Genomic DNA, 71895 nt, shown 5'->3' with positions numbered 1-71895 from the left:
TGCAAACGCGCGATAAGCGATCGTGCGATCGAACTGTCTTGCGCTTTACACATTCCGGACATTTTAATTATCATAGCAATAATTTTAATTATGGCTTTGAAGTTTGGTTTTATTTTTTGTAGCATATTAGCTTAGCAGGACTTACCGAAAAGGCAATAGACAAATCATGATTGATCGTGGGGATTGTTGGAGCATTCCAATTATGTGATCTATTTGTACAATTAATGTCCTTCAAGCTGCTGCCTAGACTATCTAACATTCCGCATCGGTCGGGAAGTCCGGCAGTGGACTTCAATAGCTCATTCACTACACTCTCTGACACCGGTTTAATCGATCGTGATCGTAAAACACGAATACAGCAAGGTGTAGAGATCACGAGGGGAGAATGCGAACCCAAAGCCACGCAAAGGTGACAAAACAAAGCACACAAACAGACACAAATCGAAAAGCTCGCCAAGCTGCAGGGGCACCCTCCACGGGAGCACGGATCAACGGGGGCTAAAAGGCAAACCCTCAAATATACACACCAGGCTAGGGTCAGGCTCGGATTTGCTAATGTCTTAATTGGGATCGGTTTTCTTTTCCCGGTGACCCCCTCCGTCCGCCCGGAAGCCCGGCCCGTGTCCTGTTCAACCTTCCTGTCACCCTGACAGCCACCGTTTGTTGCCAGCGCGCCGTCAGTAAGGGGGAATTGGAAATAAAATATGACTCAGCCGTGGCAGTGCCAGTGGATTAACATTATAATTAACCTCCAATTAATTCACACGTTTCGCAAGTGGAAATAAACTCGCTCGCACCTCTTGAATCATGATTGCTCTCGCGGGGCTATGTGCGAGGGGGAGTTGTGGTTGGCGTGAAGATCGGGCTCCACAACCACCACCACCATCAAACCCCTTTTCAGATGCATCTGCAGCCGTGCACAAAGGCTGGCGACGGTGCACACACGCGTGGCATGCAGGCTGATTTTCATCCAAATTGGTTCCCACCCAGTCACCCGCCCGCCCGCCGCGTCTGCCCCATCCCCGATCGAGCGTGAAAACGATCGAGTTCCGAACCCGGGGGCCACAAAACGCCAAAGATCAACCCCCTTGCCCCGCGCAACTACCCAGACAACACTCTATTCCGGCTCCGGTTTCGTGATTCGATCTTACCCATCCACTGCAAAGGCTCGCAACAAAGAAACAAACGAAGCAAATAAACCAAAATCACACTACCCGATCGGATGAAAGCAAACCAAACCTTGGGCGACACTAACCAACCGATCGCACCCAACTGCCAACTGGGTGCATTTGTGCCAGATCGTTTGCACGCTGATGGGTGTTTTCTTTACGCAGCTCCAACGACCAAAGTGCCACTACCTCCAGCCCGCTCGCAACGCTCACGCGCGCAGTGGGCAAAGGCCCGGCGAGACGACAAATTAAAATAAAACACTAACAAACGAAATGGCAAACGAAAACGGACCGAACGTACGGACAGGGACTGCATGCTGGAGCATGCGAAAAAACAAAAACCGTCACCCCAAACGATCGTCGAAAATGCAAGGAAAAGAGGAAATAAGAAAAATAATTACTACTGTCTTCGATTTCATTCAATTTGTTTCGTCCCCTCCGGTTTGGCTTGGACGGTTGTGGTGGTTTGGCTGCTGGTGGCTCACGAGTGGGTGAGCTTCAGGCGTCGAAAGTGTGACCTTAGTGCAAGGAATTTGGTACACATCCCGGGGGTATGCTCGAAACCAAATCAATGCGTTCGGCTCTGCGCTTAAGCTTAAGAGGGGAAGGTAAGAACGGATGTGTGGCAATTTTCGCAAGGGTTGTAAACTTGCTGCGGAATGCGTTTAATACATACTCAACCAAAAGATTCACCGTGCTGCTTTCATTCAAGGTTCAAGCAGAAGATGGGTTCGAAGTTGTTAAAAAGGAGTGTACTTTTGCACACATAAAAGTAAAATAATTGGTCAAGAAAGCACAAGGTCATTATTACAAGGAAGTAAAAGAGAGAAGGAGAAATTACCAATTATTTTAAGAAATGAAGGTACCAATGGTCTATGTTAAATGTTGCGTTTTGTGGCTTTATTACTTCGAGCAATTAAACTTTGCATTGCATAATTTTTAACCGTAAACATTCTTTGTAATATCTTATAAGGAATGAATGCTGTAATAATGCAAGGGCTCACCAGGAAAGCAACTCCAACAGCAAGCAATCCAATCCAAAGCTTCCTCCACAAATCCCAACTGCAGTGACGACGGGTGCATTCTTGCTTGATGTTAATATATTTCGCACTGCATATAACACATCGTGTTTGCATGTAAATCGATACCTTGTGCGCTTGCGGATGGTTTTGGGCCCTCTTACCCTTGATTACATTCGAGCCCACTCTACTTATTCTTTACACAATCCAGCGTTCTTAAACTCGAAGCGCATGATAAAAAAACAAGCCTTGTTCCGGAAGAATTCCTTGCGCCGTCGTCCGCCCAAATGCGCAATGGTACGCATTGCAAAAACGGATTGTTCTGTGCTGCCCGAAAAAGCTGCCTTTTATGATACCGAAAGCGTCTCGGCGACCCTTGCAACGCGTACGTGTACGGTTGGCATATTTGGCTCGTTTTCGGACATTAATTTGTTCGACCGTCGACGCCATCGACGCATCTGGGGTCCCTGTCACCGGAGGAATGTGCCGCCGTACTGTAAAACGACACGGTAGCGTATGCTGATGCGAATAAGGATGGTGGACCCGTCACACTCACAGTGAGAAGCAGCTGAGTGTCGAACAAACTGTTACTACCATAGCTATCACAGGCAAATGAACTAGCGTTTTTGTTGAGCTGGTATCTTTATGAGCTTCTTCCCCCTAACACCAAAATCTCCTGCCAACCTTTCGTGGAGTACTCAATCTTCATCTCCGCCCTGCTTAAGACAGTGAAACACTATCTCCAATGGTTACAGCTTGCGCTCGGTATGCTGTATGCGCCGGCTGACAAATTGAACCTCCGAAAAAAAACCCTCCGCCACCGCACTGTTCGATGCGTAGCGTACTGGAGCTGGTACGTGTGGCTCCGTTCGTTGCTGTGGTTACTTCAACCTACTGCCATGGGAGGAGCACCCAAAAGGTGGATGAACTGTCGTTGGTGGTAACATAAAACCGGAGCCCATTTTCATCAAACACTGCTTGTGCCCTCGGTAGGCGTATTATTTTTCCAATCAAGTAGTGGGAGCTTCATCAACTTTGTAGAATTACTCAAATTAAACTCATTCTTTTACAGCGATGGGTGCCTTCTGTGCCTATAAATTAAACAATAAAAAATGTGCCAAAAGGTATGTAATTAACCTACTGCTTCATCAGTCTCACTACAGCTTTCTCAGAAATATTCGATCCATGTGTATCTAATGACACAAATCGTGCTTTACCATTCCCTACGTAGTTCCTTCCCCAGCTCGTACAAGTACAAGGATGACAGCCCACCATCGACAGTCGAAAGCATTCAACAATTGCGTAAATTGTCGTGCAATCAACACACAATCGAGTATCCTATTCACAACGTATGCTAATCCAACAATTGAGCTACATTTCATTGCTAGACGGCCACCACCAGTAACGCCCAAACCGCTTCCTCCACCAAACTGTCGCACCAATTCGATGGAAAAACATTTCAAAATACCTCGCGCAACCGCCCCTACCAAAATCATGTTGGACCGGCGTCTGGACAGAATCTCAAAAAAATGTTACGAGGGCGGACGAGGCGGGCCCAAGCTGTCGAGATTTTGATTTAACGATCTGGGACGGTGATTTAGTCATGTCAACACCAACCACCGACAGGGCTCTATGACTGTTTATTATTATTATTATCCTTCTACTGACACCCGCGACTGTGCACGACCCAGGCGCACCGAGGCAAGAAGCAGAAGAAAACGCACACTCCACGCGGGAAACCACCACCACGAAGGAATCGCTCGATATGAGCAATGGGGCGCGAGCAATGGGCGTTCGGTATTGTAACATTGTGCACTGGCCACCCCACACCCCCGCGGGAGGGGGGAAAAGATTTATTCTACGACGCAACGACCGTCAACCGTCGTTCCCCCTCCCGAGAGCCCTGTCATGACCCCCCTGTCTTCTGTCTGGCTGGACCCTCCAAAACCCGGAACCTCCATCCCGGGGCGGAGAAGTCGAATAAAAAGTGAAACTGCCGTGCTCCCATCGGCAGCATCGACAGCTGTGCAGCTGTGTGGTTGCAGCTGCTGGCCGCGCTTTTGGAGCGCGCTCTCCCCCCTCCGATTCGACACATTGTTCTGTGCGCGAGCTGCCACGTGGGTTTGCGCGAAATCTCCATAAAAAGGATTGGAGCCACGGCGGCGATGCAAAGAAGTAGGGAAGCAAAAAAACAAACATACCCGTTGGTAGCCCACACGCCCTTGGCAAACGCAAGGATCGTAATGCATTCGCATATTTTGCGCAGACTCCGTTATACACACAAAAAAAAAATACCCCGGGTACTGCGATTGAGACAGCGTGCGCGCTCATAATGACGCATGGCACAGCATAACCGGTAACCCTCGGTAGCTTTGAGACCCAGAGCAGGCATAGCATTGCTGAGGCATTAGTCAGCGGTGGGTTTCCGGTTTGCGGGATGCGATCTACTCGATTACGTTGTCTCGCCGGTATGCGAGATTGGGGGAAATGAAGCGAGAGCGACTAAACATCTTTCTACACCAAGGTTCGTCGCTTGAAGGTCGAGATCAGTCTTTTCTATTTCGATTGCTGATAAAAGCTCACGCGATTGGAATGTAGTCCAAGGAGAAAAAGGTGATTGATTAAAGCCAAGCAGCAGTGGTTCCACTCATCTGTGCTACAGTTTTTCCCCTTTTTCCAATCTAACGCTAAATTCCAAATTCCTCTTCCCGCTAGAATCGCTCCGACATCGATCTGGGCCACTGAACTAAACCGAAGAAAAAACCAAGGATGACAAATTCAATCATGTCACAAGGGAAACCGTCCCCGAGTTTCCCTGCTCCGCAAAACATATGTCTGTGCACTGGTTCACAACGGAAAGCAAGACAGCCACGGAGCGACGAAACAGACGACCAACAAAAAAACATCATAATTAATAGACACAAAACGATGGACATTAAGACAAGCAATTAGATCGAGCGATACGATAGCGAGCGGGTATTTGAAAAATGATCCCGGTGTTCAGTGTGCGGATCCCCTGAAACAAAAAATACACAATCCCAGGGGTGACGCTTTGGCTCTCGTTTCGGATCGACTATGGATCAAAATTTGAGATTCAAGAAAAAAGCAAGGAATAAACTTGAATCTCCTGCCCGCGTCGATCGGGAAGATACCGTACCGAGGGGTCTTTGGAGTGAGACGGAAAAGAATGGCCAAAGTTTGGTGCGAGAACGAGAAGCAACGAGTATAAACTGGAGATAATAAAATGAAGGATGAAGGATGGTCAACTCCAGATGATCGATGGCTACTGCTACGGCTTGGACTCTCCATGGCTCCTCAAAATCCTTAACATACACACACACACAGCACTTGCCACCAGACATGACCGTCTGACAAAGCACTCGATGCGAAGGAGGATCGGATCGGATCGGATCGGGGCAAGATATTTATTTACCTTTCCTTCTCGAGCCCATTCCCGAAGCCAGCGGAAGATCAAGCCTTGCCTCGTTTTTGTTTTTGGTATGTTTTGGGGCTTCACCGGGCGAGTATTCGATCCGATCCGAGAAGTGGTTAACCCTTGTAAATGAAACAAAAACATGACACTTGGCTTATGTTTGCTTCCAGCGGAGGAGCGTTACGCTTCTGGAAGGGAGGCAATATACACGAACTTTAGCAGCCCAAGAAGCAAACATACAGGATCTTTGCACACGAAAAAGGACACCAAGAGGGACAGAGAGCATACCTATCGATATAGTTTTTTTTTTGTTTATGCTTGTATGCACCTTCCTTTTCCGATCGATCCTTGATGATGAGTTTCTGGTACCACGCGTGGTTTTATTTTGTTTTCCAACTCAATTCAAAGAACTTCAACGCTGAGAAAACAAGTAACCTTCGCGGGGCGCGTTGCTACGGAAGGCACAATTCAATCGGATAGATGTCATGGGGATGAAAGATATCAATCATCATTTTCGTTGTTTGACATGCTGCGCCCGATGGTTGTCAGGTGAACTACGCTAGGAGACGTCGCGTAATACAAGAAATGCTGGTAGCGAGTGCACGCCGCACTAAATGTATCGATCGAAAATAGAAAAAGGTTGATCTTATCACTCGTGTCCATGTTTCAGTGGGTACAAATAGATCGTATCGCACAAGGGTTTCTTTCCTTTTTGCTATGAACGCTTCCAATCGCTCTGGGAACACAAAATGTAACGCTCGATTTCCGACGTTACTTTCATTACTTCCAATTGAAACAATTAACCTCAACCTTTCGGATTGCTTGCCAACGTAAGCAAAAAGCATCACTTTCAAGGAACCGCTCACGATAATTAGCTATTGCCAATTAGGTAAGCAAACAACCGCCCATCGTTCTCGTTGAACTGAAATTAGACAACATTGTTGCAGCAGCAGCAGTAACAACAACATAAATCCAACCCACCATTAGCCATTCCCGGAACGGGGAGCACTGCTATTCAAATTCTCACGATCAAGCAGCACAAGAGTCCACCCAGCAGGCGAAAGCGAAACATTTCAGTGACATTGTGATCCAGCCCATGAGCTGCGGGTGAAATGGAAAACGAACCCATTCGGCGCTTTGACGGCGCCCCCGAGTTGAAGAACGGTACGAGCCCTTGCTCGACTCGTAATGAACTTTAATCTTGCATAATCCATGTACAGTAACTGCGACGGGGAAAACATTTATTGTCGCTGCCCTTTACAATGCTCGAAAACATGCGCTCTAGCCTTTTGCTTGTTTGTGATTGAGCTTAGAGTGGGGCAAGAGCGTTCTTGCTGCAATGGTTTGGTGTGTTTTTCTTCGGTTGATTTCGCACATGCACTGTTGAGCCAATTTATATTAACAGAATCTACTTCGCAAATGATCGTTTCAACATCTTCATCGCCTGGGACAGTTCGATAACTCCCTGAGCAAGCTCATGCTTTATCCAAAATGATCTTAAAACAGATTACATTTAATCAGCGTAAGCATATATCACGGTCCATCTTGAGATACGATCTAGCGAAAATGTTCCCTCGTTATCATGATTTTCCTACTCTAGCACTGTTTCAAAAAGGCGCTTTCGATTACGACCACCAAACCATACACAACTGAGCAACTAGATTTGATTTTTTATTGATTTCTTCCCTCCTGTGCCCCTCGTTTGCGAGTGCTATGTACCAGTGGCCAACAAACCGATTCGATCGTGTTCGATATTTACATACAATAAACGTTTCTCGCTTACCGACCGACCAAATCTGACAGACCGCAGTCTTGTGTGTGTGTGCCCTGCCGTATGTCATTGGTGACCACCGCTCGCACGACTGATGGTGATCGATTAATCTGTCGGGCTAAGCATTCGGGCCACCTTCTGCTTGCCTCCAAAAATCAGTGCTGCACCATTCCTAAGCGTCCCTGCTTTGCGTGGAGAATGCGCTTCCTTCTACAGCGTGCTGCACCTTATTTACATAAAACCGCTGATAAGATCAACCGGACCGAACCACATTTCGCACAAATAAAAGCAAGCAAGTGTGTGTGTGTGTGTGTGTGTGTGTGTGTGTGTGTGTGTGTGTGTGTGCTGCAAGCAAACGGCGAGAAATAAGAAACATTCAACCGAAACAACATCAGGCGAACCATTTAGAACTGATTTGCATACGTGCATCGGGTCTTGCGGCAGTGGTGAAGCCCGGCCCGGACACACGTTTATTAAGCTGTATTCACAAATGTCTTTTTAGCGAGATTTAGCCATTTTCGTAGGCGGTTTTGGTGCGGCGTTTCGTCCAGTGCGGTGGAAAACGCTAAGAGCCAACGCAAATTATTTCGGTGCGCTACTTTTTCCCTGCTTCTTTTCTCCTTTTTTTGCATCGCTTTTACTGCCTTTGAATAATCGAAACAACGCGGCCTGCACCTGATTGTGCAGCATCTCTGCGGTGCTCCGAAACCATCGTTAGCCGCTGCGCGATCTGTCGATCAAGCGTTTGAAGTTTTATGCTTCCTCTGTCTCTTTTGCGGCTCTGCTTAAAGTCGAAAGATCGGCGCAGAAGCGAGTGAGACAACAACAACAAAACACCCTAAAACCAGCGCGTCACTAATGGCGACTTAATGGTGGCGACTTAATATTGGATCGATTTTGATTTACCCATGCGCAAGGGGAGGCCCCTTTTTTATCAAAGTCGCTGCAGCCGCCCCACTATCGACAATGTGTGAAATGTCGCATCAAAACGCGAAATTTACTCTTCTCGATCTTTATACAATCTACCGGCTGGTTTGAAAGGAGGAAAAAAACAAATATCCTCCCTCCGAACTCGAGTTTAAGGTTACAGGCTCGCTTTACAGGCCGCACCCAAATCGCTTCGTCACAGGCCCAGCAAGCGACGAACCTCCCGCCCGAGAGCGGGAAAGAAAACACACATAAACAGCAAAGTAGCTTTCTGATAGAGATATTAGACATAAAAACGCTACAAATCACCGCAAATATTTGGAGATATTTGGTCGGCCCGGGAGATTATAACCCCCCCCCCCCGCGCGCTTGACTGACTGGGGCCGCCCGTTGCGGTGCGGTGGTGCTTTGTGCTTTCGGGCGCACCGCGCACATTTCGGAGCGTTATGATTTCTGGGCGAGGTTTTCTCTCCCGATCTTTCCCCGTTTAATGGCGGCGGCCGTGAGTGCGGCCTGTTGCTTTCCCGAGCCGCTCGTTAAGCGGTTTCGTGCCACCTTCGAAGGTGCGCTTTGATCTTCGCTGTCGTTCCGCGGGTACGGTCCCGCGTCCGCCGATGAATCTCGTGTGGAGGTGTTCCGTTAATGCCAAACAAATGCCTCTTCCCACCACTCCCCCAGTGGAACACACACACACATGGGGTTGGGGGCTTCTTTTCCGGAACCGCCACACGGCTTTGTGGGACACCTTTGAGCGTCCAACCGGCTTCCTTTCAACCGGCTGGAATCATATTTGGTCGATCGCTTTGCATAATCCGATGAGATCCGATGTGATTCCGGCTGCGCTGCGGCGAGTCGGCCGGTTTGGTCCGGTTGATGTTTACCAAACTAAACCCACCAAGCACCGCACATCGGTCACCACAAAAGAAGCGCGCTTGTCTTTCACGTAACAAACACACACACACAGACGGTGCACTTCCTGTGTGCATCGCGCGCCGCCAAGGACTAATATTGGTCATCGGGTTTTGTGTGATTTGCAATTTGCTGCACCCAGCCGATGTGGGATTGGCATTCCTGAGCTCCGTGTGCGCAAGCGATGCCCATGCCAAATGCTCCACCGTATGCATCCGCTGGAGTCGCGGGATTGGGCGGGCTGCTATAAAAGCGTTCGATGTGGCCCGGGAGCAATAAAGAGGAAACGGATTATTGCACTGCAGTGCATTGACATGACCCGGCGCGATATAAAACTTTACACCGAAGGGGAGATCGAGGAACAAGTCGGCGGTTTAATGCAATGGGAACAGCAGAGCAAGGTGCGTACTTCTTGGTCCTTCTTTTATTGGACAGTGCCAAGTCACTGCCAAGAAAGTGACCGATCAAACCGATGCAAACACAGCTGAGGTTCTTCGAAGACCATAAAACCTCAATATGAGAAATTCTAAGAAATTATTTGGTAATTAGTCGAAAAACTGCATTCCTCACTTCGATACCAGATGCAGTGCAGTTCATAAAATGTGCCAAAAATCATAAACGAACCATGGCGAGAGCATTTCACAATCATTCCTTTGCCTACTGCTCGATTTATCGCACCTCAAGCAAGCACCTGGGGGGTGCGAAAGCCCACCAAAAGGTCAACGTACCCCTAAACAACCCGAAACCGCCCAATGCACACGCAATGAAGCAATAAAAGCCGAGACAAATAGCCGATCGGTTGTGGCGGACGGGAGATTGGGCGCGTTCGGGTGACAGCGGGATGCGAGACTCTCGTCCATCCGCCCTCATACGGGAGAGAGACAAACCGAAGGATTGTGTGTATGTGTGTGTGTTTGTGGAGTCGTTTAATGTCGATTGCCCAGGGCGTGCCTGGTAGCCGCAAACCGTATTTCATCGATGCCCGATGGTGGAGGATTTTTATTTAAGTGCGTAAATAAATTCTAAAATTACAATATGCGTCGCCAGGGCCACATGGCGACTACTGCCGCCATGCTGACTTTCTCCGTCGGGGTGTCTGGGGTTTCTTTACTGCAGCAAGGGATGGGGGGGAGGGGCGAGCAAGCATTCACAATGGCAAAAAGTGGCAAGTGGCTCGGCTTGCGAGAATTCAATTTCGAGGACCGCTCGCTAGGTTGACCGATTCCTTCCAGGCGGAGAAGAACGCAACCCCCACAAAAGGCCGCCAGTCACAGCCAGCAGCCAGGCGGGCTGCTGGGTACGCACGTATCCCCATTGGGATCATAATTCAAGTGTAAATTTTTTCCGAACTTTCCGAACACCTTCCGTTCTCCTGCCGATGATCTCCTGCCTTCTGATCGCTCCTGGACGCATTGGGGAGGGCAGCCCATCTCACCTCCTAGTGCGATTTAATCATTGCAATACATTAGGTCACTTGAGTGGAGCCCCCGGTGGTTGGGTAGCGTCCATTCAGGACAACGAACTCTCCGTGGAGACTCGTCCCGGTAGTATTTTACTACACAATAATAATAAACAGTGACTTCCTTGGGGTTTCTCTCTCCCTCTCGTTGCCTCTTTCAGGTTCAGGCCTGTTTTTTTTATTCAATTTCTTGTCTTTAATTTATCTGCCCGGCCGTCGCAATGGCAGATCTTCTTCTACGTGCTGCAGCTTTATTTGCTTGATGCGTCCTACCGTTCTACCCTGCCGCGACACTGCGCGAGCTGCGTGGGCTGAAATTGTTTAAATTCGCGTAACATTCCGAAATATTGCGAAGCAAAATATTACAAATATCCTCCGGGCATGGTCACCGTCACACCTTTCGCGGCTGTGCCGAGCATCCTCGTTGCATTTCGATGTTTTTCGATTTACCGTGCAGCGCGATCGCGGGTCCATTTTCCCATACGAAGGTTCGTGCGTTCGTGCTGTGGAAAGCATTCAAATTGAATTAATGCTCGGCAAGTGAGTGTAATTCATAAATTCGATCCGAAATGGCCGACGTGGCGACCAGGACGCGTGCACGCACGCACGCTTGCCCGGGGGCTGGTTAAGTGATGAGTGTTTTTTTTTTTTTTTGTAGGAGTATCTAAGGACGGCAAATAATGACCAAACAAAAAGGGGATCGCCTCAAAACAAGGACCAAGCGTCTCCACGCGCAAGACAACACCACCGTGTGACGTGTCAATTGATTATGGTTGCGCTGAATGGGACGCCTAATCGCCGTTAAATCAACGCTTAGCAACGGCTGCACGCCTGTGGTTTTGCGAAAAAGCAGGAAAGCTGTACAGCGTAAGGTGAAACAAACCATGCAATACAACGCGCCACCACCGACGACCAACGATCAGTGGCCTGCAATGACGCATTCGTCCCAAATTTTACGCCGATCAGGGACGCCCGATTTGACGCGCGATTCGAGCCATTTCAATCAAACTGCACCGTTGCCAACTGACCGCAAAAATGTGCAAGCAATCGTTCTAAATGATCATGATCAATCATACGTTGCTTTCTTTGGTTGCTTTTTTTCGGCAAGTCGCCCTTCCTTCCTGCTTCGCTGCTTCGTGCGCGCTTGTATGGGCTGCACTGGTACATGGTTACTCTCTGGGGACTTTTTTTGTTCGGTCTACTTGTGACTCCTGCTGCAGCGCTCGCAATGGGAGGCATCCCCACGCCGTTGCAGGGTGATGAAAAACGGACGGCAAAATACATTTTGCCACCTGCTGATTTGCAAAATAAAAATCCTCCCCCCACTCTCCCAGCAGCCCTCGTGCGGTGGGGGAATCACGGGGGAAGGAAATGGCAAAGATGCAAAACAAAACAAATGCATAACGCATTCTCGTGCGGGGCATCGAAATTGCATGAAATCGTTCAGTTCCCGAAAACGGTGAGATTAATGTTCCGCCAAATAAAACGCGCGTTTGGCCACAGAAAGGAGGGGTTGGAGGCTTTAAACGCTCAATGAAGGATAAAAAATACACAGCAAAATCTTGGTCCAAACAATCAACGCTAAACCACACTCCGATGCAACTCAGATGCAAAACTCTTGCTTATGACCGAAAGAGAGCGCAACAGTAACGCTTAAAAGGCAACCAAACATGACTTAATTTTTCTTGTTCTTTCGAGTTTTTAGAACGCTTTTTTGTGTGAGTGTGTGTGTGTGTGTGTGTGTGTGTGTGTGTGTGTGTGTGGTATTTTATTTGCATTTTGGGGGGTGCTTATACACTGCTGCTCATTTGCCAAAAGCAGCACCCAGCCACCATCATCGATCGTTTTGTAAGCAAAGCGTGTTTCAAATGTTGTTTGCCTCACCCCCCCCCCCCCCCCAATCGTGTGTCGCGTTTGCCGTAAAATATATGATCTCATCGAATGCTTCCCCAGAACGCAAAAGCTCTTCTTTTTTTTTTCGGTGTCAGCCTTTTCGGTTGCGTTCCCGTGCACCCGGTTGGTTGGCGAATAATTTGTACAACAGATGTCATTTTTTACATCGAGCGTACATCGTGGTTTTGTGCATTTGTTTGAATGAGTCTTGCTTTTTGCTGCGCGCCTGCCGGGAGGTTCTGTCAATCACCGGGATTGAGCGATGATTGATTTTTCGTACGATAGGTGTCTTTTTTTGGGGGAGGAAGGGAAGCTTCTTAAGCCTTAAACCTCCAACACGAGCGCTCGGGCATGATTTGGATTATTGTAAGTGGGATCTCGAGTTTTGTGTAAAAAATGCATTCGTTAAAACTTCTTTGTAAGCTCTGTGACCTTTAGCAAGGGTAGTTACCACACATTACTTGCAGCAATATGAATGTGTAAAAAATTGGCTATAAAACAACAGAAAAATAAGTATAATTCGCTCGAATGTCGCTTTTCAAGAACGCACTTGCCACTCCTTTCCCATTTCCGCACAGAATGATTATGACAAATATACTCTCGACTTTATGTGCCTTTTGTTGACCGTCCTGACCGCTGGCCGCGGCTGTAGCTTGCCTGATTTAGCTCAAATTGCCGGCCCCGCAATCGGCAATTGAAACGTCAGCGCTAAAAAACGATCACAAATTAGCTAACCGGGCGACACTTTACGATCCTACCGTGTGCCTAGCCCACCGAAATAGGACCACAGCCACACGCGGGCCATGTGTGGGGAAACACGCATAAAACCACCAATAAACTATGTGAAACATTTCCCCGGGTGCAAGAAGGGAGCAAAGCCGAAAAAGAAACCTCCAAGTTCCATCCCGTTCCAATGGCCAGCACCTTGAATCCTTTCGACACGATGCAACAGCAGCAAACGAACCAAACCTAAAAAAAAGCAATACACCAAAAAAACCGATCACCATCACGGGCGACCCCTTCCGGCACGTTACATGCAGCACGCGAATAAAACACAAAATTTATCGTTCCTTCGCCATGCACCGAGAACGCCTTCCCAGACCTTTGTTTGGTGCCCGGGGGGAGGTGGGGTGTAGTCCGAAAGCGCGCAAGGATTAAAGGATCCCCATGGATTAACGCTAGAAGCTGCTAGCCCGCGCAGAAGCAGGAGCCTCCACCATTCAACCACAGCCAAAACGGGCGGCGATGGTACATGGGAGACGCGAGCGAAAATATTTCTTAAACTCTTGCACGATACAAGAATAATGCAAAGAGATTCGCAAAAAAAACGACGACGATGGTGAACATCCAAAAAAACAAACCACAACAAGAAACAAACTGCACACACACACACAAGCCTACAATAAAAATTTCCAAAATTGAATGAATGCTTGTTGAACATTTGTTATTGTTATTTCTCCCCCTGGTTTGCTTCTTACTAGCTGCTTCCTTTCTCCGGATGGAACAGTGCGTTCGGTGTTTTTTTTCTTTTCTTCGGTTGTTGTTGATCTTCGGATGGGAACGAAACGGGGTGGTGTGGTGAAAATCCTGACAGTTACGATCGGTCGGTGCATACCTGATGCCTTTTTAAAGCACCCTAGCAACGCGTTTAACGAGGAATGCCTCTGAATGCAACCGCCATCGCCAACCAAAACCGTGACACGAGTGGGCTAAGCTCGTAAAGCTCGAAATGTGTTAAAGAGTTAAGGAAGAGAAAGAGAGGGAAAGAGGAGAGATGGAAGGGAGGAAATGGAATGTTTTAAGAAAATATGACATAATCATGTTCCAATTGCAGAAACATGCTAAAATGATCATTTGGGGCGAGGGTACAAAATAAATAAAGCGAAAGAGGATTGAGCTCGAGGATTACAGGATGGATTTGGAGCTTTTTAGGTTAAACGTTTTTGGATAAATGGTGTCTTCAATGTTTGAAATATGAACGTAAAACAATATTCTTGTTTTATGGATACATATAATGGCCAAGTTTCAAGCTCTAGCCCTAATTCTTCCCCCCTTGTACTAAGAATCGATCTACCTTACGGTTGGAATTGATTTCGCTTCATTTCCAGAATCAGCATGCAAACACGCCTAACTCTTGAATAGTCCCACAAACAATTTCATTCAATCTAACAACAAAAGGCATTTAATCTCAACAATGTGAAAAATTGCTGTTGATGTACGCGTGGCCAGAGCGTGTCGTTATTTAAATCCGCTTCTATGAAAACAACATCGCATCGATTTTGCATACGATTTTAGCGCAAATTATTGCGCAAGATTTATCATCGATGATCATCTTTGTTCGAAACAATGCAATGACACATGAGTTTTGTAACTTTAAGATGACTCCTTTCCCATTCAATAAAACTCTTCATACCTTTTTCGCTTCTTTCCACCTGCTCGAGTCTACTAGGTATCAATAGGATGGCCGTATTATTCACCCGGATGTGTGATTCTAGCCACCCCGTTCTCTATAATCTCCAGCTAAACAATTGTCTCGAGTGTGTGTTTTTTTATTTATTTTTTCTTATTCCTCTCTATCAATTTCTCTCCTGTTTTTGCTATTTTTCTTTTCTCTAGAATGCAATTTTGTTGAAACACAGCTTTTCCATCACAATGTCCCCATGGAAGGCTCTACGCCTGCGGGATAGGATTTATCAGAGCCCAACCCCCGACAGCAAAATGGTCTTCATTACTCATCTTAATGCCTAGCAATATGGCTTAAGTACCTTCATCCGTGCACGTCGATACGTTCGCACCCTCTCCCTCTCTCTCTCTCTCTCTCAGCCTTCCCGGAACGACAATAGTCTAGCCGGGCAAGAAGATACACGGTGGACAAACAAAACCGATTTCTCGACCACAGACAGGGCCGGACACAAAAATCGGAACCTCCGCATCCATGGTCTGCAAAAACCAACACCGTCCAGTGTCATTTACATAAATTTGTCGGTAAATGGAGACATTTGCTTTCCTTTCCTATTTTTTTTTCACTCACAACAAACCATTTTCTGCCAGTTCCGTGGAGCTTTCCGATTGAGAAGGCGCGCTAGCCATGGGTCGACCCGAGGATGTCCTATGGCGGAAATGTAAATGCAGATATTACGCTGAAAATAGTCGTACGAAGTCTATTTGTCACATGTCTTCCCTCCAGGGAGTGCGCTTTGTGCCATGTTTGGCGATCGATTTATCCACCCATCGAGAAAGAAAGACCGAGAGAGAGAGAGGGAGCGTAGTAGAGCCTCCCAAGAGGCTACAGGAATCGGATGGTTCGGCTTGGAACACATGGACAGGTGTTTCGGACAAGGGAATGTCAAGCAAACATGAAATATTCAGGGCTTAGGCACCACCACCGGCCTCCCACCCGAACACCCACACATACGCTCTCTTTAAACACACAGCCCACAATGATCGGCCATTCGAATCAATTCAGTTGAGCTTTTTCGATCGTTAATTTTTATAAATGACCCCCGATAGTGGCAGTTAATTATAGCAATTTGTTAGGACTGATAGATTTCCCAATAGCAATTTGAGCTAATCGGATAGCACTTTGGATGAGTTATGTGTGTCCGCGCGAGTGAGTGTGTGTGTGTATTTCATCCCGCATTCGGAGGATCCCCGATGGGTGGATTCCCCCCCTCGAACCCACCGTGAGCAAGTGAGCGAGGATTGGCGGTTTAGTCACCGTCAGCATCCCTATCCGCTTTGTCTGCGCCAGCGGGAAAAAGGTTTTACACGACTCGATCGTCCCAGGCTCCTATCTGGAACATACGTGAGAATAGTCAACCGCACGATCTCAAGGCTCAGGAAGGGAGGACAAACCGTTGGAAAGGGGGAAAAAACAAAAAAAAAACAATAACATGACCCCGGGGGCGCTTACACACGTTTCGCCGTCCGCCGCGCGGTAGTGACCACTTTATACGTATCAATTTGGTTTATTTGTTTAACCGCCCGCTTTGTTGTTGTTGTTGTTTTTCGATTCTGGTTTTGCTAGCGAGCTGCCATTCCGGCTGGCCACCTCCGACGATGTGTGGCTGGGATGGTATTTGGAGTTTGGTTTTAGCTTTTGTGGCTCCGATGCTGCTTCCCACCTGCCGGCTCTGGGGACGTGTTTGTGCGTGTTAGTTTTGTTCATTTCTTTTCCCTCTGCATAGACGTGTGCGATCAATCGCGCGATCTAGCGGAAAGGGGGGTGACATTCGAGAGCTGCTAGGATGTCTTATCTGTAACCGGCTTGACTTGGTTTGAGTCGTCAAACGTGTGTGAACTGCTGGTGAGAGGAGAAAAGGGATCGATGGTTTAGGGGAGATGCCTAATCGTAGATCATTTGTTGGAATCAGGTGGATTATGTGCACACAGGTTTGAGTTTGTTTTGGAACAGAAATGACAGGTTTGGGATGTTGCTTGGGCTAGCATTTAAGTCTTTTGAGGAATTGCACATACCTTAAAGTATGAGGATCAACCTTTTGTATTAATTGTTAACTTTATTTTCAAACATTTCACTTTTAGATGCTTTTTCAAGTATAATTCACTTCAAAAACTCTTTCGTGCACTCTTTCTCAGCTTTTTGCAGATGCAACTGAACCTTACCTGCCATTCGATCACTGATTTATGACACTAAATCAATATCTTTCGCCGCAGCGATGGGTATAAATAGCTTGCTGGCAATATCGAAATCGCCACGCTGATCCCAATTCCCGCCCCGTAACTGCACTTGGAGTATATCAATCATCTTCCAGTGCACATCATCGCTGCGTCATCGATGCGGCCAACCACACCATAGCGGGCCTGACATCTGTGTTTTACCTTTTGCCATATCGCAAATCCAAAAGAAGCACGAGAAAGAAACCTCGACACTGTGCACTGTTTTCTTCCCTCCTTTGCTGCTTTTTTTCGGTGCTGAGGCTGGGAGTTTTATTTCCACTGCAGCGAAAAACCTCGCAACCTCACACCAATCATAATTCTCACCGAATGCAGTCAACCCCTTGCTAACGTGCGTGGGTGCAAAGCCCTCCCTCCCAGGCGCTCTGACGGAAGGTAAGTAGGAGTTTGGTTGTACTTTTGGGCAGAGGAGTAAAGGGGGTTGGGACAAGTAAAAATAAATTATGATTGCACCTCGATAGGGAAGTGCTGTGGCCGCTTTCAGCAATCAATCTCGCCGGGGCCCACGAGCCTCACGAGCCTTACCAAATCGGCTCAGTTTGCGACCGATGACGTAAATGGGTTTGATCCGGCCCCGGGGAAATCGTTGCACGATTGTGGGTGCATTTTCTGTGTCTGTGTGTGTGTCTGTGTACGTGAAAATGAAATGCATTTTGCAGCTTGTGACCAACTCGAGAGAAAGACAGTAAAGAGAGAAGGTGAAGTCCATGCCTATTGCTTTCATGCTCATTGCCCTACTAACGGTGAAAAGTTGTTGATGCGATCGCTAATATTTAGACGTTACGAGACGGAGCGGTTTTTTGTTGTTGCTGTTGTTGTTTTGTTCTGCACCGTTACGTACAAAACGTCAAATTTGTAACGTCTCAAAAGCTTTGTCATAAATCATAACCCCAAGATCGAAACGGAGAGGTGACACAGGATGGGAGAGACGAACAGAGGAGCAAAGCAAAAGCAACTGCTCCAACAACCGGTCGTGTCTGGCGTACGAGACACGAGGACCCTTTTTTTGCTCTCTTTGTGGAGTGCACAATTTGCACAACCGATGCCGTAAGGGATTGTGTCTAGCCGAGTGGTCGTGGCGCCCTAGACGCGACCCTTTTTCCCCCGGCTAAACACACGCAGCTGCACTTCCTGTCCCGCACGGCCGGCGCAACATTCTTGCAACCCGTTGATGGACAACTTTTCGCGCCGAGTGTTGATTTCGTCGCTGACCCGTGGCTGTGTGCACACCATCTGGAGCAAAGATCGCTTACGAAACCGAAACGAAACCAGCCGCACAGTACTCCTCCACCTTCTGACCGAACAATGTTGCAACGCGTCGCACCTTTGAGCCCTGCGCGGCTTCAACAAACAGCAACGAAGATCTTCAGCATCACCAACAGGCAGATCATCTCCAGGTTCGAGCAAATACGCCAGCCAGCCAGCCGAACACAGAACTCAACGGAGAACGGACGAAAAAAAACCCAACTCCAGCTGGCCAAACTTTGGTGGCTCCATGGTGCTCCCGTGGCAACCTGGGTACATTATGACAGCCGGCTAAATAATGGCCGTTATTTATGTTTGCTCCTGCGCTGGAGGGTCTGGGTTGTTTTGCGGGCGCGACCAGACTGACTGACACTCGGACCACGGTTTGACGGTGACGCAACGGCCCAACAGCAAACGGGGTCGCTCGGTGCGCGTGAAGGAGCGAAATAAATTATGGCAAATGTCCAGACCGATTTCGTTTGCTGTTTTTTTTGTGTTTGTCTCTGTGCATTCAGTGAGTGTCATTTTCAATGCAGCTCTCTATGCGTCTCCGTTGGCAGGAGTTTGGTCAGCGTTTTTGGAGTTCATGAGTCATCGAAAGCGTTGGTGAGGTTAGAAGGTTGATGGGTGGCTGTCACCAATGTTTGCACCATATAGTCCCAATCTACCCAATCTGATGACTCATAATCTCTATGATGTGTTGCTATCAGTGCGGCTTATCTTGAGCGTCTAAATGAGCCAAGCGACGAACCTGCACAACATGCCTTTCCACTTTCAGCAACCGTTTTAACATCATTACTGTTTTTTTCTCATTTTCTCTCCAAAATACAACCATTCCCTTTCCACCCAACCGCCCCTATGCTTGTCCAGTTTGAAAGAAAAATAAAAACAGACATAATTTATACCCCCAACACCTTATCCGACCCAGGTCAACCGATAAGACACAACCATCAAAAGCGTGTACCGTGTGCGAGAGTGGTTTATCAAAAGCGAAGCAAAATATTTTACTTGTTTCGGCGAGCAAAGTGCACAACCACCACCACCACCACCACTGTCCTCGAGAGTCCTTTCCTCACTGCTATACGTACAGGTGGTTGGAGGTGTATGTGCATACCTGGTCAAAGATCCGATCCGAACACGCAGTTCAGAGTCGGTCTCTTATCTTCTGGGAGCCCCCAGAAGTATTACCCTCCGCCGATAGGCGGGCAGCACTCGTCTCTCTTTCTCTCCCTTCGACGCAATGGCTGGGACACACCGAGTGTTTTGCTTGCAGTGATCGTAGTCTCGCCTTTTTTTTGCGTGTCATTTTGAATCTTTCCTGCCTTCTGGTGCGACTCTTCTCCCTCATTTCCTGCCCGGTATCGGTAGTGAACATTCCGACCTGTCCACACTCGCATAACTTCCAGAGTGCTCCAGTGCGGCCAGACCTTCGCCTTCGCGCTGATTGTCCGATTTGGGGTTTAGTTAAGCGTTGAGCTTTTTGTGTGTCTCTGCGCGCGCGCACTCTCTCTCTCTCTCTCTCGTTCTCTCCCTCTACCTGCAACAGTTCCCGTTTATTATCTTCGAATCCCATGTCTGGGGCGTGAGGTCTATATCTAGAAGCGGACCCAGCGACCATACACGGGTTTCCCTGTACTGTAGGCGACTCGGACCTTAAAGCGAAACATGCCGGAATGCTGACAGCGCTGACATGGGTGTACACCGGTGTACACGGGACCCCCGATAAAACTGCATTGCACCGTTCCGCGGCCCGAGCCGTTCGAGGTTGGCTGGCGGTGGCAATGTCGAGGTCAAATAATTGATTCCTCAAAATTGTTATCACATTTTTGTACCGGAAATTGCGTGCGGTTGTCCCTGGAGCGGTGGTCTGTCCGCAAATGTCTGCCGGCTGTGGGGCCGCGGGGAAGGGATGCTTACCGACGCCAGCAACGCGGTTTCGGTAGTTGGAGGGCAATTTTGCCTGGAATTCGGTAAGTTTGTCAGCTACATTGTAATATTGTCTTCGGACAAGATCAGTTTACAAATTAGCTTTCAACAGTGGAACTCGCTGGTATTATGAGGAGGAGCCTTCATTCACAAACAAGCCAGTGGGAAATATATTACTTGTTTACCTTTCAAAGAAATGAATCATTTATAAGACAGCTTTTATTGAATATCTTAATTTCCTCTTAACATCAAACATCTTGAAATATGAGATCGTTCAAAAAGTTCCAGAAAAATTGCACAGCTTCTTGCTTGCACTTAACTCCACAATTAATCCTCGCTGCACCTCTCCAAAGGTTCGCTGTCAAAACAATCCAAAAAGCTTCAAAAGACACCGACCCAACCTTTTGCTTCCCAACCGAACGCAGTACTTCTGATGAAGCAATTTACTACCCAACAACTTCAGGCTCTACTCCAATTCGCCTCGGGCTCACCGGCGCAAACTCACTATCCGTCAACTCTCAGGTCTTATCGGTTCAACTTCATCGTATCTTTCACTGCTGCAAAACAAACAAACACAGCATCTGTTTGAAACGGAACAATCAAAGCTGCGTCCATAGTTCACAACCGTAGAGCATTCCCGCGATCTCTCTTTCTATCTCTGACGAACCCCGAAGCTTCCAAACAGCTCTGAGCAAAAGGCTTCAAAAGGCCAGTCCCGAAACTTGAGCAACTGGTTCAACAACGGATGCCGGAATAACTTCGAAGCCCCAAACGCATACTCCAGCAACTGTAGAAAAAGAGGGAGAGAAACAACAAATCAAACGATACAAGCCTTTGACTTGCATGATCAAAAACCTCTAGCGGCGGCAAATTCATAATCGATGCTATCCGTCGTCGTCGTCGTCGGTGCGGCATTTCGGGCGTTCGTTTTCCGTTTCCACTATCGCTCAGGGTCTGGGTATGGTATGTGATTTTTCAGTCAGCCTTTTGTCGCTCTCTCTCTAACGCTCTCCCAAACTCTCTTCCTTCCGTGCTGCCCCTCTGCAAACGCTTATTTGCAAGTCAACCTCGCCGTCCTCGCCTTGTCACGATTTTTCCACCGTTTTGGCATTTGCCTTGCCGTGCCTATCGGATTCATCTAGCGTTCCCGTTGGAGGGAAAGGAATGAAACGAGTGGGAATAGTTGCAATTTGTAATGACACGATCATAATTTATGAGCTGATTATGCAAACAAGCGATCGATTGGTCGATTCGGTTGATTCCCGGGCTCGATAGAGAGGTCGGGCAAGCTCCATCACACTGCCGACTTTAAGCCCAAAAAGCGACGAACCCCCGCTCGCAGTTTGGGGGTCCCGTGCCCCTTACTAGCCCAGGAATGTCACCGATCAAATCCAGGCGAGGAGAAGCTTGGAGGGGAAATTGAACGTGTATCACATCATAACTTTCCGCTTCAAACCTCCTAAATCTAAAGCGCGTCTCGTTCTTTCGGGTTGCACTGTTTAGAACAGGCGGTTCGAACGTTTGATGTGTGGTATGGCATAACAAAGGAAGAAGTTGGGTTCAGTAAATCGCATGCGATCGTACACAGGAGGACCGGAAAAGGGTGTGCCTAGCGTATAATCCATCCTAAAAAGTATGATTGAGATGTGAAAAGGCTTTTCGAACAACTTCAATGTATATCTGTAGTATAAAAATATCATAATATATGTCATTTTACAACCATAACTAGACGCAAGCCTAGGTCTGGTTTGGAAAATGGATTCATAGCATTCTCTTTGCTTATAAATAATGCAGCACTGCAACACACACACACACGATCACCATCATACCAATCGCTCCACCATGGAAAGTGTTGAAATTATAACGTTACTTTCTGCTCCATTTTTTTCTCGCTCTGCTTCTCCCAACCATCAATATCTTCCCCACACGCCTTCAAATAGCACCTGCACGGCACGTCCGGCAGCACTCTAGCTGGCATGCGCAGGCCCGGCCACAGCCAACAGCAGGAGCTTTGATTGGCATTGCGCATGGAATGGATCGCACTGCCCAAACAGGTGCGATGTCATTTTCACTACTTACTGGAGAATGTCGTCCACCGTCCTCACACCGGCGATGGCCTTCCATACCACAGCGACCACGAACACGACGACGACGCTTATGGTGTGCCATTCCCGGGGCCTCGGAATAAATGGTTCAACCTTTTTCCTAAAATCAACACCTCGTCAGGTGTCGGCGGCCGGCCGTGGCGAGCAGCGACTGATTTAATTAGAGCGACTGCGTACGAATGTGAAAATATGCCGCATTGTTCGTCGCACCTTGAGACGTTTTTTCGTTGCTGTTGTTATTGTTGTTGCCAATGCGTCACTATTCTATGGCGTAAAAGGAAATAGAGAATGTGCCTGCATTTCGATTTGTGTAGGACTTCCCCATCTATTTGCTCATTCCATTCGTGAAGCTGTTAAAATACAGTTTTATTTTATTGAGCAGCATTACTCATATTTAAGAAGGGGTTTTGCTGATAGAGATCTATTTAATTATAATTCCTACCATTGATCTCGGGAATTATTGCTCGCTACATTGTATGGCTCTTCCATTCTTCCATACGGTACGCACATAAATATTCATCTTGCATTCATCTTCTAGCAGTACTGCTCAGCCCGCAAGAACGTTCCAGCAACCTAGCAGCTCCCAACAAGAACATTAAAATATTCCTTTTTCAACCTTTCACACCATTTTCCGTCTTCCTCCCTTTCCACCCTCTCACTTGCAACTGGGGACAACGTGGAAATGACACACAAAAGCCTAACCTCTGCCGCTCGAAAACAGTTCTCGCGAATCGAATCGCAAAGAAATAATTAAAGCCACTTGCACCACTTCAACCAACGCAAGGCTATGCACTATGCAACGGGCTGGCGGAAGAAAAGCGTCCCATCAAGTGTTCCACGCTACACTCCATGATTTACAAACGTCTCAGTTTCGTGAGTGCGTTAATGCGCAACAATATCGCCAACCCCCTTGCGGTGCGGCGAAACCCCGACTAGTAACAGGTTTTAATCAAGCCCGAGACCGACTGGACTGTATAGGAAAATATTTTATAATTAAAGCACATATCTATATTTCATTTAATGTCCCCCTCATACCGCACTTCAATCTGCACGAAGCGGAAACGAAGTACGTCCGTAGTGGACGTCAACGAAGCCCGCCAGCCCTGCCACTGCGCAGACACGCGCGCTCAGCTTAAGTCTTTTCGCCTAGCGAAAGATTTCAACGATTGCAGGCAGGCGACGAACCGCTGGCGACAATCGGATGCGACCAGCGACCCAGTGAATTGTCGCACGTATATGTGTGTCTGTGTGTGCAAACGGAGGGAAAGACAGGCAGAACCAGCAGAATGCAGCCGGCCGGATAATGATGGCCTATGATGGGTGTGCCATCCGACTGCAAACGGAGGGAAAAACGTTGCGAAACGCTTTCATCGCTGTCAGCCCGTTCACTGTCCGACCAAACACACATACACACAATGGAGACAGCTGTGAAACGCGTCCCAGGTCCACCCAAGTAGACACTCAAGTAGAATAGAAAAGCGACAGAGCAGAAGCTGGACGGCAGCGGGAAATCCTTTCCATAGAAAGCGCTTTGCAATATCAAACATTGCTGAAGCGCAATCAACAAGTGTGAGAAGTGCCCGGTGGAGGCTGATTACAGTTACCCCCCCATCCCCTGTTGGCCCAGCCTAGAACGGAATCATGCTGCCCCTCCCCCTTTCTCCCGTCTTCGGTGTAATTACTTCTAATGAAATTTTCAACATTTTCGTCCCGGTTCAACCTGTTCAACCGTCTGTTACGGGATCAGAGGCGGCATTTTCTCAGGTGTGCTTCTGCGTATCGCGGTCCCAGTAAGGCGTTTTTCCATCGCTCGACGACGGAAAGAATCTTTCCCCTTGCTTTCCAAGCCGACCAGAGTGGAAATTGTGAAAATAGGAAAGGATTGTTTCCTCGCTCTTTTTTTCTTCCTCTCTCATTATTTTGTGTCATCTGCACATCCACTCGGGCTTCTTTTTCTCCAGCTTAGCCCTCCGTTTCCAGCCCTTCCCGCGCATCATTAAGCTCTCGGTGGCGGCATCGCGGCTTGCACGTCCGGTTCCAGTTCCAGCGATTCTGTGAAATATCTAAAATAGGTTGCGAAGTGACAATAAACGGTTTTCACAGGATTGCTTGCTTGCTGCCCCGACTGCCGGGGCTGCACCCGCGCGACAATCGTCATCGTTTAGTGCAGACAGTGGAAAAATACTGTGTGCCATAAAAAGGCCGGCACGCTGTTGCTGGCTGTCGATCATTCATCATCGCGGTTTCGACGGTGACGGTCGCGATGTGTCGGTGAGCCACGCTGGCCACGCAAAACCACATGCACATGCGCGAGGGACATGGAAGCATCGGATAGCGCAAAAGTAGCGCGCGAACAAATAGGAACAAATGAAAGCGCCCGGCCGAAAGGGAGGCAAGGAAGGGCGGGACGCGGTGGCAGCAAGCAAGTTGTAATATTGATTGACTGGATTGAGTGTCGAGCACAAACAGGTTGAGTGTATTACATCAGAATTATCTTGCTGAACAGTTGTGCTTTGGTTGTTGATTGTTTTTTTTTGCTGCTCCGCTTTTTGCTTTATTTATATACTCAACCCCATGCGCGTGTGTGTGTTTGTGTTCGTGTGTTATTGATAAGCTACAATAAAACCGGACAAACGCAATCGATGCAGTTGCACACCTTCCCGGTGGTGGGGTCGGTTCGGATAAATCAGTTAACTTTGCTGATCGATACCTTCTTCCCACACTTCGGGGCCAGCTCGGTGCTGCAGCGGCACAAAGCTTGTCGATCGTGCCCGATAGCGAGATGATTAATGTGAGCTTCTTACAAATTTTGTAGTCCCCCTTTTTCTGTGTTCTGCTCCATCCAAGATGGGACACGATTTGTTTACCGTCCTCAGCCCGATTACGATCAAAATAAAATCAAAAACCCCCGTACGGAAGATCCATTGCAACAATTATAAACGAATTAATTTCACCGCATATGAATGAGGAAATGCAAACGGCCCGACACAATGAACAGAAGGAATCCGGGTACCGGGCTGAGAGAGAAGCAGAGATGGAGAGAAATTATAATGTAAGCATTGAAACAACACCACCGCCACAACCATTGCCCGGTACAAAACAAAAAAATGAAACATTCCTGCCGCTAAGCGCACACCCTTTAGCCAGGAGACAAATATTTTCCCAGCTTAAGCCCACGGTGTTGCTCCCCCAGGGTTGCTGTTAAGAAAGAAATGAACGAAACAACGGCACAAGCGCGACACCCCAGCCGCATCCCGTTTGTGTATCTCTCTCTTTCTCATACAGACGGCACACGGACGTTCCGGACGCACAAATCTGATTACGATATGATCGAGAACCGTTCCTAAATGGGAATCACTTTATCACCGAAAGACCACACTTTCCACCGAGCGGCACCAAGGGAACAGGCAGGGACACATGCACACATACATGAGGTTGATGTGGTGTGGGGGTTGCCATACACCCGAACGTGTGGAACGCTTTCGTTCCGGAGCGTAAAATCTTGATAAAACGATTACGCGCCGGTTTGTCACTTTGCCACCCGGCGATCGAATTTATCTGTCACATCGATTCGATCGTGCGCGGAACCGTTCGGACCACACCGAGACATCGAAGAATTACACATACCTACACACACATACGTTCAGGGACACAGAAGGGAGGGGGGGGGTCGTGCTGTACCATACCATTTGCCACCGCGATTGCGCGAAACGACGATCATCAGTCGTTTGCGTTCGGTTCCGTTTGTTTTAATGACATCGCAAATAAAACGACAGCAACGCTGGCGAAAGCGACGAACCCTCCAGAGCGGGGTGAAAATTATAAGATAAAGCCCAACGATTTACCGAAAAGCCCCCCCACACACACACACAGAGACACAAATCCGTTCTTTGGAGAGTAATGGACAAGCGGATGATTAAAAGGGAAAAATCAAACACGGCCAGAGCATTGAAACGGTAACGGAAGATAAATAGCTTTTCTCCCACATTTCCCCGTGGCCGTATGTGTGTGTGCGTGTGGGTGAGTGTGTATTTTCTGAATATTATATAATCATTCAGACACTTAGTGCTCGACCGCCCTCGACGACTCAAGTGCACACGATCCACGCGGGACCACGCACAAACCAGAAATATCCTACCATACCGGTCCAACGCCCAAATCCAACGCCTTTCCTTCACGCCGCTTGCCTCTTCATCTTATCTTAGGCCCGGTACGCACCAAAAAGCATACCCCAAAAAGGCTAAACTATGGGTCCGTGTGTGTGTGTGTGTGTGTGTGTTTCGTACGGTTTCATACATGTGTCCATTTATAAATTGCATCGATAAATCACGCAGTACGACGACGACGACGACGATTGCTGGACACTTTCGAGACACCTTCGCAGCCGACCTCGTCCTCGTCAGCGTCCTGACGTCCGTATACAAAACCCTGGTTGACCGATTCCCGATCGGCCGGGTCGGGTTTTTTTTGTTTTATACGCGTTTGCTTTCACTTGCTGTGCGTTGAAGGGGTTTTGTTTGGTCGTGTTGGTTACTTTGCACGGTACTCAACAGTTGATTGAGAACGGGTACTGCGACTGCGCAAGTGATCGATTGAGATGTTGACGGTTGCGTCGGTCTGATTTGCAGTTGCTGTGTTTTTGTATAGATTTGATAATATTACAACGAATTTGCAACGCAAAATATCTGCTCTCCACATCATAGAGTTGAGGCAAATTATTCGAAAAACGGTTCATACGGTTCATATAATGTTTTATGATCCACTTGATTACTTTCAATACTCAAAAAATGCGTATCTTTGGGCTACTTTATCATTTAAGGCAATGATCGAACGCGTACATCAAATTTTATAACCCAAAACTGCTCAAAACCATACAACTTTTCCTAAATAATACGTTACCGACACACATTTTCTTTGTCACTTATCCTTTTGACACAGACACATCCTGTTGCGACTTAAAAGAAGAGTTCAAAACCGGATACACGATCGATATCGCTAGCATCAAACACGAATGATGACCATATTTGACGTACGAAAAATGGCTCCAGTGTTCCAGAAGGCACAAAAAGGGCATTGATCTCTCTGTTGCTTCTAGATCAATATGCACCGATATGGAGGGCGTATATTATGCGGCCTCTCGGGGATGAATGGATGGGCCCGGTAGGACCCGAAATATGTCAAAAATCATTTTAAACGTAGCCGAAAGCGAACATTCAAAATATGAAACGTTATTATTGTAAGGTTTTTCGCTTTTCGGGAATAAAATTTCCTTTAAAGCGACGAACCACACCAAGGACCCCTTCGCTGGCATGGAAAACCGATCGATATTCATCCATAGCCCGGGGAGTACATTGCAGTTCGGGCTTTCGCCCCGTGTTGACCACCCGAGCCCGAGAATCCATCCGTCAGGCTCATGGAACAGCCCGCAGCTTAATATTTATATTTCTACCCCGAAATTACTTTATACGTCACCGGGCCGGGTCTTATCACAAACTGCGCCCAAGCACATGCTGCTACTTGCCGGATGGTTTCAGTTTGCAAATTACAGCGCGCGGACCCCCGTTTAGTAGTCCGGTGATCGGTAGCAGCCGAACCCATCACGTACCGTGTGTGTGTGTGTGTGCGGTTCCCCGAGCGGATATCAGATATCGGAATGGTGCAGCCGAGTGGTGTGCCCGTGCCGGTCCTGTGTCGATCGCGGATTGCTTCCGGCACTGATCGGGCGGCCCCGATAACCGATCGGTTTTACTCGACATTCTACACCCGCAAGACGCTCGCTCGCTCAGCAAACTCAGCAGCCATCAATCTTCGGCCACGGGACCAGCAAATAAAACATCACATCCTGCAACGCTTGGCCTCAGCAGTTCCAGCGAAGCAACACCTCCCAGCCACCCCCGTTCGCAGGCAGCGAAACCACCCCGGCGTGATGGACACGGATGGACAGTTTCGGGATGTTATGGGGCTGTAAATTATGAAACCGGTCCCGGGCACTGCCGGGGCCACAGATAATCTACAGCCGCATTTTGCGCACGGAAAAGGGAACCTGTGCGCGCGAAACCTGTGCGATCGATTTCGGATCGATAGACCATAATTATGGGCTACACGGGTACGGCTCCGGGGTTGAAAGAATGGATCGGGTGGAGGGGGCAGTGGCTGGAGAAATGGTTCGTGGCAGGCTCGATAGAACGGCCGCATGGCCGACCAACCAGGGAGATGTCGTTCACATTACAAACGATCTGCAAGTAAAACAAAACACAAAAATAACATCACCATCGTAAAACGATCAACGGTGACATGTTACCGGGGGTTGTTCCGTTTGCTCGAATTTAGGTCTTGCGGAGTGGGAAACGCGTTTTATGGATGTGAGTGTTTGTGTGTGTGGTTTGGGATGATTTTGGCATGACATCTTTCGCATGGGTCAGGTGATCGCTCTACGTATCATGGGAATTTGCTCTTTAAGAGGCATTTGTTTTAATTTTGCAATTTTTTTGTGTGTTGGTTCTGGTAACATTAGAATGAAAATAATTTATAGCAAAAGACTATACAAGAATTATAGCAAATTAATAAGTATGGATGTACTTAGATGAGTTATTTAGTACGATAGGGTGTGGGAAACATTATGAGAACATTGAAAAGAACTAAAAGGAAATAAAAATAGAAGATACTAATAAGTTACAAAGCATGTTTAACACTAAAACTTACACCTACACTCCACTAACGATAAAAACACACATTTGTATGCCATAAAACTCACCCGTAAGTACAACACATCACTCAGATACGAACACAACAGCCCAGGTGTGGACAAGCATGTGTATTTTTCCGGTTCTTCTCGGCTCAGCGACGAAAAACTAAGCTCCACTTCTCAACACAAGAATGCAGCAACTGTGTGTGCGCGTGTACATGGACAAACTAGACAACACACCACAGTGCCGGATCCCAAAAATAGCAAGAGAGCGCCCAGAACGGAGCAGATTAAATCTGTGAACATGCCAGATACAAAACGATAGAAACGGTTTTGCGATCGTTTGTACTTTTGCCGCTGCCGGTGGACTGTTTCACGTCACCGTACGAACAGTCGTAACAATAAAAGCAAAACAACCTCTTGGCTCGATTGAGACCCGGTTGCTGGGAGGGCTTGAGACGGTGCGGGAAGAAGATTCTGGAGCCTAGACGCGGTGGGGCAGAAGAGGGGCGGGAGGTGAACCCAGATCCGAAACACAAATCTTGATGTGTCGTATTTTTGATGGCAATCAATCTGTTTCTAGGCGTAGGATTAGTACCGGTTTCAGCCAAAAAACCCGTCGCTTGCGCCTGCTTGTCTCCCTCCAAGATTCTTCTTCCAACCTGCTTCACCGACCGACAGCGCGCAAGTTGCCCATTAAATCATCTGATTACAATGAAACGCTTGACAGCGAAGCGTATCATCGGCCCTCCAACGGATAAGTCCGGTTTCCCGGTCTGTTCTATCCACTCTTCCCACCTTTCTCTATCGCCACCATTCCCTCTCAATAGCGGCAGTTGACTATTTTATTGTGTGCCGTTTTGCAAACCCATCACAATGCGATCGATCGTGATCGATCGCCAATCGGTCGCGCGATCGACTGCGCGCTCAATATGGGCGACGGTCCATCCGGTGCGCAATCAGCATCACACTCGTTAGCGGGGACTGAGGCGACGACGACGACGACGACGACTGGCTCGCTCTGCCCCAGAACCCGCCCGATTCGTATCTGCAAAATCAATCGTGCTTCATTTGGGAGTGATCATTACGGCCACACAATTGCATGGAAGCTGCGGAGGTTATGCGCGTGAGCGATCGAGTGATTGCTCAATGGTGAGCATTGTTTTTAACGTTTGTCTTACAGGGCACGATCGATAATTGGTGGAGGAAATGTGCAGTAAAGCGGTGCTTTAGTTTAATGTAGAGAGAAGCACAATTTTTCCTTTGGAACGGCAAACACATTTCAAGCTAATACACGATTCGACACCGTTGAAAGCCTGCAATAGAACGCAAACCTCTGGCCACCCCGCAGCGTAAGATGGCAATCTCGCCCCACACAGCTGTGTAACGCGGCCGACCCCGGGGTCCAAACCGGGTAATGAACGACCGGAAAATGAGCTGCATTCTGCCATAAATCAAACAAACGCCCGCTCTTAGCGAATCAGCTCACGCGCTCACTCACCCGCCGCCAGGAGACGCAGCAGCCGCCCTCCCCGAGCTACGGTCACGTACCGATTCCAAATGGTTGGAAAATTTATTCCACAAGCCTGCGTTTCGCCTGTAGGTCAGCCGAAGCCTTTCGGACATCGTATTTCAAAACCTGCTCAAAATGAACCAAGTGCGCTCTCATCCCGCCACCCTCCTTCCCCGGCCTTTTGTCGGCAAACACACAAATACGGTGGAGTTTGGCGCTTTTCGGAAGCCCGCTTCTGCTCCGTTTGATGTGGTGACGTAAAGGTGGCAAGGATTTGGCAACAAGAACAGTTTCCCGCAGCACACGCAGCGTACACAGCCATGGTGGGCCACCGCAAAGTCACACACACGCAGCAGGAAGTCCGACAGAGTCTCGGACGGCAGAGCCACATCGCCGCGGCCATCCGATTAAATATTCTACCCAAGCCCGATTCGTCTCAGAAGAACCCCAGTGCTGGTGGACTGGGGTGGAAAAATCTCACCAAACACACACACAGGCGCTGTACAAAAAAAACAGAGAACCCGCTGATAAGCTGCTCCAGGGCCGGCGAATGTGGCACGACACGTTTAAGTCTAATTTACGATAATAACATTTAAAAGATTTGATTTACGACGACGGCCCCGGTCGGTCGGTCGGTTTCGGTAGCAGGTAGCGCTGCCCGGGCCGTGTTGCCTGCCGGGTCACAAAACGGAACACGGTCAGAAAGTCTATTCGGTACGGATCATAAACCGGGATGATTGTTTTTGCTGCCCCCCGTCCGCCACTGCGCCCGGGATGGGTTTTAATGTCTTTGCCGCCGTACAAACAGGAGGGGGAGAATGGGGAGGTCCGCGATCGATTTCTCCAATCTCGGGCTGTGCTTGCGGGAGGGGAGGGCAACATAAATGTCATAGCCAGCCGAGTGCCGTTGCGGTGCCACTTCTCTCGTACGGAATGCTCCCGCGGGGTCGAGCTGAGGCTGAGCCGCTATTTGCACAACGCTTGAAACGCTTGCCGCCGGGACGCTGGGTTCCCCCCGATGGCCTGCCAATCATATTTCACTGCAAAACACGGCTGCGGCTTGTTAATCCGTTTCTTGCCGTGGGGTCGCCACCGGTGGAACTTTCACTGCACCGTGCGAAAGTGAAACGGTCAACCTTTTCCCTGCCAGCTCAGCCTGCGCGTCCAAAAGGGCTAAACGACACATTTGCCATTGCTAATGTTGGTGCGATGAACGCTTTTTATGAGTTTGATTAATGAATGTTTTGAAGCCTCATTGAGCGTAGCTGAAGCGATGAAAAAGGTTATGAATGTCTATTTATGTATAGGCTTTCATCAAGAGTTGCTTTAAGATAAGGAAACGATGACTCTCGGTACAGTAAGGACTAAGTAATTGAACCTAGCTTTTCAAGCTGACATCTATTTCTTAGTCTTTTGTTCATTTGATCTCATACAAATGCTCTCTTCTATACCATTGAATGAACTTCCCTCGTCTTTTCGATCAATCTGCAGTAACTTCCTCATCCTACATCCGCAATCTCACTTACACATCGTTATCGCCAACGAGACGGCCGCTGTCATCGTCCTCATCAACGTCGTCTCCCTAACAGTGCTTTATTCCACCCTTGCTCTCCCCATTCATACTGCCCTGGTGAAATATGATGACAGTTCTTGAACAGCGGACGGAACGGAAAGGAGGCAAACGGGCAACTTCGCACAACCAACAGCAGCAGTAAAGTCGATCACTTCTCCCTTGCCGCAGCTAGACCAACGCTTGTCCATTTCGGGAAAGGATTGCCCGAGTAAGATAGTAGATAGTCCGAGGCGCCTAGCTTCTATTATCTGCCATCCTACAACAAAAAGGGGGAAACGTTAGGGCGAAAGCGAAAGTACGCATTAAACGCTCCAAAGGAGAGGGCGACCGGCCTGAGAGACCTTTGCCAACCGATGACCGATGACCATGCGCGAAATTTATGACACGCGATCGGGCATCAGCCATCAGCAGAAACGGAACACTCTCCCTTTTTGGGGTGGGTAGATCTCGGTAGATCCCTCTCTGCTGGCGCAGAAGGTTCCGTTGATGGGTCACGCGATCAGCAGGTAAGTAAAGGATCGCTCCGTGAAATACTAATCCCACCGTCAGCCTTCGTCACCGTTCGTCTTCACAGGCTTTCAAGGCAAAGCAGACGACGACCGTATTCCGTAGCGTTGGACTTGGGCGGTTGCGAAACATACCGGCTCCGGTGCAGCCCACACGCTCCGCAAGCTCCGAAATTTGAGCCCAATTCGCGATCGTGTGGAAAGTAAAATCTCATCCCCGTTTCCCCCTGTTGCGGGAGAGGACACGATGACGGATGGCAATAGGGTATTCATTGTGGAAAGGAGGCCGTCGTTGGCAACATCAGCAGCAGGGACACTGGAGCTAAAGAGCGGCTGGCGTTCGCTACTTTCAATTCCAGCCTAAATTATTTCATCCATCCGTCGCCTCGCTCCGGGCCGGGTTTTGTAGCCAGATTACGTGACCGCGGTAATAGGGTGCGAGATGGATGGAATCAATCGTTAGGTTTTGTTGAGGGAGTGTACCTACCGGATCGGGTCGTTGTGTTTTAAGTTCATTCCGACTGTTGCGCCATCAATCGTCATCGAGCTAGGGATGGGATGGTTTGCATTTTGAGGTCGATTGTTTGAATTGCGATGATCGAAATGAAGATCGTAATGAAGGATTGGAAGGCTGGAATGAGTCATAGTTTGGAAGGCGTAATAACGCTGAGATGGAATTAAATATACAAGGTACGACATACATTGATTGAATTATGCAACGTTTTGCTACATTTGACTATTTATGTTTGGCATTTTAAAGCAACTTTAACTAACATCAGTTAAGTATACACTAAAATCTATACTCCAATGCGAATTGCTTTCATTCCCTTAGATTTAAGCATAAATCAACCTCCAATCAACAGTTTCCTTTCTGCTATAAGCGCGATCATTTCCCGTGATGAATATACATCCTTTCTAATCACATCATCCATACAACATAAAGTAAGATATTCTTCATCAACACCGGCCTCCTCCACAACCGTACACTCTGTTCACCTCTGTCGTTACATTACACCCATGATTCATGCGTGGCAAAGATCGTGCCCAGACCGTGGGCCCCGGGCCAAATCCTAGCAAACGCGTCTAGCGCAACGCGGCACTAACTTAATAAATACAAATTCCCTCATCACTCACCCGATTAAGCATCGTGGCGGCACCGTGGAGGGTCTTTTTTTCTAGACCAAACTCACACCATCCATTCTGTGTACCCTTCAACACCACACTTTGGAGGGACGTTCGGCGATACAGCAGCGCTCTCAGCACTCTGCTCCTCAGTACATCGGGAAGGAGACGGTACTTTACGGAAGCCGCCCGCGATCACCTCCGCAACGGAGCTGTGGAGGCTTGTTCTTTCTCTTCCTATTTTGTACAAAAAAAACGAGATAGAGAGAGAAGAGAGAAAACAGTAATTGAATTAAACCCTAACTAACGATGGGGCCGTAAAAACAGAAATTGAAATTTAGCACCCATTCAAATCATAATCAAAACGCATTTTGCATCCCCTCGGCCAATCCCGTCATAAATTTTACGCTTCACACATCACACGTCCTTGCCAGTGTGTGTTCCCTTTCGTCCTTTCTTTTGGACACCGAGCAGGCCGCAGGATGACCCCACGAAGCTGAAGAATGAAGGCATAAATTACACCTTTATTTAGCACGTTGTTGCAGATGGTCCATTCGCTGGAAGGAACGGCCGAACGGGTGTCTCCCTCGATGGTCGGGAGCGCCACACCCATCTAGAGGAAGAGAGGGCATGCGTGTGGGGCATCTTATCCCGGAGACCATTGTTATTAATGTTGATTATTTGTTAATCGTCTAGGTGGCGCAAGCGAACGCCCTGCGTTGGGGCGATAGTTCATTTTAATATGCTACATCTTACAGACCGGAATCGAAACGGTATAGATCAATTGTCCACAAGGTCTGTCTTGGAGATTTCCCGCTCACGCGTAATCCACCCTGCTCCCTTCCAACGCACCCCGATCGCAATCGGTCACTTATTCACTTTCCATTAAGAAAAGAACAACAAGCGACGAACCCAAGGAAACGGGAACGCCACTCCATATGGGCTGTGGTGCGTTGGTAATGAGATGGAAAGGAACTCGCCATTTCGCATTGCCATATTTGCCGCCGCCACCGCTGGACCAGTACTGGTGGCCTCACATTAGCTCGCCGCGCGTATGCTACTTCGGCGTGAAACTACTTCGTTACCGGCCCTGGTGACACCTCTTCGCGCGGGCACAGCGAGTGTAGGCCGCCTTGCTCTTATCTGCCAAAGCGTTATTACCATTGCCCAGTACTCCCCACAGTACTCGTGCCGAGTAAATCACCCAACCAACTCGTGCTCGCTGCGTGACGTTCAACAATTGGGGCGAGAGCACGGGGCTACGGGCCGGGTGGTATAAATCGGCCACTCTTCGCTCTACCTCCGAGGTGTTATTTACATGTCCCTGAGCGGCTTATTAGGACATTTCAGACTACGCCTGCAGAATTTACCACAACCGGAGCGAGATAGGGCGCGGAAATGGATTGTTTACTCTCTCTCTATCGCTCTCTCGCGTATTGTTGCATTTCCATTTCGTTTCACACTTCGTGAACTATCCTGAAATATGAGCGCAATAACAATGCAAGCTCTGTGCTGGTGCGTGCGCGTACCTTAATCTCGCACCCTATACGGGGGTTGAAGTCAGGGAGGACGAAGGGATTAGCCCCGGGAAGGTTGTGTGTGGCTCTAAAAATGATGCACATTAATGGGATATGACGATCGGTTGATCGCTGTGCGCCGTCAAAGGATCAAATGGTAGGTTTGTTTGACTGTCGCCACCCAGGGGTAGACGTCGATCGGTTTAAGTAGTGCAGGTCTGTATGTAGATGAAGGCTAGTCGTTTTTGCGGACAATATGAAAGTCGTTATTTGCAGAAACGGACTACAACTCGAGGCCGATTAGTACAGCCGTCAAAACCATAGTACAAGATCATTGAGGTTGGTTTCAAATATTTTCTGCTCCGGGGGAATCAATTAAACATCAATTAGTAGGGCTGAACCACTCAACGTTGTTGTAATATAATAGTAACGAAGAGTATACGTAGATTTTTCCTAAATTACCCGGCGCTCTAGCACCAATCGAACACGACATCGAACATGAAAAATGTATGGGATTTGACATGTTTGTCTTGTTTGTTTGTTTGTGTCTGACAGTGCACCTCCATTTGATTATATGGTTTTTGTTCGAGTCGGTTGTCGTGTTCGAGTGGTGCCAGAGCGCAGCCTTAATCACTTCGTCAAATAATTAGATTGTTAGTTAAATAGATGGAAAAGTTACACATAATCCAGACTGGACACTAGCGCATTCTCGTCATCATGTTGTTACGGACAATACTCGAACTATGCATGGTTGTTGTCTCGAATGAGAGAAATATTTTTATAATATGATCTAAAATATTTTTTATGGTAGAATCATAGGATATTAAAATTCATAAGAAAAGTATCCCAACACACCGATGTGTAAGACATTCAACCTAAAGATATCGCAAAGTGAGCTAAATATAGGCTTTTTTTCATTGGCAAAATTTATTAGATATCATAAATTCACCTTTAGTCCTTTTTCAACACGGTCTAACTCAGTTGGTTTCACCATTTTATAGCATGCTGAGGTGTCTGCTATAAAACGCCGATTGTCAACAAGCATTTTGTTAGTTGGGCCAATGTTTACATTTTGGGCACGGTTGACGTGTCAAATTGTTGCAAAACAGAAAGCAAAATCCATTAGAATATTGTTACCAACTCTTTTTTTAGTGTTTTACGCTATTTGTTATGTTTGTGTGCCGGTTTTAAACTGAGCCAACGTTAGTTTACATCATTCGCCTTTGTAATACTCCCTTACCGGTCCGAAGAAATGAGTAAAGTGGTGCTAGTAACGGGTGGAACCGGGCTGATAGGAAAGGCCATCGAAACGGTGATAAAGGAGGAAAATCCGGCAGATGAGCGATGGATTTTTGTCGGCTCGAGAGATGCGGATCTAACGTAAGTTATGCTGGCGCAAGTGCAAGTTTCTCTCTCACAACAATCTTCTCCTTCTGTAGCGACTTGGCAGCAACGAGGGAAATGTTCCAGAAACATCAACCAACGCATGTAGTGCACCTGGCAGCGATGGTCGGCGGATTGTTCCACAACATGAGCAATAATTTAGATTTCTTTCGCAAAAACATGCTGATCAATGATAACATACTGCTGCTCAGCCACGAGCTCAAGGTGAAGAAGGTCGTATCGTGCCTGTCGACCTGCATCTTTCCCGATAAAACCTCTTATCCCATCGATGAAACTATGGTTAGTAAGGTTGCCAACACATACAAGGAAGAAATGTCCAATTTTAATCTGCTTTTAGATACACAATGGACCGCCGCACGATTCAAATTTCGGCTACAGCCACGCCAAGCGTATGATCGACGTGCTGAACCGCGCCTACAACCAGCAGTACGGCGACATGTTCACTTCAGTAGTGCCTTGCAACGTATTTGGACCGCACGATAACTTTGTGCCGGGTGTAAGCCACGTGATTCCCGGCATGATCCATCGACTGCATGAACTAATGTTCGTTAAAAACCCCGACGTGAGTATGCGATGATGTCGCCTCAAATCGAAACACTTCTTCTGATTCTTTCCTCATTTGTAGGAACCGCAAGAAAGCAAATCCTTCTCCGTGTACGGAACGGGCAAGCCTCTCCGGCAGTTTATCTACTCGCTGGATTTAGCCAAACTTTTCATCTGGGTGCTGCGCGAATACAACAGCGTCGAACCGATCATCCTTTCCGTTGACGAATCGGCCGAAGTATCGATCGCTCAGCTGGCTGAATCACTTGCCAAAGCGTTCGATTTTAAAGGAAAACTCGAGTTCGACACCACCAAAGCGGACGGTCAGTACAAAAAGACGGCCTCCAATGCGAAGCTAAGGAAGCACCTGCCCAACTTTAAGTTTACCGACTTTGACGTTGCTATCAAGGATACCGTGCAGTGGTACATTGCCAACTACGAGAAAGCGAGGAAGTGAATAAAGGAACAGAAGAGTCATCATGATACGAATTTTGAAATGAAAGACAGTTGAATTATTTCCTAAAAACGATGAAAGCTTACAATATTTATTATGTACAGGTAATTAAATAATATTACAGATGTAAAAAGATAGTAACGCCCACGTGGTGCTTCGCGCTCCAACGCCCGGTCACGGTGTGGCTGGTGCGCCATTCTGCCAGTTTAGTGTGCGTGTTTGCGAGACGTTGCCGGAGCGCACCGGAGTTATGATCCCAGGTGCTCCAGAGTCCTCACTTTAGTTATGTGCTTCAATACCGCGTGTAGCCACGTGTTTGCGTGTGTCATGTGTTGCTATGGTGATGACGATTAACTTGATCTGTGGATACGAGCGCTACTATGTTGTTTAAGAAAATCCAGCAGTTCACTACAGGCTAATGGTGAGAAGTGTTGGCCACCGAAAGACACATCGTGTGATGCTCTGGCGCACACAGCAACTCACCCGCGACCCGGGCTTTGAACGTGGAGCACGAGTTGGGGACGAGTTGGGGACGAGTTGGGGACGTGTTGGGTGAAGATGGTGAAGATTAAAGTGTTTTGTGTTGTGGGAAAATTGGTTTGAACATCCATTTGGATCCCTTCTTCCTCTATCGGGGGGTCCGTGTGTTTTCATCTCGATGGTGTAAAATGAAGGGGGACAAGATTCACTTAACGCCTAAGTGTAGCACCACCCGGGAAAGGTGTGTGTATGTGTGTGTGGTTGTGTACTGGTTGGTCTAGTGTAATGTGTAAATGGGCGTGTAATAATGATGCTGATTGGTGGTACGTTACGTGTGAAATGGTATGTAATGCTGAACGGATTGCTCGATGCCGAGAAAGATCCACCGTTATCCTCTTGCTCTACTTTCAGGGACCTTCCACGGAACTTCCAGTTCATGTGTGTGTGTTTATATTCGTGTACTATCACTGGATGTTGATTAGTTGGTGTAGGTGCTTTGTTCTGCCGTGTCTTCGACTCTGTCCGGTTCGCCTTAATACGGTGGCAGGTACTTATTGTTATAGGCCGGGCCCTGGGTGGACTGCAGCTGTACCCGCGACACCTGTGGACTGTTGGCCGCGGTCTGATAGTTCGGCACCGGCGTGATGAACTGGTTCGGGTTCTTCAGCGCCTGCTTGATCCACTGCACATCGATGTTCGAGAACGAAACGATCTGATCCGGCCGGTTGCAACCGTTGTCGGCCGAGTACACGCCCTTCAGGTAGTAGGTACCGCTCGTATCGGCACAGGCCAGCGCACTGCCCACATCGACCTCACAGGCGTCGCCGGACGGTCGGCCACAGATGTGCGACTCCGGTGCGAAACCGTTGCGCTGCAGCTGGCTTTGGCTTTCCGCTTCCGACAGCAGCGAGATCGACATCTGTTGCATCAGAGCGTTTTGGATGTGAACTGTGGGAGAGAGAGCGAGCACGTTAGTATTAGCCTCTCGCATGATTGCCACCTTCATCAACACTTACTCTTAAGCACTTCCTTGCCCCAGCCCGTGGTAACGCAGTTCTCGTACGAAGCGCTCGGCACCACGTCGTTCTCATCCAGACAGATCGATCCGATGTGCGTGTCGAACTTCAGGCGGTCCTCCAGCACCAGCATGGCGACGTCGTAGTTCAGCGTGGTTGGATTGTACGCCGGATGGTACACGATGTCCTTGACGCGCACGATCTGGAATGTCTTTGGTTCCGCGTCGACTCCCAGGCGCCATTCGCCTCCCTTGATCTGGATCGTTCGTGGGTTCAGTCTGCAGTGGAAAGAGGCAAGCGGGTTAGTGTTTGGAACATCTGCAGGAAGTTTGGTGAGTGATCTTACCCATAGACACAGTTGGCCGCCGTTACGACGGTGTTATCCGAAATGATGGCTCCTCCACACAGCAGCGACTTGTTCGTCTCCAGCAGCACCATCGCCTGCCACGGGAACTCGCCGAATCCGGTTCCAAGAGGTCCTGCCCCGCGTGGCTGTGTGTTCTGTAACATCCAAAGCCAAAGATCATCAATAACACAGAATAATCACAATTTAAAGCACACAAATAAGACATCAACATGGCTATTAGCTGACCTACTCCCCCGGTTCAAGACCTATCAAACAGGCGATCATATTGGATTGGCATTTAGAATCAATTTTACGACCTCTCCGATGGCTCTCTGGGTGAAAACCTAAACCAAGACGCAGTTGATATACGACCAGGTAGTCCAGAGGCCTTCCATTTCGCTGCGATGCATTAGCATATTATTATGATCGGGTCGGCGGAGGATCACCGAAAGCTCACAGATTCTTTTATGACGCTCATAAATCCATTGACCTGCACCGTCACCTGCTATGTCAAACGGTTTGTCTACAAGATCCCTCTCCAAAAAAGGGCCCCATTTCGGAGTGACATTGAAGTTTAGTCGCAATCGATGGATTACACCTTCTGATGATCATAATTCATAGATCGCACACACACACGGAGCTCATACTTACATAGTTTCTCGGCGCACACTGCTGTGGCTTAGCGAACGTGCTCTCCGAACGCTGGTTCTGGAACGGGCGGAAGCGCGTGTTGCCACTGTTGGTAAACTGTAGCCCGGCCGGTGCCGCGTTCACCCGCTGGCCGACGGTCGACTGGAAGGAAGCGGACGCCGTTACGCCCCGATCGTACTGCGACTTCGACTGTGTGACTGAGGCCGTCTGGCTGACGAACTGGTTCGGTGCAAACGATTGTGTGGACGTTACCTGCGACGGGGACGCCTGAATCGGCTCGCCCGGACGACGTCCATTGCCGTTTCCATTGCCATTACCAACCGCGTTACCGTTGCCGTTGCCATTGGTCGGTTTGTACGAACCGTCGTCGAAGCCCAGAATCTCCGGATTGTACTGACCGAGCTGACCGACCGGCCACGGGTCCACGTAGTCCGGATCGCGGCAGCAAACGCCGGTAAAGCCGCGCTCCAGGTTGCGGCACGGCGTGACCGGCACGCGGAACAGCTTCTGCTCCTCCGTCAGCACGACGGGCGTCTTGGAGATGACGCCGGTCGACGAGCAGTACTCCTCCTCGGTACAGTTCATCGCAGCGGAGCAGCCTACCGGCGGCAGTGGCGGCGGCGCCTCCGGGCCCTGCGGGCGCGGCGGCTGGAACGGGCGCTGGGTCGTCGGCCGGATCACGACCGGCGTGTCGTTGGCCGGGTTCGGGATCTCGTCCTGTGGAGGTCTGATCTTGTTAGGGTCGTCATTGGACGGGGCCGGCACCTCCTCCCTGGGTGGAATGTACTCCTCGCCGCGGAACGGTGCACGCGTGGTGGTCGGTGGGGGGAAGTAGCGCGTCGTCGTCGGGGGCGGCACGTACCGGGTGGTGGTCGGTGGCGGTACGTAGCGCGTGGTGGTCGGCGGTGGGACGTAGCGTGTGGTGGTGGGTGGCGGTACATAGCGTGTCGTGGTGGGCGGTGGGCGAGGTGTGGTGGGTGGTGGTGGTGGGGGTGCAGTTTGAATGTTTGTGACGGTGTTTTGACCCTCCGGTGGGAGGTACTGATTTTCCGGTACCTTAACGACGTAACCCTCGTTGGTCAGGACGGTCGACTGGGACAGCAGCGACTGCTGCTTGCAGCATACTTCCGGTGCGTAACATTCGCCAGTCTGTTGGAGGGAAGAAGAAAAGAGCACAACAAGAATTGTGTGTGGTGAGTTGGGGTGTCCATCAAGAAGGTCGGTGGGTGGCAATGTTTGGTCAAAACGTTCAAGAACACCACATACACATGTGGTGCATGGGTGGGGGGGCATCCCCGCTAGGAACTGTCAACGGCCGTGAGCAAATTGATTCATAAGTATAGCTCCCCGAGCGGGGACCATCTGGCACGACGGTCCGGTCACCACAGTACCCGATCAATCAATTTCGCAAACACTTTTGTCGATAATTAATCATCCCCCAGTGGCCTTCGGTAAAGCGGTGGAGGACGCGCAGCCTAGAATTCGTTGTCTAAACGTGGCGCAGATTGTTTTTTTCGCTGCCCTTCTTCTTCAGTTTCGCACCGAAGATGAATGGGGCTTGGCAATCAGTTTATGGATGGATTAACGATGGCTTTTAGCCGAAGCGTTCGTTCTTTAGCAGCATCCACAGCACAGCTGTTGATCATCATCCACTCAATCCATTGGAAGTCGCTGGAAGTCTCCTAACGCGTACGTGTCCAAAATTGGAGATGGCCAGCTAATGGCGACGGCGCGATCTTCGCCACTCGTGCCCATAAACCCCAAGCGGAGCAGCTAAGCCGAAACGTGCATAATTAATTGCTACTAGCCTTACACATTTGCCCGGAGCGCGCTCTGCTGCTGCCGATGGTGGTCATGTTGCGGTGGCCTTTGCCTCCAAGCTGAATTAAGACAACGCGGAGACGTGCTTGCGGAGTTGCAGTAGCCCGCAATCGGCATCGGCTGTAACGACCGACAATTTTTAATTCCATCTTCCACCTTTTTTGCGGGGCCAGCAAAGGGGCCTGTCAGATGTCAGACTGTCATAAAGGGTTACCGTGGTGTGGAAACACAGTATGGCCAGGATAGGACAAGTGTATCCAAGATGTCAGCTCCACTTTCGTCCGCAACCGCCACATGCACACTCTTATCAGCGCGAAACATTTCGTAATCCTTCTCTCTTTGCCCAACAAACCCCCTCACCCGTTCAGCGAACCGTTTTGCACCGTTTCGGTTGACCCGTCCTTTCCAGGAGGTTTCCTGATCCTGATTGGCCAGTTCACCAGGCGATGGAAAAAAACGGAACGAAACAAAAGCGAAGCTCAACCGAAAAACAAACCGGCCCGATCCCGGATGTAGCCCCCGTCGCGGGTGACTTGGGTGGCTTGGGTAGGTAGGTCAGAGTCAGGAGCATGCGCATAATCGCGAAGTCGACCCGATCGTTTCGGCTGGATTCTTTTGCTTTTCCCTTTCGGTCACGGTTTTGCATGAGCGGGAATTCGGTGCGTGTGTGTATGGCTTACTTTTTTCTCCACTCTTTCTCCCTCTCTTGGCTGCGCAGTTTTGCCCACATTTTTTTTACATAATCCCGATTGAGTCGATTGAGTCAGCATAGTTTCAGTGGTGCAAAATACCAGCAACAGTGGCGGGAATGGGAAGGAATGGAAAAGGCAAGCAAAACCGCGGGCTCGCGATCACGATCAGCAAATAAATGATCGTCCACTGGAGCTGGAGAGGTTTGGGGTGAGCCGCCATACCAGTATCGAACGGTGTCATCCCATCCCCGCTCGACCAAAAGGAGCCGTGGGAAGAGGGGGTCCGAAGTCATCCGACCCGCTTTCGATGGGTCATCGATTTTGTGTAATAGAAAAATATTGACCCATTTCAAGTGCGGCCGATCACACAAAGCAGCTGCCGGGCATGTAAGCACACAGCCTCCGGCACATGAGGTGCGTGCCGCAGGCCAACCGGTAGCCACTGTCAATGTTTGGCGAGACAAATCGCTGTACAAACGGGCCAATTCGTCAAACAAAGGGAGAGCACGTGGAACGCGGCAAAGATCAATATTTGATTGGTGCTGTGATTGGCGGGCCCAGGGAAACTGTCAAATACTTCCCCCGTTTAAAGGCACGCTTGGGTCGAGTTGATCGATCGGTATCTGATCTATTGGGAGTCTTTTTTTGTGTGTGTTTTAAGCAGAGAAACTCAAGGGGAATTCCTAGATTTTCTACGACGAAGCGCTGCTAAAGAGCTTTTGAGATTATTGCCAAATTCCAAAAAACACTGTTGTTAAGCTTGCGCGCTTCTACATCCTGGTTTCGGTCTGGAAGGCGCAAGATCCGTGTTATCGAAACCACCACTGAGCCACTGAGCTGATGTATGCAAATCGTATGCTAATCGCTGGCCATTTATTTGATCGCTTAGAAAGTGTGGAAGGGCTAGAAGAAGCGACCAACGCAATGGTAGAACGGTTTGTCGTAAAAAAATGCCCAAAGCCAGCTGAGGAGAGGAAAAAAACTACAGCACACAACAAATCATCAACATCTGCGTGAATTCTTGATCTTAAAGGGACATCGGAGAGCCGCGGCCAGATCCGGGTGCTGTCTTCCGTTCGTTCTGGCAGGGTGAAACATAAAACCCTCGGCTGCTCGGGGGGAATTTATGACAATCCGCATCCGTGTATCCTCCACCGACGGCGACCGCGACCGCGAATCGTGTACAACATTTGCCAATATGGTTATGATGTGCTCAAATTAAGCCACACGGTGTCGATGCTGGGTAGTGTGGAGGAGATGGTGCTGGGGGTTTCGCGTAAAACCATTTGCCATTGACACAGTTGCGTGCAGACCGTAAACAAATGTCAACCGCCAGAACGGAACACACACACACTCACAATCAGTTGACAGCATCGGCAGCCCTTTTTGTGCGCAAGGGCTAGGAGACGATCCGCTGCTGCTGCTTTGATTTACGGACCGGCAACCACAAGGGAGCTTGCCGTTTTTACCGCTGATTGACGGGCGTGACAGAAGAATCGCCCCCGAGTCGAGTAGGAGTTGTTCCATTCGAGCAACATTAAACATGAATGCGGCGAACAGCTGTGCGGCAGGATGCTGGGGGACATTCTGAGCCAGCACCGCCGCCACGCGAAAGATTTATTGGACAGATTGGTTCTTGACCGTTTCGTGTGCCACGGGCGAGGCGGGGGGGAAGCCGAGAAAAAAGAGCGCATGCAGGCTCGTCGCCACATTTCGGTTGAAGTGATCTTCGAACTCGACGCGTACGACGGGTTGCTACTGCTGGAGCGTCACACGCGTGTTAGGCGTCTCATCTTCAACGATAGCGTTGAGTGTTGTTGTTTTGATGCCATGAAACACAACACGAAGGACAATATAAAAAAACGAAACGAAAACATTAAAAAAAACCCCGCGCTACATAAACATGACTTTCCTCAGTAGTGGCGGTTGGAAGAAAGAGAGAGAGGGGGGTTGGCAAAGAGAACATTAAAAAAACAACATTCATCAAAACATCTCGCCACAAGCGCTTCACTCTTCGGTGGGCGAACGTCACTGGCAGCGGCTGGCTGCGACAACCGTCCGCCTGCCGTACCATTAGAGGAAGCAAATTAGAGACGAGTACATCGCACGACCCAACCAGCTGGCGTTTCGAGGTGGGCTGGTGAAGAAGACGAGAAAAAAAGGGCAACCATAAATTTGACCACCGACACGCTGACACCTTCAGCACCTGACCTTGCGCATACCGTGCTCGAGTAGCAGGCTTTTGTGTGTGTGTGTGTGTGGTTAATAAAGTGCATCCGAAACAACAACCCATTAGAAAAAGGTGGGTTTCAAGGTTCGTCGCTTGCGCGCTTGCACGGGTTTTAATGAGCAGTTGCCAGACAACTGGAAGTTGCGTGATAAATCTTGCTTTAAATTCCGTACTTTCAGTGGCGGGGGGGGGATTCTCAAATTACACAGGAATGTTATGTAGCATTGGACGAAAAGGTTTTACCTGTCTGTTAACGGCTACACGACTCTTTCACCTCTCGCCAGTAAATCACATTCAATTAGGAGTCGTAAAGCAAGCGGCACGCAAAGCTTTCCATTTTAAAACGCACCACCTCGGTTTTCTTTCTAAGCAGCGCGATTCCCGCGATCGCGATTTGAAAACATTCAATTAACCACCCACGACGGTGGCGCCAAAGTAAACGATCGCCGCAGCCCGAAAAGTCGCACTAGACAGCTTATCGATCAATCTCTCTCCGTTTGTAAACGCCTCCTTTTTCAGGCGGAGAACAGTTTATGAGCAATAAAAAAGGAATAAAAACTAAATCTAGAGCACCACCCCGCCCGGGGAAAGGAAAGGGATCATAAAGTGGGCTGTGAAATTTGCGATCGCCATTTAAAAAAAAAATCGTTGCCAAATCACACCGAAAACGACCAATTCAGGGTCCTCGTGGTAACACAACAACATTCGAACAGGGAGCTTAACCTCTAGCAAATATGTTTCTTCTCGTCCAGAGCTCCGGACAACTAATTTGCAACCATTATGGCCTCCTCTTTCTAGTCGGCCCCGTCATTTTCTCTACTGTAATTTAATTAACGTTGTTTGTTTAGGAATCTAGCAACAAATTAAGCGTTTTACTGGCCGGCTAGGAACCCGTTTACGGTCACGGCACTGGCAGCACGTTACCCATTGGCACCTTCGGCGGAATGGTTGGGAATGCGTTGTTGTTTGTTGATACTAGCAGTTAATTAAAGGTCGACGATCGCATTTGATGCTTACTATCAACAACGAAACCGTGTTTGTTTTCCTCCTTCAGGCTATCAGCGCACAACCTTGTGGCATTTCATTGCCACAATGGAGGCGCATGATGATTCATTCGGGGATGCAGCATTCCAACACCGTTGCAAGGAGCCGTCTGGCGTGAACCGTTTAAAGTGCGTTTCTGATTTATGGCGTCTCGTGCAAATGGGGTGCAAATAAAAACCTGCTGATAGCAACATTGTCTCCATTTGCCAAACTGGCCCAGAGCTTTGCGAACGAGTGTGCAATTTACCAGTTGTTGCATAAGCATAGACTCCTTTTTTCGGTTGCTCCATGGGCTGGGTGGTGATAACTTATCACTATCACTTAACCCACATGCCTTCAAGGTGGGGAAGGCAAGCGAAAAATGAAACCATAACTACCCATAAGGAAACAGTTCCCTCTTTTCGGGCTTGTTTTTTTCTCCCCATTTTTTTTAAATGCTCCATCGTTAACGCATTGAAATCAGTGAAAAGGAAGTTACACGAGCTGGAATGCAACGAGCTCCAAGCTCCTCCGCACACAAACACACAAAAAAGACAGACAAAATCGAAAGCAAACCCATGATCACCTGTTGCGGAGACACCAAAAACCGGGACGGAGCGTGAATTCTTCATGCCAACCCGCTCCCGAACTCCCGGCTCTCTCCCCCTGTGAGGGACAAACCGGTTCCCTCCAACAGCTCGGCCGGTGCCGCTGGGGAGGAAATCAAAAACTCGAAACACGGCACGACATGGACAGAAAAAAACCCCAGCAAGACAACAGCAAAGATTTGTGAGTGTGTTGTGACAGCAGCCAAGCGTCCTCCCTTGCATATGTGCGGAAAGGGAAGATGAAAAGCAAAAACATCATACAAAAAAGCAGAAAATACGAGCAGAAAGAAAAACCTGCCAAAAAACCGCATTCTTCGTGCCCGGTCATGTGTCACCCGCGGGAGGACCAATTTGTGAATTGGATAAGACCCATCCGCCCGGTTCGTTAACTGCACCACCCTCCCTTCACCCATCCAAGGACCAGCTTATCAACCGTTGTGCCGAATGGTTCCGCTTCCCCGATATAGTGCCCCAAAACGGCTTAATAACTCAGCGATGAACGCTACGTAATTGTGGTTCTTGCGGGCCAGCTCCACATTGGACCATGTTGTGTGCCCTCGAGGCGATCGCTCTTGTTTTGCACCGCGCGAGGTAATATTTTTCTGTATCAAAGCAAACTCCTTCCAAAAAAAAGGGGGGGGGGACCAAAACAATTACACACCGTGTGCGTCGGGTCGCGCATTGACATAACGCGCTGGTAATTTATGTGCATTTCCCTTGTGGCAAAGGGTTGCGGTTGGATGAGGGCAGGACTTGCTGATAACTGTGCGGTAAGGTTTCGTTTTTACTTTTTTTGTGAGGAGATCGATTCGAACGACAGTGAAATTTATAGGTTTTTTAATATGTCAATCGAACAGCATCCGTCTTGGACGAGTTGGAAAGGTCATGTCACTTGGGAGGATAACGTAAGCCAGTGACAGCGATCATATGCTGTAAGAATGGACCGACTGTCAGAGAACATGCTGAAGGATAATCGTTGCTTTTTGGTTGATGACGCAACGAGAAGTCACCAGTTTTCGTTATTACGCGACCAATTAGATTTGTGTATTCATAATGATCCTACAACAAACTCCTACCTAATGAGGTCCACGATACATTCTTCAAACGGTTTCCCAATTCGGTCATAGTTTCCTCGCCTCGTTAACGAACATCTCGCATTCTGAAGCACGTACCAAACACGTCGATTGCATCTTCCCCAAACAGTGAGTCATTACCGTCGCCCGAATTGAGCAATCAAATCATTGACGGAAGCACCCAATTTACGTGGGATTAGCGTACTTTCTGGCATCTCCTTTCACACTTTTATTCAGATCTCTTTTTGATGCCGTCTCTTCCTCCTCCTCCTCCTTCAAGCACATTGTTCGCCAATTTAACCTTGTTTAGACACGACCGAGCGCGTGCTTCGTGCGCGTAGGCGGCATACCTAATGAACCTTCTGGTCGGAGGTGTTCGACACAAGGCGCCTCTAAACACGGCAAGCCCGTCTCGTGCAGCGCTCGAGGGACGGTGGGAGCCCATCCGCTTAATGGGTTGCGTCGCACTAGCGCACTAGCCGACAGCTGCGTTTAGCTGGCTCATCTGTGAGCTGGTTCACATTTTCGGTGTGACATTCAAACCATTCGTCCCCCCCCCCCCCCTGTACGATGTACGATATTAGTTTACCCTTAATATGAGCGGTAATGGTTTTGCGCTGTCAGCGGTGAAGATTTGTCACCGGCACCGTTTTCATTTGCTTCTCCTACCGAGTCGCCTATGTAGGAATGTCAAGTCCGCTCTAATCGTGCCCCAGTGGTCCGAAAAACCGGTTCCAAACGGGCAAAAGTAAAACAGTTTACAGAGAGGTCAGCCTGGTGCAGCATGAAGCGTGAAAAAGTGTGCCAAAAATATTGTCCCATTTTTTGTTTGCCTATTGCTCTAGCACAACCGTACATTTTGCACAAAAATCGCACATTTTCATCGTAGTTTTGCTTTCGTTTACTTTACGCCGCTCGTAAACCCTCTCCTGAAGCGCGGAATAATAAATCGTTTGCACTTTGGCACAATCTTTCGAAATGATCGATAGCGACGCGCTCGTCACTTGAGCGCTCGGTCAAGTCTTCTGTTTGCTCGGCTGCTGACGGTCAATGCTATGTACCGATCGTCTGCGTATACGATGTGAACCGTTCCGCTCTCCGGTGCACCCTCTCCCTTGAACGCACTGACTTTGCGTTTGCGGAAGCTAACAACGTAAGCCGCATGGAATAGGTGTGAATTTGATCGGCAAACAGCACACACACATACGGAGCTTCCAGCCAGGCTTGTTTTGAATGCTTTGCAAACTTCTTTTATCTGGTTTTATGTACTCTTCCTTTCTTGCTATTGTACAGTAAAGGGACTAATAACGTTAGGATGTTATCATACGAATGGTAAACGAAACCATCAGAACAAAGGATTAGTTTGTTCAAACTTGGCCGTCCGAAGCGACACAATCGTCAATCGGCATAAAATTAAATTCCTCATTAAGTGCTTAGCTATCAAATTCGTTCGACAAATAATGAACGCATTTCGGAAGGCACATTCCAATCGTGTTCGAAGGGCTTTGCAACCCTTTCGGATACGGCTTACCGTGCGAAACCATCCCCCCACACACACACTCACACAAGCAGCATTTTGAATGAGATGGTAAACTGATTTGGTACGAAAAAGGAAGGAAAATCAAGTATCATCTTATTTGAATATTCATTCGAAACGCTTGATTAGCGATTCAAGAACGGCCCGAAAGCCCGAGCCCTTGCTTCATTATTTGCTCGTAAAACTGATCGACGATCTTTCACAAGTTTCGGGCGAGCAAATTCGGACAGCAGGGGGACGACGCGGATTGTGAAAGGTTTTTTTGTTAATTTACGAATCGAATCAAGAGGAAGTCCTTCGGATTGGATCACCATCGACCAATTATCGATCTAACAAGACATTCCATCATATGTTGTGTTTGGATGTGTTGGTGAGAAGGATCCAAAACTAAAAACGTTTTCTAGATGGATCGTTGAGAACAAGCTTTTTGAAAGAGAAACTTGTTGATGAAAAAGCCACAAGAGTATGTGTAACCTGTTAACGGAATGCGATAAAAGGTACATTTTCCCATCGAAATAACCGGCCAAAGGAAATCGTGCCCGTGAGAAACTACACTCACACATTGACTGCAAACTGCAAAGATGCACAAAAGGGTGGCTCTCTGACCATCCCCCGTACGTCATTAATTCGACATGCGCATTGTCTTGTTCGGTGTGTACTTAATTAACTGATTAGAATCTGCACTCCATCAGCACCGAGCGTGTCGTTTCGCGCGGGTTCCATGGGCAATCAAGGGTGATGCCGCGTGGTGAGCTTGGTGCTATGAAGCGGGCAACCCTTCGCCGCCACCCGACACAATAGCTACCATTCGCCGTCAAGCCAATCTCCCATCGATTACGGTGAAGCTTTGCGGTGGCCGGTAGAAAAAACGACTTCTAAGCGCTTCCAACGAATTCGCGATACGATCGTATAGAGCAGGGGTCTCCAAACTACGGCCCGCGGGCCGCATGCGGTCCTCGGGAGCCTATTATGCGGCCCTTGGCGGCTTTGTTAAGGTTAAAAGAAATAGTTAATTATTGTGACTATTTTTAAATAAAATGTAATTGTTGCTATTCAGAGACGTAGACCAAGTTTAAAGTATAGAAAGCTATAGAAGTTTTGTGTATCATTATAGTATTTTCCTATAAAGCCGAAATTGAAACGTTCGCATTTGTTACAGACAACGGAAAGATGGCCCTCAACACCATTATACGTGAAGCAATGCGGCCCGCGAACTGAAAAGTTTGAAAACCTCTGGTATAGAGAATCGATTGCAAACGGCCGATAGCGATCGATACGGAAGGCTTCGGGAGGCGGAATGTAGCATCCTAGTGCAACAAAGTCATCGAGCCACGCGTTCAGGTGTCGATCAAAGGTGCTGGACGTGGCAGGCTCCTAATTGCATCCTTTAGGGATGGCTTAGTAGGCATTAATTTGCAGGCTGCGGGGTTAATGGGTTTGGTGTGATCATTGATGATGTTAAACAATCAGTTGAAGGAAAGAAAAACACGTTAGCTTTCGTGTAAACCTTACAAAGAAACAGTTTGTTTATGAATTTTCTATAAAAACCTTAGATTTCAATGCCGGAAAAAATGCAAAAGTGCATTACTTATCCAAAAAACTATTATTATGTTTGCTTGTTCGAGAACAAAATGCGTGCTGCAATTGATTTATAATTGCATTCTATTTGCATGCGTTTACGTAGTGCGTAAGGCTCATTACTTATCAATCAGTGAAGAATGATGCATTTACAGACGCACATGCAGCTTCACTGTAGCGTTTCACTACCCTTCCCGCCTGTCGATTGTGTATGATGGGAAGCTTGATTAATGGCACCGTCGATCGCTGGTTTCATTATGCAACGCGATCATGACCTGTGAAACGAACGCCACCCGCCAACGAACATCGAACAATAAGCTCGCAAAAAAAAACAACAACATTTCGAGCAATTTGAACCCGTGCGTACGTTTGTCGTTCAAAAATGGTTCCTATTGCTCCTAGAGAAAAGCAACACAAAAACCTACCTTAACAGGAGGAGAGCAATAAAGTCGTAATCAGTTTTGGAATTCGGTCAGCAAGCCGTAAATGACACACAAACGCAGGATGGTGTGAACGGAGCACAAAACAACAACAAAAGGTGCAGCTTATTTCACCAATCTCCGATCGATCGCGAAACCAACCCGGCAATCGGTTATAATTAGTCCCTGGTCATCATTTGCATAATTTGATCACGCGTTCGCTTTCCCGATTCGCGTCCCCAGGGGCAGCCGGCTAGCAAATGCGATGTGGCTAATCCGAGGATAAAGCGTCGAACCTTATAGCGCAACAGGGGAGGATAAAGCGTTACAGCGCATGGGAAACGGTTTCGAGTGTGCAATATAATACACCTTTTTATAATGATTTTTAAAGCGACACATTACGTAACAGTTCAAAGATTTGTCAACGTTCGGCATCGTCGCGCCAGAAACAAAGAGCCATAAACAAGTGTATCGGTGCGAAAGATTTCAATTCCATTGCAAGCGACGAACCCGGATCCGAGAACGTCCATTGTATACGGTCAAGTAGCTACCGAGTGGGCAGCGGGTCCGCTTCTTTGCTTTGGCAAGATCATAAACCCACAACAAGAGTTTGGTTAACCCGATTGTCAAGTGACTAATTGCTGACTTCACTGCCGCTCTCTAACGGGCACAATTAACAATCCAGAACGCGCGACCGTTTTCGGTGGCTATTTATGACCGGAAGATCATCATAATCGCATTGCCCCGGGGCAAGCATGCGAATGACGTCTGTTAGTTCCGTTCTCACTCCCCTTGGCTTTGGTCTAATGATTTGAGCAACGGCATCGTGCCGTGTTCAGCGGCCGTGCGAGCTTCCAGCAGTGATTGCAATCGAGTTTCCTGCCTCCGCGGATTCTCAACAATTTCGCGTAATTCCATCGCTCAACACCCCCTGTTGGGTGCATCCCGGTTGAACCCCACCCGACCGAACAGTCGGATCCGGGTTCAAATTATTCTACTCGTGTGTCGAGATTCATTCGCGATGCACATTCGAATGAGGTGTGAGGTTCACGCTTGGCGGGAGAAGCGTGCATCGTGCTGTACAGTCATTAGCGTGATTCGGAGCAATTGTTGAAAAATGCAATCGAAATGCGGACATAGCAGGCTGCCTCCCTTCGGGCTAGATCGGTCTTTTAGATCGTTAATCTCGTTGTTGGAAACAATCTTCCAGTCGGCTGGAACTCTGAGCTTCATGAAAGCAATTGTTGATAACGTCTTAGAAAGGCCGACAAAGTCACACATCAAGCGAAATGTGACGTCCAATGACGGTTGCACCTACTACACCTACACATACCCAGCGAGGCCTGTCAAAGAAATTAACTCTGACATTTAGACAAATGAATTGCGCAACCATTTCAAACCGCACGGTCGTAAACCTAATTTTGCGCCCATCTTAGCGGTCCACCCGCGCATCGACCAGTCCGGGGCGGCCGTCGATCGCTGGGAAGATGCAAATCATTTACCCTACGACTGTCCTGACCTCTGCCACCGGTACGTACGCGCGCACTCTCGCGCACTCTCCAGTAATCCTAATAAAAGAAGAAAAGCAACCGAAGCAACCGATCGAAGTTGCTGCAATCGCAACATGCAGCGGGATTAACGGACGGCGACAGCGCTTGGGCTGCACTGTCACCGCACCGGTACGAGCACCTCGGCCCTGAGTACGTGTTTACGCGCTCGTGGACGTTCCTTCGCCTTTTGCGCTTATTGTGCAATATGATGCCGCCGTGCACCGTGGCGATCATTCCGTCTGCAAAACTGCATCATCGCCGGTTCGATCGATTCTCTTCAGACCGACCGATCATCATCAGACCGCGGGCTCGTCTTCACCCGAGGGACTGTTGACCTGGCTTCTTTCCCCCCCCCCCCTCGGAGAGTATAAAGCAACAAATTTACACACTCACACAGGGAGAGACAGAGAGAGAGAGGTGCATAATGAAATGCCAATCCAAACATGCAAAACGAGTCAACCGTTTCTTGGTCAGTGTGACTTTTCGCTTCGTTTTTATTGCGCTCGCACTGGGTTTCTAAGTTGACATCGAACGTGCACCGTGTGTGCGAAAGAAGCGGAGAAAGAAGAAGCGTTGCGTTCCGTTTTCATCTTTCTCTTTGGCGTGCTGGAGAGACCCTCCCCCCGGGGTCCGATTGGGCAGCCCGCGGGTTGCAACCGATGCTGCAAATCACAATCCACACCCTTTCAGCGGGTCATCCTGGTCACGGCACCGACAACAAAAGGCCCGGCGGTGACTTTCCGCGGGCCACTGCGGGGCACTCCACGATGAAATCATCACCAATCGAACTACTGAATCTGCATGATGATTGGATGTACGGTTACTTTCTGCTGATGGAATCGACAACCCGGTCACCGCAAGTGTCCTTCGGTTGCAAAATTGCAACTAACAAAAAAGCTGCCGAACAAATCTAACCTTTTGCAGAAAGGGGTCACACTGGTGGCGTAACAGGAGAAACGGACGAGGCACACACACACATACGAGCGAAACCTTGGAACTGCTTGCTTCGCTGCCACGAAAGTAGCGAAAGTGTTGAAACTGAAAGTGATTCGCAACGATCTTGAACTTGAGCCTCTTCACAATGTTGCTTGATTGCGGCGCGCAAGCTCTACTATCCGTAACGAAAATCTACAAACAATTACTTAGCCAGTACAAAAAGCAAAAGCTTGAATTTTTTGACCGAAAAGAAATCGCACTTAACCTTATTGCAGGAAATAAATCAAATTAATCTCGCTACCACCTCGAGTGCACCCGTGCATCGAATCGTTCAATCAACTTCATCCTCCCGCCAGCGGCAACCAAATAACGCTTAATAGTTGTCATTAAGCCCACATCATCTCCGGCACGGTAAAAGCAAAACGAGCGAAACATGCACTCATTGCACCATTTCCTCGCCACCGAAATGCGCGCCATTGCCTGCCCGAACTTCATTTCACTGTTCTTCATGGGTGCTGCGTTGCATTGCGTTGCGAGACGCTTTTTGCTTAATTTTCATCAATTACAACTTAATGAAGTGGAATAATATGCTGGGCGTACTGGCGGTACTCTCTCCCCACCCCTTTACAGCAACTTCCAAAAGCCAATCGATCCGTTTCGAAAGCGCTACGATCGATAAAGTAAAACACCACGGTTCCTCCCCCGTGAACGAGAAACTTGCACCGGAGGAGCATAAACAGCAAAAACAAGATCTCGATCGAAGGAAGGATATGAATTGACGATTTAATTTCTGCGAATAACTGGGCTGTGCCTTTTCGTTGTTTTGCGGTTTTGATCGACCCCCGCGCTTTTGTATGTTCTTCTTTTATCGGTGGGTTTTCCTTGCTCCCGTTGCGCTTGATTTGCGGACTACATGCGGCTGTGTGTGGTTAAAGTTTCTCATTTTCGGTGAATATATTGAATGCTTACGCTTCGAAACTGACCGCAGCGTGTTGGGTAGAAGTAGCTTTTGCAGTTGCATAATTCTACATGCCATCGATACAACATTTCTCATATTTCATGCCGTAAAAGTGGTAGTAAATGAAGTCCACTACTCAAACGGTGCCACTCACTTGCTTGTGTGGGCTTCGTGCCCAAACGCACGAGCCAATAATCACCTATTAAGAGACCATAATCACCTTCAACAGGCTAAACAGCGCCGGCTAAACAAGCTGTGGCGGCAAAAGCAAAAAGTCAATCTAACCTTCAAATCTAGCCGTCTTCGAAAAATAAAAATAAAACACCACCAAAACACAACACTTTCCTCACTACAGTTGTCACCTTTGACACTGAAACGCGGGAACGTTAACACACGCACTCGCGTATCGATCGATCGTCAGCTTTATCGATCGGTCATTATCGAACCCGGGGTTGTTTACTGGATGGGGAAAACCACCACAAGTCTTTAACCACTAATGATGTTGGTGTAAATGTCTCCTTCAACCTTTGAGTAGCTTGTTGTGTGTGTTTAGACCAAAAAATAATCTCAACCGTAACCTCCGAATTCTTGGGCAAACAGCGACAACCTTGCTATTTTCGCAATAGAGATTATGATGCCCAAAAAAAGGCACCGTTACTGTAGTACCAGCCTGGAGCTCGGTGCTTGCTGTTTTCCATGCCTCCAGCAAGCTCGACAAACTCGACACAGCGCGTACCTTGGCATTTTTGAAAGTCAACACAGCAGTTGCACACCTTCCCTATGATTGCTTCCAGCAATTAACGCCTAGAGGAAGTTCACTCGATTTGCACTCAGATTGTTCTTCCCACCACACCTCGCATCACGCAATGTGGGAGTAGGAAGTACACCTGCACAATCTATGTACTAATAGTCCCTTCAGTTCGCCTACAGAAGCGAAACGAAACCTTACTCCCGCTTGAGGGATGCGGGAGCTCCGGCGGGCCGCGGGACGACACTCTTCTACACACTAACGCACCACGCCGAAAGTCAAGGTTAAGACAACATTACCATCGGAACGGCGGCATCATCGTCAGCCGACATCTCATCATCGTCTTGTCGCGCTCCGCACGTTCGGGGTTGGCGATTTGGCGTTAGGTTTGGTGTGCGTTTCGCAGCCTCCTTCCCTTGTCTTCTTCATTCACCAACCCCAAATGGATGTGATGGTATTCGCGTGCTACTTCCCTCCCCAAAAAACAACAACAACAACCACGCGAAAGCGCACGCGTGCTCAGCTCGATTACGCCATCGCTCAGGAATACCTTTGACGTCATCGGCGGCAGCGGTGGTGTTGGTGGTGCGGTTAGGCTGGTTGGAGCCGATGCTCGCTGGCTCGCTGGAAGTGGCCGATGACGCCGATCCACAGCTACCGGTTACCCCGCACACAGGGAAAACTATCCGGACGCTCTTGTTTGTTGGGTGAGTGGGTGAGTGACCGAAGCGAAGTCGTCGTCCCGCTCGAAGGCGAATAAAAAAACAACTAAAAACAACAAGCGACCACAAACGTGTCAGGACTTTACGTAACTCCGGGAGGACCTCCGTCGTCAGCGTCTCATCGCGGCTCCATCCTTGAGGGGGGTAAATTAACGTTACGCCAGTGGCATAAACAAGACAAACGCTGCCGTACGGCCGGGCGAATCCTTGCCGCTTGCGGTGCGGTTTGCGCTGTCTTTTCGCTTCCTTTACGGCCGACTCCTTTCCGGCTTCATGCTTCTTCGTTTATTAGTTCCCTATCAACGCGTCGATATCTCCGCGCCACTTGACAGTGGCGAACGCCCCGGTTAATGTTGGCTACGAGTCCTGCTCGCGCGCGCTCGTAGGTCACCTCGTTGCAGGAACGTCGAATAAAAGGATGCAGACTGGCAGTGTGGAAAGGAAAGGTCTCAAGCGAGACCCCCTATTACGCAATCGACCAATGGGTCGATCGCAATTATATCGTAGGCGTCGCCAACGTCCTCGTGTGCTCCGCTCCTGCAGGCCGACTGACTTATTTTTTTGTTTTGTTTTCGGCTCCTCACTTTCTCTCGATCACGTTCGCACAGGATGTCGAGTGATATGCTACTTGATCGCCAATCGTCAAGTGAGCGAATGAGAGAGAGAGAGAGGGAGAGAGGGAGTCGAAGAAAAAAATGAAAGCAAATATACATAAAACATTTCACACCACTCACACTCCCCTTTCGTGCCGTTGCCCGTGGCAACCAGGCAAGAGTGATGATAGAGGGATCGAAACATACCAAAAAACGGGCTCCCACTCCTCTAGCAATCGATTGGAAGTGACCTACAGGAGAGGACACACTTTACCAGGTTTTCGTTTCATACCCCCCCAGAGAAAAGTGTAACAAGACTCCGGCGCCAGAAAGAAAACAGCTAAAGTTTCGTAAAAAAAAACCCCAGCGCAAAAAGGAAGGAGAGCGATTGTTTGACTCTTTTTTGGGCGAGACCCCTGAGATCCCTCCATTTAGGCTTCACTTTTGTTGGTCACAACCGGCGGAAGCCCTTGTGGCGGGAGGTGAAAAGTCACCCGGCGAACGGCAAGGCCGTCTGGGGACGTTCGAAGGCAATCCTCGCCAAAAAAAAAACGACAGCCAACCATTAAATAAGACAGGAAGACATGCTGGCAGGCTATTGGATAACATGAGGTATATCTGTTGCCGAATGTTCGTTCCCCATTGGAATGGGGGCTCGGGCTCGGGAAAGTGAACCTTTCCTTGCACCAGACGGCGAACGGCATTTGTTTGCGGTGGAGAACGGTGTGCCCCGGCGTCGACTTACCGGTTGTCTCGTGGAGATGGCATTCTGTGCATCGAAGTTCAGCAGGCCGTTGTTGCATAAGCTGGGCGATACGCAGACGTAGCTGTCGTCCGGGCAGCGCGTGGCTGGCGTCGGCCGAATCTTACAGCACTGTTCCGTGGCCGAGTTGCAGTTCTGTGGAAGATGGGACAACAAAAAAACCATATGAGTTATTACAGAAAGAAGTGACAGAAAGTGTAAAGTCTACGTCAAAAGATTCCTGTCAAAACAATTGAACACATTCTAGCCTGGCAACTGTGGAGTGTGATGTGCGCGCTACTCACGCATTCCCTCCAGAATGATGTAAATAATAGTGTTTGACTAATGCTGTGTCGCTTAACGCGAACAGCCGAGCACAAAAAAACACACCACAAATCAATGAATATTTATGCATGGGAGAATTCTTTTGAGCAGACGTTCGTGCAAACAAACAGGTGTGCACGAACACACACACAGACACCTGGCAGCTGCGTGTGGTTGGAGATTTGCCAAACGTTCTCAAGACGCACCCCTCGTGGAAGGATGACTAATCGAACGGTACCGATCGTCGTATCAATGCCAAGCGAGCCGTAATTTGTTGACATCGATCATCAGATGAAGGTTGTGTGTGTGTGTGTGTGTGTTTTAATCCACCGTTTTCGAGAGCAGGAAGTGAGCAGTATTTATTGAGGTGACATCAGTTTCAGACAACCCCTAAACTGCCTTCCAAAAATCCATCACAACCCGTTTTGAGGTTGATGGTGAAATATTCGGAACATGGAATGGTTTTCCCAAGGCTCCGAACCTTCCCAGACATTAATTTTCTTCCCCGTTTTCGTGACTGCGAAGTGGAAACATTTCCTGCACCACACCCAGCATCTCCCTCCCAAGCATTCACCAGCCCACAGCCGACTGGGTGATAAATCGCAACATAAAGAAACACGAAGATAATCTACTCATTATCTCGTTAAAATGTTAATCTACTTCCTCACCTTACACGTGCGCGCTTGTGTGTGTTTGAGATTGCGTTTCAGCACCACCCAGCAACGCACACACATTTGATGCAACGGGGCAAGCATGCGAAAACATCATTAATATCCATTGCCAACGCCGGCGTAGAAGGTCACACCGAATCGGAGCCCAAAAATTCTACACCAGCGTACCTTTCCGCCAGCTCCGTACCGTGCGAGCCCCAAACCATTCGAACGATGCGAATAACATTTCTCCCACAGCACCCAACCCAACAAGCCAACACTTCACACGATCGTGTTGCGGTGGTTTGTTTACGCTTGCCTCTTTTGCTGCCATCGCTATCGCGGCCCTTATGCATCGCATCGTGTTGCAAACAGCATGCAAAAATGCATGTCTACGATACAATCGGTCGTTTTTAACGAATACACCATCTGATAAAGCACCGTTTGGCCCACGACGCACCGCGGTGACTGGTGGGCCAAAGACGACGAACCCGCAATTGAATGGTTCGTTAGCAGGCGGCGCGCACGCTTCTTCGGAAGCTTCTCGGTCGTGGCTGCCAGCAGCGATTGCAGTGGTTGGTAAAATTATCCAAAACATGCTACAGTCAACCGGTGCTACAGGTGTACCAGAAGCGAAAAAAAGAAGCTTTCAATCTCGGCGTGCGACAGGTGCAATGTCCTGCGTGTGCAATTGCAGCGCCTGTCAGCGTGGGGACGATCCGCTTTAATCAGCCCGCTGAGCGATGGATGATTTAAAAGCGATTTAAATGGCACCCATGTTTAACCTTTGCGCGTTCTAGCGGTGTTTGTTGCGCTTTGGCGCCATTAACGCTTCCTCTACGATCACACACACACACAGTGACTGACCTGGCACGCAGTGAAGGTGGTGTGTTGCACCGTTGTTAGATTAATTCCCAGCAGGCTCCTCCGGCAGGCACTTCCCTCCATCACGACGATGGCACGCACGCGTAAACTACCCTTCAATGACAGCGCAAACGACAGGGGCCTGTTCGAAGATGTTCGAAGCCGTGTGCCGTGCTTGAGCCCCCGCTTGCCTCTTCCCCTTTCCAGTGGAATGTGCATCTTTCGCAAATTTATCGCTCGATGATTCCATTTTAATTACCGTTCCGTTGCGCATTGGCAGCGCTTGCTGCGCCCGGGGTGCCATCGAGGAGTCCGAGTCGGTTCTCGGCCCTGGTGGCTACTGTTTCGCCAGCAATAATTCACATCGCAACCCGCTCCTGGTGGGATGCACCCGTGGACACGAAATGGCAAGGTTGCTTCATTTGAATGACAAATTGAACGGCGGACGCCGGTTGCGCATTATGCAATAAGGATGCAAATTGTGATCGCAATGTAGCGGTGTGCTGACACGACGATCGCTTGATTGGAGGTACAAGATATGTGAGATCGAAGCTACTTTCGTATGGATTCCGCAATGAGTGTGGCGACTAGAGTTTTATTGCCGCAAACAGTTGTTAGCTCTTGTAGTTTTCCTCTATTTTGGGAGCGTCCTGTGCCTCGGAACCGTTTGCATCTGCAAGCAGTACTCCTCGTGTGCCGGACATGTGCCACGAAATTGGTAACAAATTACCATCGCGCAACAGTCGCTCGGTAAAAGAGGCCGAAAACGGGAAACGTGACCAACAACTGTACCCATAAACACAGGTACACGAAAACTCCAATTGCACACATTCATCTGTCACATTCAATGGCCATTTTCTTTTCAGCGAACGAAAAAACAAAACCCAAAGTTCGCCCGGAGCACGTGCGCACGTCGCGCGAAAACCAATTTATCTGACAGAAACGACGCCGTCCCGGATTGCGTGAACTACTTTGGCGTTGCTTCCACCGTGCGGCTGTTTGTAGCGGCTGTTTTGCTCCTCTCAACTTGGTAGACGCATCAGCTGGACAAACCTCACGCGGGTTCGGTAACACGAGGTGAAACCAAGCAAAAAAAAAGCTCAGAAGACAACATTCCAAAACCACAACAACCCGACAACAGGAGCAGCCGCCAAAAAAAAACGAAGCACCAACGCACCGGTACAGGGAGCTTCACCAAAAAGGCAACACCGACTGCGGACTACGTAGGCATGCGCGGATTGGGCCGTTAATTTTAGATGCGACAGACAGCGGAAAACGGGCAGACAGAGGCCCCCAAAAACGCGTCCGCTGACGGCGTGTCACATTTCGCGCATTCCGCGCTTTATTGATATGTCACTTGATTCGGTGCTTTGCTGTAGTGGGATGAGACATTCGATGTTGTGTGTGTGTCTGTGTCCCGCACTGTGTCTTCTATGATCCCCCAGATGTAACGCACGAGGCGTTATATGTTATATCATGCCGGCAACGACAATTTAGATGATATCCTATCAATAATGGTCGCCTGTTTCGGTTGGTGCCGACTGGTAGATTCCGAAGTTTCGGAACGTTGCCCCAAAAAAGTAGGTCATCCGCCACCCTGGCCCGAGCAGATCAATCGCCGATCGACGGTTTTGAAGCGATGTCAATTATGAAATTATTAATCATTCACCGCCCAGGCTTTGCCGATAAGCGAAACCGCAACGCGTCTTTTGAAGTTTCGTTTCGTGGATTAAAATGTTGCGCATTGAGCTACAAAGTGCCGGCATGTGGTACAAATGTCACGCCCTCACCGTTCTAGGCAATATGGCGTGCGGCGGTGACATTTCAATGAGCAGCTGGGTAACGAAAAAAAAGGCAAAGAAGCAGGCTAATGATCACAATTCAATGAGTGACGGTGAATAGCTTTACAGCGCATTAACAGCGACACAAACTGCTCAATTTGTGTCACTTGGTACTACATTGCTTGTCGAACAACTCCAAGATGAAGCATCCCTCGAGCAGTGCATTAAAAGTGAAAGTTTAATCGACGATTCATCACCCGGAAGGGGCGCCAGTGAACGGACGAGTAGAGTGACCAATCATGGTCAGCACGACGACACCAACGTAATCCATTGGCCTACTAACACACAAGTCGGGGAGTTATGGTGGGTTTATTAGTATACCCAACGGAACCCCCAGGTGACATCTTCTCCAGGCGATCAGTCACTCTGGCGATGGCACTACCCCACACCACCCCGTCAAATGTCAATACCACTCAAAACAGTAATACGAGTGCAGAGTGGAATTCCACACGCACGGCCAAGCGATTAAGCGTACTTCATCAATCATTTACAGCAACTGACACTATCGCGCGGTGTGTAACCTATTCTTCGTGCGCCTTTCTCAAGGTGTGCGTGTCGTGAGCACGTCGGTTGAATAATTCCCTCCAATTACCATTTCGATTGGAGTGTGCCGAATGCCACGCTCGAGCTTCTTCAGCCCTCAGCTCGAGTTCTGATTCCAATCACCTCACAGTCACTGCTTTGATACCTTGTTATTAATGACATCCTTCCACATTCTTACAACCTACAAGGATGTCTTCGCTTTGGAGTTTAGGTAAACTGTTGTTCCTACCTGATTGTTCGTGTTGAACAGGTTCAGCTGCGACTCGTCGACGAATCCATCGTTACAGTACTGGTTCGGGGCGCAGATCTTGCTCGGCTCGTAGCACGGAATCGTTTCCGGCACTGGGTAGTTGTAGCCGTCGGACGTGAGCGTCGTTTGCTTGAAGTACGGGCGCGTAATCGTGCCGGTGGTGATAACCTTGCTCGTGATGCCACCGTCGGTACGCTCCTGCGTCTTCGTCACCGTCGTGCCGCCGTAGTTATCTGCGACGTGCGACAAATTGGGAGCATTAGTTTACACGTGTTTACACGAGCTGTTATTGTCCGTATTTTGCTATCTCCAGTATTACTACCAAGCTTGAAATCTTTACAAAACTTGTTACCAAACGCATGCAACAAACAAACTCACAACAACTACTAATAAAACAGAAGCGGATAGAGACGAAATGAAATGGAGAAATTGAGACATCAAACAGTTGTCTAATCTACAGGCATGCAAAACTACTTCCTTATCGATTAATCCTGCCCAAAACGCTACTGACTTGCTTTGGGAGAGGGGGTCTCTTTCGAGAGGGTCCTGCCATCCCCAACTCCCCCCTCCGCTTGTTATGGCTGAAAACTGAAATCGGAGTTAGCGGAAAGATAGAAAAGGGAAAGCAAAGAGGGTTACTTGGTGTTAATCCGGTCGTCCTGGTAGCGGTCCCGACGACCGACGAGGTGGAAGTACTGCCCGGCTGCCCCGGCTGCCCCGGATAGAGGTTAGTTTGGATAGTATTGGTACGCTGCGTATCTACGTTAGTCTGTTTAGTAATGCCGACGGTGGTGGGAGGCACCGGCCGGTTAACGTTCGAGGTGATGGTGTCCGTCCGCACGCCGGTCGTCGTGCTCTGGATGGAGGTGGTGGGTGGTGGCGGCGGAACGGGCGCAACACCGGTCGTGGTTTGCGTTTTCGACTGGCGGATGATCGTGGACGTGCGCAGACCGCCGGCACCAACGCCCGGCTGTACCGTGCCCGTATTGACCTGAGTGTTCGAGGTGGTTGAACTGGTTCGCGAAGAGCCGGCTATGACGGCGGGCTGGGCCACGGCTCCCTGCGTGCCGAACGTGCGGCTGGACGAGCTCTGGCTGATGCTCGTCCGCGTGCCACCGATCGTACCGGCCGCCCCGCCCGCTGCCACACCGGCCCCCTGGAACCCTTGCGTCTGTGTGCCGATCGTGCGGGAAGCCGTCGCCGACTGGATGGAAGTAGTGGTTCCGCCCGCTCCAAACGCTTGCCCAGCCTGGCCGGACGCGGTGCGCGCGGCCGAAGCTTGGAAAGCGCTCTGGGACACGGTCTGCCCACCGGCAACACCTGCCGCACCCGCTCCCGCCGCCCCAGCAGCAGCACCGCCGGCCGCACCACCATCGTCACCATCGGCACTGGGCGGCTCCTGGACACCACCACCGATTTTAGTAGCCTTGAACGGGGTGTCCGGTGCCACCCACCAGAAGGTGGTTTGCTTCTTCTGGTCATGCGGGATGACATCGGCACCCCCCGGACCGCCACCGCCTGGAGCCTGTCGCTTAAACTGCTGAACATTACTGCTTGAGATCTGCGCCGACACCGACTGGAAGCCTTGACCGGGCGAGAAGAACTCCGGACGGTAGCTTTGGTTCAGCTGGCCCGTCGCCAGCCCCGCTATGCACAGCAGCCCCACCAGGGCCCTCGTTCGATGGTTCATCTAGGGTGAGAAAGAGAGAGAGATAGAAAATATGACGATTAAACGCTGCACGACACGAAGCATCCAAACAAAGACATCTTGCTGAAGATGCAGAAAAACGGCACGAAACTCCCTCATTAACACACGCCAAGCCAACGACATTCTTCTACTGCCGCTACATTGGTAGTTCTATTCGAAAGACTCGTGAGAAGCAAGCGACGAACCCTTTACCAATTCCGCATCGAACTTTGAACGGGTGAGCGGCTTCGTTTACGCAACGAGCGTGTGTGTGACTTTGTGTATGTGCGCATCTCATAATGTCGTGCACACAATAGCACACAGTGTTGCTAGAGCATCGCCCACATCTCCCTTCCAGCTTGCACAAGAAGAAGAAGAAAGAATAACAAAAAACGTTCTCACCAAAAACACTTTAATGCACGCGCCCGACCGAGCCGTGGGGAACGGAAAATGTAAAGTTGTTTTGGCGTTTTTGATTAGCTGTGACCACCAGAAGACAACGGCAATGGAGTTCTTGCAGCAGCCAGCGCTCCACACGCCCGAGGGGCCAGCGAGACCTGTTCCATCTTTGCCAGCAAATCGGCGCTAATCGATTTTTAACCCAACCACTTGGTCCACGTTTAGCGGCAGCCTGCCCCTTTCCTCGAGGGCCGAAGGCCTTTGTCTCGACGAGATTATCTCACGGATAATCTTCACGCTCGCTTGGCCCTTTCGGGTGAATGGTTGTGAATGTGTCAAAAGCCTTTTGTTTGCAGCACCGGTAGCAGCAGCCCTCATGCGGAGGAATGGTTGCAACAGTTGCGGTCCTAATCGCTCGATATGCTAATAATTCGTGCATCGTGCCGAGATCGCGAGCAACAGCTTCATTAGACCACCGTTGTTTGTACGCACGGGTTAGTGGATGTTGCGAAAGTCGCATCCGGAGACGGACAATTTCCCAACAGCCTCCCAACAGCGGATCTGCGCTCTTCTTTGTTTAATTTACCATTTTCTAGCTGCTTAGATCTTAGATGATCGTTTTCACCTTTATCAAAACGGGCTGTAGGTCCATGTGCGAGGAGGGCCGGAGCAGAGGAGAAAACCAAAAATTCCACTATATTAACTTGCCAACCTTGAACTTCGTCAGCGGCCTCTTTCCCCCGGCTGTCGGTGGTAGGTGATGGGGTAGATGCGTGAAGATGATCATCTTCTCAACTTGTTTCTTGATCGCCGCGATCGGAGTGCTGTTTTGTTGTGCTGTTGTTCTTCGCTTGTTATTTTATGCTTCTACTACAACCTCTACGCTTTTTAAATTCACATTATTTACGTGCCGGCGCGCGCTCACTCAAGCCTGCGGAGCATGTTTTGGCCGGCCTAGCTTCTTTTTAACGTGCGTTTTTTCACCTTCTTTCCCGATCGCGAAGGATCGAAAAAACATTTACTGTTGCCACCAGGGTGCACGAATAAAATTAAGTTAACATTAAGCAGCAAAATCACACACACGTTCGTGCTGCTGCGACCTTATGGATGCGGCGCGATCACATGATCACATGGGCACGCTGGCTGGCTCATCTCATCTCCGGAAGGGAGCGCGCGTGTGGATGAGCAGCTTCGTGTACGCACAGCTCCGCTTGACCTTAAGCCACGGAAACGGCCGACAACCGATTGCCCTACAGGGACCGGTATCGTCACCGAAAGGGTTTTTCGTTTCTACACGGCGGAAGTAAAGACCTTGTGCACGCCTCCAAAGCGTCCGCTGTGCGCCTGTCAATCCGTCCGCCATAGGTGCTATATTATGCTGCCCATGCTATTTCGGTGGGTAATTTGAAACCGTGGAACATTAAAAAATATATTCCCGCTTTTGTTCGGCAAAGGCTATCAAATAATTATGCGCTCTAAAAGGAGGATTTTTTCAACGTACGATCGTTTGTCGCCTCCACAGTTCGGTGCATCGCAGTCGTACGGAGTATCGTTTTTATCGCGGTGCGCATCTGCCACTTGAAAGAATAAAAAGCTTTGTCCCCAAAGATGGAGCTGTGGCCAAACAGTAAACCCTTTTGAGCAAACAAATCACCCTCGGCCGTATAAATCAAAGTCGGGAGTCTCGAGATTGCTGGCAGCTTCCTCGATGCTCGATGATGATAAACTGTACGGAACAGTGCATTGCTAGATTGAACCCATCCTGAAGGGGGAGATCTCTCTACGCGCCCACCGCCGATGGTTATCTGGTAGCCGTAAACCACCTTGCCTATCGCCACAATTGCCAAGGCTAGAGTGCTTCAAGCATCTCACAGCTGCTAACGGGCAACGGATGATTAGCTCGATGAGAATGCGCTGATCAGCTGTTTGGTTGAGAGCAACGGGGCGGTTCAAAGAGCAAAACGTTTGATTCGTTCTGCGGATGTGGATCTATTATTTTTTGTATACAATGTCTCTGCTTGGTTGGGAATTAAAATGGTCGAAGAATCAGAATCGTGAGGTCAGCACCGAAATTGACATCACCCAGGGAAGTGAGTCCAGCTATGCTTAATAGCTTCAAATTACCTCAATTCAAGGAGACGCTCTGGTGCCTAAAACACGCACGATTAGCCTGAAAGCTTGATGAGAATCCATTTATTTTATTTTATTGGCTTCATCATACAGTTTCCGTGTTTTATTTCTTCCTTCTTTTGTCTTGAAACGGTTGGCTTATTCCCTTTGCAACGCTCTAGTGCCATGTGCTAAATGCAATTTAACACCATCAATCAACTCATCGCAACTCTCTCTTTTGAGGTTTATTGTGTCACCGACCAATTAGTGAAGTCGCGATAATTTTCAATCACACACGCCCAGTGCGCCACAAACATCCTCTAAAACCCACGGTCTGTGGCATCGTGATCCGCGAGAGCGGCAAGAAGGAAAGCATCACCGCCAGAGTTGTTGATCTGTCCCGAAACCAGTAATCTTCTAGTCAAATTTAGACCTACATCGATTTCGGAATGGTGTGAATTGGTTAGTAAGAAACAAAGATTAACGATTGTTGTTACATTGTCAACGTGCTTGCCCGAGCAATGTGCTTATGCAACCCAACTCGAAGAAGAGCTGTAGACAAAGGCGATTGCCCCATCCCCATCGCTGACCTAGGGCACGGGAAAAGTGTGAACCGCTACGAATCGAAACGGGTCACATCGGTAGACGAAGCATCCAAGCCAAAATCAGGATAAAGAGGAGTCTTCGAGCGTACTGAAGGCAGCGAGCCTCAGCTCCAACCGGGACGCGAGGAAGTGGATTGAAAATGCTCAGTAGAAAGAAATGGCACAGTGCTAAAACCAGTTCCACGGCGTTGCATAAGCGAAAGCGTTTTACTAGCCGTGGGTCCGTTTTTTAATCGTAAGTTCCTTTCCTTTTCCCCGAAACAAATTGTAGCTGGACCAAGCTCAGCACTAAAGGCACGCCAACAAGCGTCCATTCTAAATGCCACCCAATCGCTGTCTTTGTGGCACAACCCCTTTTGTAATGAAGAAAAATAGAGTTCGCGTAGGATATACGACGTTTAGCAATCTCACACGGCGGACCCTTCCCGGGTCTGAATTAATTTAGATGTTATAAAATGAAAATAAAAGCCACCCCTCGTGCGCTCAATAGAGCCAAGCAAAAAGGGGAGGATACCAAGCAGCGCATCACACGAACAAAACAACAAAAAAATGCTCATATTTTTCCCTCAAAACGAACCTGTTGTCCGTCCGCCGCGTCCTCGAGAGAGGATGCGTCGATGGATTGGGTAATGTGCGGCGTCGGTTCCGACACGATAGAGCCTTTCCTCCAAAAATAGCGATTGATTAAGCGCTATCGAGATGCCGGCAAGGCTTGCGCATTTGCCTGCCGTTTCGACTTCAACTTGACCTTACCGCACCGGGCCCGGGCTCGGGCTGGCTGCGCATACGCATAAGCTGGCCGTCCAGTTTTTGGGCCCGATCGGCACGATGTACGTTTTCATAATTTTTCGTCTATTTCTTTGACACACGGAGAAGATTGCACACCATCAACAGCGATTGATCAATAGAGGGAAAAGCAGAGGGTTGGCTGTGGCCGTTTTTTTCAAGCTGTTGTTGCTTCTCTGGGCTTCACCCCATCTGTTGTGTTCAATGTGAATTGACAATGCATAAGCGTTGCGTGCGGCTTGTAGCGCAAGAGGCGGCTTTGTCGCGCTGGGCGCTTGAGTGAAAAATAGTAATTCCGGCTGGCATTGAGCTTCTGACTGTGCCACCGGGCAAGTAAATCACTCATCGTCGAGCGGGCTTGACCTTTCCTGTTGCCTTCAGCGATAAAAGATGAACAGAAATACGTGTACGGACACAAAAACTGTGAATTGAACATGGTTCGATTGGGCCACTCTTGCCTGCCAAATTCTTCTAGCCAAAGCAGCGTCCAAAATTTAACCGAGAACAATTAAATAATACTGTCACCCAATACCATTTAACCATTTACACAACAGGCGGTTCCAATTTCTTCGCGATCCTGTTTCAACCATCCTACTCGAATACGTCGAATCAAGTGAACTGGAGCTGGATATTAGAAAACTAATAGCCAGCTAATGATGGTCGTTAAAAACACGGTTCGAACTTTTGCCACCCGTTCGTGGTGTGATACCGCCACCCGCCCGAGGGGAAACAGGAATAAAGTGTCAATTACAGTTGCATTATTTAATGCTAACACGACCGGGCGGCACAAAAACCCGCGCCGAGCGCTTTGAAAGAGGATAACAACATCAGCTCGATCTAAAACGATCCCGACACGATTACAGACCCTGACCATGCCCTCGGGGCGCATGTTTTTTTCGCCTTCTTGCCGTATTCCTTCGTCCGTTTGCTCTGTGGCATTTTAAGCCGCGCGGAGACTTGAATTTTTCGACCAAAGGCGAGCGACGAACAAAAGAAGGAAAAAATCAAAATAATATTCATCGTGGCGTAATTAATGATACTCTAATATTATGTGTCCAACCCCCCTCCGCTGCTGCACTCGAACTCGTTCGGGATGGGAAGCAGCCAGGCTACCAGGCTACTCATAACCCGAACAGGAGACACACGTAAGGAAATGGATACTTTCACAAACTTTGCGAGAAGGTTGCGATTCCCAACCGACAAGCGGCCCGGGAGCATGCAAGGGGATGGTGAAAGAAAGAGATCAAAGTCAACGATAATTGAAAGTGTTTAATCAATTTCGGATTAACTCGCAATCCGTTGACACGCTTGCCCGCGGGCTGTCGCGATTTGTCCCTGCCGCGTGGTAAGGTGAGATGGCTGAGTGTTACAGATACGGTCCGATGGGATCGTTTTATCGGCACGGAGAGAGAACGGGGCGGGCCGTACACTTTGGTCCCGGTCGTCGGTACATGCAAAGATTATGGAGCACACACACACACACAAAAATTAGTCCGATCTTTTGGCGGACACAAACGGATGTGTCATGTATCTCGAATGCGTTAGCGATCAATCGAAGGTGATTGTGTAGGAGTTGAGCAATCTTGAAAGGGTGTCGGAGTGTTTGAACGGTGTTGGGCATACAAAGAGCTGCATTCACAAGCTCGTAATACATTCCAATTCAAATGTGTAATTTAAGAAATCAATAAAAATTGAATTAAAAAATATGATATTAACTTTTTTCAACACCTTGCTCAAAGTTTCAAATTTTTGTATAGCGATTGAAGAAAAAATTCAAAAATAATCTAAACACAACCAGAATACACCAAAATATCAGCAAAAGTTACTGAAAGCGTCGATTAATACCGCTCTCATTCATGGATAACACGATAAGTGCTATTATTTGCTATCGAAAATAAACACAATGCAGTTCCCAAATCACACCCATTACATGCTTCACTACTGAGTGCCAACATCATGCCTAAGGATCGTATCACTTGGTCAAATTTCACTTCTTGCTAAATAATCGCAAATTGTTGTCAAATTCCAGACGCAACAAACACGATATAGTGATGAAGCCAACGTTCGTCGCTTGACGTCAGTTTAAGTTTTTCAATCGGTTCCCGATGTCCTGCTGCGTGTAACCGAAATTTCTGGATACTTTTAAAATGGATGTTGAAAACGAGCGGTAAGTGAGGCATAAACCGTTCCGCTTTAAAACCACTTCAAGCGTGTTTCGTCCAATAATGTCACAATTGATGAAATGTTCACTGTTTCACTGTTGAATTATTCCAGCTTGTCCTTAATCTATAGCATGTTCACCATTTAATCAACAACTTGATGCTTACTTTGAAATATTCTCACAGCGCTCCAACTAGACCGAGAATCTTGTCACGAAACTCCAAACTGCACTGCACACTACTGTTCGCCGCCGTTCAGCTGCAACGCACAGAACGTATCAACACTTTCGCTTCCGTTTCACTCTCCGAAGCTCTCGGCACGGAACACGAGCCGTTTTCTGTTTTCACACTTGTGTTGTTCTTGGTCGATTCAATTCGTCTGTACTTTTTTCAATTTTTTCGCATACAAAAAAAACTCCCAAAATCACTGTGCACTGCTGCGGTCCATGCAAGGGTGGTCCGGGTTACAGGTACGGTACGCTTCTTGTCACTTCGACCCGGGCTTCGACGAAACCAGGCGAGTCGCTAAAACGAACGATTTTGGTGAACGACCACCTAAACTATGAGTGCGGGTCGCCAAGATCAACACTTTATATATAGCCCGTGTGCCCGTGTGTGCCGGCGGCGGGGATTTCCTTAGCGTCCGGGGTGCCCGGTCGCCTCCGATTTGTGCGATCTTTCTCTCACTCGGGACGGTTTGGCTCGCGGGGAGGAAGCAGATGAATCCGGGTGGAATTTGGCGCGTGAGTGCCCGCCAAACGTGGCCCGAGTGCTCAGCCACTCAGACTCGATCACGGACCTAGAAGTTACGATCGTCATCAGCATCGCGATCTTTGCTTACAACTCACCCTTTCCGTTTGGCACGCACGCGGGATAAAAACACGCGTAGCACTCTCGCGAGACGGTACCCAAACACTCTGGGCGCTCACTCTCAGACTCACCGACAGCGCCAGAAAAGACAGCCAGAAAAGACTTGCCGAGCGCTGGCAGGCGACGAACCTGCCGCAGCTTCTCGTGAGTTACACGAACCGGGGGTCACTCTCAAACGAGCGAAAGATGCAAATTTCTTGTTCACCTCATCGCTGACGATTGTTCGCAAGCTGGCATCGCATCGCATTGCCTGCTGCTGTTGTCGCTGCAGCACGTACGATCGGCACGCTTGATCAAAAGCCTCCGTAAGCAAAGGGTTGATTTTTTGGAGTTTGTTTCATTTTAAAGTCAAATACTATTGATGTGTCATATTATCATTCTGTGACTGTGATCTTAGGGCGGCGCACAATAAGAGCATTCCAAAATTAATTCCCGCTCTACACCAGACTGTTACCAAATAACATATGTCAACGTGTGAATTGCTGAAGAAAAATTGATCACTTAACACAAAGCCATTATCGCGCTTGTCATTGTCCATTTTTTCTCGGTTCATTCGATTTAATGACAACCCAATCAACAAACCAATTAAAAGCGCAGCGCTCTGCACCTCCTCACGCGGCCCGAAGTTCCCGATGCTCCGAACAATGAGTTTGATTGATGCGCTTGCGCTCGTTTAAACGAGAATGCAAGAGTGGTAATCAATTTCCGATTCTTACGACCGGTATCAAGTCGGTGGCTGCGAAACCATGCGATCGATGTCACCGGCACCCGACCCGGTAAGCGATTGACCTCTTCTTCTTCTTGTTTTCTTGTCCAGCATCGTTGCCTCGATCTTGACAGCATCCTTCGGTGGTGATTTTTCATTCCATCGCCACCAGAACCAGGAGTAACGCGCAGGCGCTACAAGGTGGCCTTTTTCGCAGAGGGTGGCACTGCTTGGGTCTACGAGCGAACTGTTTAATTGATTCCAACCGGGGTATCGTTTGTGCCATGGTGCCAACATACCGACCGGCAGACGAGCAGTAGGTGAAGGTGATTATCACGATTATCGAGCCGGATACAGTTCACATACCGATCGAGTGTCCTCAAAACCGCACGGAGGCCTCCAAGAGATTTTCTTCGGCTTAATCTAGCGTCTGGCATTGGGGCGCCTTAAGACAGGGTCATAAATTGATCGGTCTTATTATGCCAACAGTAACTGAAACGGTGACTAAGCG

The 71895-nt window shown here is 48.7% G+C and overlaps 2 protein-coding genes across 4 annotated transcripts; one reads left to right on the top strand and one right to left on the bottom strand.

The window, feature by feature from the left end:
- Positions 1-36552: 36552 nt before the first annotated feature.
- On the top strand, positions 36553-37916 carry LOC120900288 (probable GDP-L-fucose synthase). The gene is made up of 4 exons (XM_040307083.1): positions 36553-36847; positions 36907-37150; positions 37209-37433; positions 37497-37916. The coding sequence occupies exons 1-4, from the start codon at positions 36720-36722 to the stop codon at positions 37869-37871; spliced, it is 972 nt and encodes a 323-aa protein (XP_040163017.1). The 5' UTR covers positions 36553-36719; the 3' UTR covers positions 37872-37916.
- A 10-nt stretch (positions 37917-37926) lies between these two features.
- On the bottom strand, positions 37927-70387 carry LOC120900287 (inactive serine protease scarface). Of its 3 annotated transcripts, none has more exons than XM_040307081.1 (9): positions 69977-70387; positions 62703-63753; positions 62043-62296; positions 57595-57747; positions 40614-41510; positions 40362-40502; positions 39711-39865; positions 39365-39642; positions 37927-39296 (listed from the first exon to the last, which is right to left on the bottom strand). In XM_040307081.1, exons 2-9 carry the CDS (start codon positions 63751-63753, stop codon positions 38881-38883), a joined length of 3345 nt encoding a protein of 1114 aa, XP_040163015.1. In that variant the 5' UTR covers positions 69977-70387; the 3' UTR covers positions 37927-38880. The 3 variants fall into 3 exon arrangements, with proteins under 3 accessions (XP_040163015.1, XP_040163016.1, XP_040163014.1); XM_040307082.1 differs by having other exon boundaries at positions 40362-41078; positions 41418-41510; XM_040307080.1 differs by having other exon boundaries at positions 40362-41510.
- Positions 70388-71895: the final 1508 nt, after the last annotated feature.

This window comes from Anopheles arabiensis, chromosome 3 (assembly GCF_016920715.1).
Source record: "Anopheles arabiensis isolate DONGOLA chromosome 3, AaraD3, whole genome shotgun sequence".
NCBI lineage: Eukaryota > Metazoa > Arthropoda > Insecta > Diptera > Culicidae > Anopheles > Anopheles arabiensis.
Note: the sequence above shows the minus strand (reverse complement) of the source record. Positions and strands in the feature narration are given on the sequence as shown.

Excerpts from the sequence above, each read along its gene's own strand:
- LOC120900288 (XM_040307083.1), top strand. The coding sequence starts at position 36,720 with ATGAGTAAAGTGGTGCTAGTAACGGGTGGAACCGGGCTGATAGGAAAG. Across the intron at positions 37,151-37,208 it reads ATCCCATCGATGAAACTATG|ATACACAATGGACCGCCGCA; the intron begins GTTAGTAAGGTT and ends ATCTGCTTTTAG. Across the intron at positions 37,434-37,496 it reads TGTTCGTTAAAAACCCCGAC|GAACCGCAAGAAAGCAAATC; the intron begins GTGAGTATGCGA and ends CCTCATTTGTAG.
- LOC120900287 (XM_040307080.1), bottom strand. The coding sequence starts at position 63,753 with ATGAACCATCGAACGAGGGCCCTGGTGGGGCTGCTGTGCATAGCGGGG. Across the intron at positions 41,511-57,594 it reads CCATCTCCACGAGACAACCG|ACTGGCGAATGTTACGCACC; the intron begins GTAAGTCGACGC and ends TCCCTCCAACAG. Across the intron at positions 39,866-40,361 it reads AGTGTGCGCCGAGAAACTAT|AACACACAGCCACGCGGGGC; the intron begins GTAAGTATGAGC and ends TGGATGTTACAG.